The following is a 72,089-nucleotide window of genomic DNA, read 5'->3' on the forward strand; positions in this document are numbered from 1 at the left end:
TCCTTCAAAGGGTGTAATGACTCGCTCTTAAAAACTTGCTTTATTTATTGAACATCACTCTTTTGTCTCTTGCTTTGAGCCTAAAAAGGTAGAAGAAGCTCTTCAAGATCCAGATTGGATAAATGCCATGCATGAAGAGTTGAACAACTTCACCCGCAATGAAGTTTGGACTCTTGAAGAGTGACCACAAGGTGCAAGAGTCATTGGAACAAAGTGGGTGTTCCGCAACAAGCAAGATGATCAAGGCATTGTAGTGAGGAACAAGGCAAAACTAGTTGCAAAGGGGTTCTCTCAAGTTGAAGGGTTAGATTTTGGAGAGACCTTTGCACCAGTTGCAAGACTTGAAGCCATTCATATCCTCCTTGCATATGCATCGCATCATGTAATCAAATTATATCAAATGGATGTTAAAAGTGTATTTTTAAATGGCTTCATAAATGAACTAGTCTATGTTGATCAACCTCTCAGGTTTGAAGACCCTAGATATCCTAATCATGTTTATAGGTTGTCCAAGGTGCTATATGAGCTCAAGCAAGCCCTAAGAGCTTACTATGAGCGCCTTTGGGATTTCCTCATTGAGAAGGGTTTCACCATTGGGAAGGTCGACACCACACTATTCACCAAGAAGCTTGATGGAGAGGTCTTCATTTGCCAAGTGTATGTTGATGATATCATATTTGGATCATCAAATAAAGATTATTACAAAGAGTTTGGTGAATTGATGTTGAAGGAGTTCGAGATGTCTATGATTGGAGAGCTTACATTCTTTCTTGATTTTCAAGTCAAGCAAATGAGAGAAGGAATTTTTATCTCTCAAGAAAAGTATACCAAGGATCTTCTCAAGAGGTTCAATATGGATGAATGTAAGCCAATCAAGACACCAATGCCATCTAATGAACATCTCGATCTAGATGAGGGAGGTAAAACGGTTGATCAAACTCTCTACCGCTCTATAATTGGTAGCTTGTTATATTTGACTGCATCTAGGCCCGACATCATGTTTAGTGTGTGTATGTGTGCTAGATTTCAAGCTAATTCTAAGGAGGCTCACATGGTTGCCGTTAAAAGAATCCTTAGGTACCTTAAGCACACACCAAGCATTGGTCTTTGGTATCCCAAAGGAGCTAGATTTTAATTAGTTGGCTATTCTGATTCAGATTATGCCGGTTGCAAGATTGATAGGAAAAGCACATCCGGAGTGTGCCATTTGCTTGGTAGAGCACTAGTGTCTTGGACCTACAAGAAGCAAAATAGTGTGGCTTTGTCAACCGCCAAAGCGGAATACATTGCCGTGGGTGCTTGTTGTGCACAAATTCTTTACATGAAGCAAGCTTTGCTAGACTATGGTGTAGTTCTAGAAAAGGTACCTCTTTTGTGTGACAATGAGAGCACGGTAAAGCTTGCTAATAATCTGGTTTAACACTCTCACACCAAGCACATAGATATCCATCATCACTTTTTTAGAGATCATGTTGCTAAAAATGATATATCACTAGAAGGTGTAAGAATCGATGATCAATTGGCGGATATCTTCACTAAACCGCTAGATGAGGCTATATTTTGTCGGTTGAGGAATGAGCTCAATGTGCTTGATTTTAGTAACTTCACTAGAAAATGAGCTTGTGTTGTCCCTTGTATTGCATTGTAATATACAATATGTTTAATTTTTGGTAATGCACTTAGGGCTTGTCTAACATGGTTAAGATAACCACCGAAAAGCGTGTGAAGAAGCTTAACCTTGGATCAAACTTGACAAGCAACTAGAATTACTTTCAAGTATTGCATTGCATATGCACGTGTGTTGGTTTGTCGTTTCTTTTCGGTTATCTTTTGAGCACCCACTATGTTTGTTCACATATAGGGAGACCATTTGAAGATTCTATTGATCATAAAACCCTATTGTGTGACCACATGTTGCTCCTCACCCCTTTTATTGCATATTTTCTTAAAAAGAATTATAGCCTAAGACAAAATACTTTGAAAATTTTAAGGGTTTAAGAGATGTCACTCACATCAGTCCCAATTGATGTTTATTTGGGTCTTATTGAAGTTGGGACTTGATTGGGAACATGCAGCATGAAGAAACTTTGAAGATCTACATAAAAAGAGTGACCAGATGCAGCACCGGACTCTGCTTCCAGCATCCGGTCAGTTCACAGGTGGTGAACAGATGCAGCGCAGGAGTGACCGAACGCTGAAATAGTGCTCATCCTACGCTCGGTGTGATGGTGACCCTACGTCCGGTCAAATGAAGAAGACGAACTCAAGATCGACTGGACTCTGGCTGCGTCCGGTCAGGGGTAATCGAACGTGTCCGATCGTGATTTGAGGGGTTTAGGACCTCTCTATTGTCGACCAAACTCTGGATGGCAGCGTCCGGTCGTTGCCACCAGAGCATCCGGTCAGTGGAATCTGAGCGAATCTAATACTCCTTTCCTTTTCTGACACCAGGGGCCACCATATATATATATCGCCGTGCGTGCTCATGCTTGCCCTAACCGATGCACCAACTTTGCCGTTGCACAGCCATCGCGCCATCGCTCGGCCTAGCCATCGCGCTCCCGTGCATGCGCTCATGCTGACCTCACCCGCGCCACCGCTTCCACCTCCGTAGCTAGCCACCGCGCACGCGCAGTTGCGCCGTCGGCATCCACATTGCCAGGCCATCGCCATGCCGCTCCCATGCTTTCCTCGCTGTGCCCACACCACATCAGCGCCACCACACCTGCGCTGACCTCGCCCGTGCCACCGCACTGCTCTGCTCCATGTGCCCACATGCACCCACACCACCGTTTGCCCTAGCTCACGCCTGCGCCACCATTCACAGCGCCTCCATGTTTTCTCGGCCACCTGCCTCACCAACCCTAACCCTAGGCATCCGTTTGTCAATCCTGGTGGTGCCTCGTGTTTCTTTCCTCTACTGATTGGTCGCTAGATCGTCAGATTTCGTCAGGTAGCAAGCCATCGCTTTCAATTTCATATCTATTGCTTGCTTCTTAGGGTTTCATACCTCTAGATGAATATTTGATTATTTATATATCCTATCTATTCTATCGTGCAGCGAATCGGTGCTCTTGTGGTTGTCTTTGTAGTTGTCAGTGAACTTAGGGCCAAGCCCATGAGTACGGATCAAGGCCAAGCCTCGTGAGTGTCAGTTGGCAGTTGGTTCTTGTCCGCGACAGTAATTCTCTTCAGCTCTAGTAATGGCATGAGTCAAGAATGCCAGAGGTGTCTAGGTGATGAGGATCCAAGGTCTCCGCCTCGCCTGACTGCTCAGGAAAAGGGGAAGGCAAAGAAGACTACAACCAAGAAGCGTAAGTTTGTAGATGCTGAGATAGAGAGAGCAGCAGTAGTGGCAGCCACCGTAGAGCAAGTGGAGAGAGGTGGAGCTATGTATTGCTGATCAACTATCACCAGCTCAGAGGGCCACCGTCGAGAGGGTTGAGAGTCATCATGGTAGTCTAGCTAGGACTATCATGCTTGGAGGACGACGTCTCGCTTTAGAGGAGAGTCAGCCTCAGGGGGGAGACTATTGAGTAGCAGACATAGCCAGCAGGGCAGTCAGAGGATACTTAGCAGGCAGAGCAGGTTGAGGAGACAGAGCAGGCAGCATAGCCATAGCTACGTTGCTCTAGTCGCACACATACTCAGGTGCCACCAAGGCCTGAGACATAGAGGAGGGGCTCTCGTCCACCTCCTAGACCACAGGGTCCACCTCCAGTGGTTCACCTTGACCTGAGGGCAGCCACAGCCAAACAGGTGCAATAGCTTCGATTTGTGCAGTTTGAGGACTGGTTTCTGCCGAGGCAGGATGAGCGTGCCTCAGAGGGCTTCTATATAGTGTTATAGGAGGACTTCAATCATGCTTATCTGAATAGTGGAGTTGCCTTTAGTTCCCAGAGAGTCTGCTCCATAAAGTCACTTGTTGCAGCTGCAGGCGAGCAGATCCGTGCACACCTCTCATATCTGCCAGGCTTGATAGATCTTCTTGGATGGACTAGTCACTACGTTCCATCATGGGTCCGTGAGTTCTATTCTTCTCTTTGGATTGACCCGAGGCACAGATTCATTGACTTTGCATTCAGAGGCCATGACTATAGGCTCTAGAGCTCGAGGGTCAGAGAGATTCTGAGGATTCTAGAGTCACTTATTCGCATTCATGAGGTTTGCTATGGATAGACAGAGCCTCCGAGACACCCTCACGGCGAACTTGTGCCACCCACAGATATTTCAGACCTTGCTTCACAGAGCCGTTCAGTGAGAGGTCGAGCAGGACACCATAGGATCTTACACCTATAGCTCAACTCCTTGATGCTATTATGAGGAGGACTCTGCTTCTGAGGATGGGATACCATGAGGGCTTGACTCGCATTCAGTTATGGCTACTGTATCACCTTGTGTCTTAGACTACGTTTGACATTTGGGATGTGATACTGTCAAAGATGGAGGACACACTTGCAGAGGGCTTCTGAGGTCACCGTCAGTTGCCTTATGCTCACTAGATCACCTTCTTGATTTGTAAGGTAGTTACACAGAAGTCCCCTGAGACTATGGAAGAGTATACTGGTGCTACTACTGAGTTTTCACCATATAACATGACCCAGATGCTCCGTCATAGTAGTGCGAGGACACCTTGCTAGCCAAGCCATTGTCCAAAGGTGCTAGAGACAGTAGCTAAGCAGGATGAGATCATCCAAGGCATTGCAGCGATAGAGGATGAGCAGCTTGATGCACAATAGGCGGATGTGATCGAGAGCGACCCAAGTGACAGCTCTAATGATGACTATCAGCCTATTCCTCAGATGGCTCCTCGGCCACACGATAGAGAGGCCAGTGGCTCTAGCTCGCACCACCACAACCACCGCAGACAGACCTAGCTCTTGTAGCAGTACTTGAGTAGATGAGGCAAGACCAGGCATGCTAGGCCCAGGAGATCGCAGCTGCACTTGCACAAGTTTAGGCTCGACAGGATGAGTTCTAGAGGCAGTAGCAGGCCATGCAACAGCAGCAGCTCATGATTCAACAGCAGTTATTTGGCTTCATACAGCATGTCTTCATAGCTATTGGGGTTGGTCCTCAGCAGTCTACACCTTAGATAGGCCAGCTTGTTACCACCACTGTAGAGACTCCAACTATACAGCCTAGTGGGACTCAGAGTCAGAGACAGCCAGCTACTCAGTTTACTTCACCTACAGAGTAGGTGTCCTGGTGATTTGCTTCACCAGTGACAGCCCCGACTCCTCACTTTACTCCTATCGTTACGGGCTTCACTCCACCTCAGAGCTCTTTAGTGCTAGTGACTGACACCCCAGTATCCAGGAGTCTTGGTGCTACCTTTAGTGAGATCATAGGGCAACCGACACCTCTAGAGCTATGAGTTCCTATCCCTACCATAGTGGGTCCAGTTATTGGGACTACCGAGACGCTCCCGTCGTCTGTTGCATCTTCTAATCCACCTTAGACAGTCACAGCGACAGCGAGAGCGGCAGATGTGGCTCCACTTTCTACAGTGATCCTTCTAGAGTCATAGGCCGCACCAGCTACTGAGCAGACCTAGACTGCTTCACCTTCACTGCCAGCGATAGAGGGTCAGATAGCTTAGAGTTTAGGGTCAGAGGATGATGCTACATAGTTCCAGATCTCTCACCGCACCTCAGCGCCCGACTCGTCTGCTCCTACCCCGCCGTTCGACCCTTAGGTTTTGGTGCTGGATGCCAAAGGGGGAGAGGGACAGAGTATGTTAGATCTAGGGGAGTGTTAGATCTAGGGGGAGCATTATGATTCATTACTTTTGGTTCGTTACTTTTGGTTCTTTATGTGTGATACATTATGCATTCATGTTTACCTTCATGCATTACATTACATACTTGTGATGGTGTGACTTATGTGACATGTGTGCTCTCTACATTGATATACATTTATATGTCACGTCACTTGATTAGGCTCATTTGTTTTGCTTTCATGTTTTACTCTGATTCAAATGAGCTTTACTTCATGTACTTATGCTTAATTCATATCTATTGAGTACACCATGTTGGCTTGGGTCATATAAGCATGTCTAACCCATTTGCTCTTATTGTCAAAAGCTTATATGAACCAAGCATGTTAAAAACCTCTTCTACATACTTGAGGTAGCGTTGTCATCAATCACCAAAAATGAGGAGATTGAAAGTATCTAGGCCCCTAATTGGGTTTTAGTGATTAATGACAACAGAGATTACTATAACTAACGTGTGTTTTGTAGAGGCAATTTAAGTTAAGTCATGGTAATGGCAATTGATTGGGCAATCATGGTGGTCATGCCCCTAACGATGGAAATCGTTTTGGTTTTCAAAGGATGGACGACAAGGTTAAGGACAGACTAGTTCTAAGTGTCGTTTGGCGTTGGAAAGACACTTAGAGTAGTTTAGGACTTTGTTTTTCCTTTGGCCATACTATTAAGAGGGGTATGGACAAGTAGCTTGACCTAGGTGAGTCTAGTGGGTTAGATGTGGTGCACACTTGTCAAAACTAGAACTAGGTAGCTCCAGAATAGCTCTTAGATCAATTGGAGCCAACTTCATTCATGTAGGATTTAGAGTAGGAAGTGAATAGAGGGTCAAATATTGACCAGAAGCTGGTCTGATTGTGACCGGATGCTGGAGGGTGAGTCAGGTCAGTTCATTTGATCAACTGAAGTCGTCTAGTACTGACCGGACGCTGAGTGAAAGTGATCGGACGTTGGGTGCCTGCGTCCGATCAACTCCAGAGAGCTTTTTTTGTGACCAAATGCGTCCGGTCAGTACTGATCGGACGCAGGTCAGAGTTTGGTTAGAACTTAATGGCTCTTTCTGACACAGAGGCGGGGATAACTGACCGGAGCGTTCGGTCACCCCGCATAGTGCTGACTCAGCCTCCTAACGATTTGTTTTGAATGAGGGGGTATAAATACTCACTCCATTCGTCTAAGGAGGCACCTTGAGAGTGCTAAGGAGAGTAAGAGCCTAGTGAGGTGATTGAGATTTGAGAATCCAAGATTAAAGTCCTCATTAGTGCAAGGAGAGTAGCAAGTGTCCATGCACCCTTCTCATTAGGCTTGTCGTGGTCAAGTGAGAGTTTGTGCTTGTTACTCTTGGTGATCGCCATCACCTAGATGGCTCGGTGGTGATTGAGAGTTTGGTGATCATTCGACGGAGCTTATAGATGACCCAACTCAAGTTGTGAGCGGTTGTGGGCGATTCACCGCGACGGAGTGTCGAAGAATCAGCCCGTAGATAGCACTTGATCCTTGCATGGATCAAGGGGGAGCTACACCCTTACACGGGTGCTCCAACGAGGACTAGTGGGGAGTGGCGACTCTCTGATACCTCAGCAAAATATCACCACGTTCCTTTCTCTCTTTACTTTGAGCATTTACTTTTGAGCAATTCATTTTAAGTCTTTACATTCCTAGAATTGCCATGCTAGAGTAGGATTAGAACTTATGGTGCAAAACTTTTATACGGTAGAATAATAGAATCAGTTTCTAGGCACAAGGGGTAAAGTGGGATAAGTGTAGAATTTAATTATTGCAAAGAATTTAGAATTAGCCCAATTCACCCCCCCCCCTCTTAGGCATCTTGATCCTTTCAGTGCGCGCCAACGAGGGGCCTACGACGGCGCTGTAGTCTTCCTCCGGTGGCTCTTTGCGCTCTGCCGCTCGGCTGCGCTGAGATAGAAGGGGAGGGAGAAGAGAGCTAGGGTTCTGGGGGTGCGTCGCCATTACCGGTTTTGATCCGCCGAGACACGCGCGTGGCCGTCTGATCTGCATCAACGGCGTAGAGGCGACGGGCTGGAGGCTGGCCTAGGCGAACGTGAGCGGGCGAGCCGCTTTCCCGGCCCAAGCCCAGGTTGCGGCCTTGGAGGGAGCCGCGCGCGTGCATAAGGCAGGCTGGGCCGGTTTTGCTGTCGGGCCGAAGAACAGTAATGAATTGAGCCATTTTTTCTTTTTTTTTTCTTTTTCCAGTAAATTGTTATTTTCTAGAGAATTTAATTTTGAAGAGTAGTTATATGGATTTTAAGTTAATTTATGAGTTTTATGCATTAATTCTATTTTCTGCCCAGCGATGATGTAGAATTGATGCAGAAGCATATTATATGTTTTATTTTTTAATCGATGAGATCACTCGTCTGCATGCCAATGGGCTGCAATGCTAGGGTATGTGAATAAAAAAGGCTTGAGTCAAGCCAGTTTAGGACATTTTTTTGTTAATTTACTAATTTTCTGATTAAATTGGAACCAACGGGAAGATTTAATTGGAAAATAAAGTATAAGTGAATGTTTTAGTCGTCATGACTAAGTTTTCGTATAGATGTATCCCACATGGGGAGAAGTTTTGGCATAGTACTTATGCTAGTCAATCCTGCATGGTGGGAGAAGTTTTGTATTGATTCACATGTTTTGTATCCCGCATAGCGAGAAAAGTTTGGATAGCTCTTATGATGTCCTAGTATTGACCGTGGCACAATAGAAATACATCATCATGGTCAAAACTAACCAAAGGATAAGAAAAGATGCAAGCGTGACTTGCAAAAGTACTGCTAATGAAAGACCTCATTGAGTTATTGAAGTGAAATAAGGAAAGTGTACTCCTAAATGGATCAAGAAATAACTTTGTTTACATGACATAATCATGTGAATGAAGTAAGTTATAAGTGTCTCTTCGTTCACAGGTTTTCTGAATAGTTCTCAAAATTATGGTAGTAAAGTTCATGCCATATTTTGAGGGGAAGAATATTAAGATCAATTAAGAAAAATACTCTTCATTAAGAGTGAGACAAAGATCAATTAAGAAAGATACTCTTCATTAAGAGTGAGATAAAGATTAATTAAGATGAAACCATTGGAGGAGTACAATGGTCACAACAATGATACCCCTAAGCAGTGAAATAGCTAAATTTCTAGACTTTTTAAAGTTCTGATAGGAAGATAGCGTAGTCAGCCTCAAAGATGTTGAGGTGGTGCTTAAAGCGCCATATGAGGTTTTAACAAATTAAACACAAAATAAGATATTTAAAGATACACTATGTTTAGAAAAAATGAGAAGATCTGGGGAAGCATGGTATGTAGAGACCTAAGACTTGAAGAGAAGATGGACTGCGTGCTCACTCCAGTGACTCAGGAGCAACAAGTTTCTCAATACCTGTTGATGTTGTATGACTAATACAACACATGTTGTTAGCTCTTCGAAGAAGATGAATAATGTAAACAAGGATCTTGTTATACAGGAGCCTATAGAATCAATTGCCTCTTGACAATAAAGAGCAACAACAGCCCCATATGAAAGTGCCACTAGCTGAGGCCTCAGAAGGTCTCAAAGAATTAGTAAATCAGTTTTCTGATGACTATGAAGTCTATATTAGTAAAGAAATTCAAATGAAGGATGATCCCACCTTATTTGAAGAAGCCATGAGAAGCGTTTACTCATTTAAATGGCAAGAAGCTATGAAAGTTAAAATGAATTCGATGAATACCAACGATGTTTGGAACTTAGAAGTAATTCCTAATGGAGCCAAAACAGTAGGCTGTTAATGGGTCTACAAGACAAAATGTAACTCCAAAGGGAATGTTGGAAGATATAAAGCATGACTTGTAGCAAAAGGCTTTACGCAAAGAGGATGAATAGATTATGATGAGAGTTTACTCTCCCGACTCATGCAAGGATTCTTTAGAATCAAAATGGTGTTATTGGCACATTACGATTTAGAGTTATATCAAATGGATGTAAAGACGGCATTCCTCAACGGGGATTTGTATGAAAACGTTAACATGGCACAACCCAAAAGTTTTGTCATGGAAGAAAAAGAATATATAGGATGCCACCCGTAGAAATCCATTTATGGATTAAAAGTAAGTCTATAGACAGTAGTATTTGAAGTTGATGAAACAATGATAAAGTTTGGGTTTTTAAGAAAATGAGAAGGACAATAGCGTTTATGCGAAGTTCAAGAATAGAAAATTTATTTTCCACATCCTATGAATAGATGACATTCTACTCACTAGTAGTGATGTTAATCTGTCATTGGAGAAGAAAATTTGGCCTCAAGTTTCAATATGAATGATCTTGGTGAAGCGTCATTGTTCTAGAAATCGAAATTCACCGAGATAAAAGAAAAATGGGGTATTAGGACTATCGCAAAGGTATACTTAGAAAAGATTCTAAAGAACTAAAGTATGCATGCGAGTAAACCTACGCCTGCTCCTACAGTCAAGGGTAATAGTTTTGGGAACTTTAATTGTTTCAGGAACCGATATGAGATCGATCAAATGACCATGGTTCCATATGCTTCATCTGTTGAAAGCTTGATGAGTGTACAAGTATAAGTAAGAACTTACCCTGACGTAGTTTACGTATCCGGGATATTTTGACAGAAGTCCAGTCCAGATATAGATCAATGGAATGGAGTTGAGAATGTCTTGTAATTTTGCAAAGTATCATAGGCCTCATACTGAGTAAGAAAGAACAAGTACTCTCAAATAGTTGAGGATAGAAATGTTAAATCTTGGCGAGATGTATAGTGAAATTCATAGTAGTTGCTAACACTCGCAGTTGGAGTATTATTGTGGAAAAGCTCCAAAAACAGTTGTGGTGTCATTAATGATGCATACCATAGTATAACTTGACATGAGGCTTAAGTAACATACAAAAGAGGTTAAGAAAATTTGTACCCAGATTTAACAATGGTAGACAACAGCAATAACCATTTAAAGTAGTTAGCTCCTAAGACAAACATGTCAAGTGTTTTGCTAAACATACTGACATTAAGTTATATGTTGTAAAGGAGAAAATTCACAATCATTTTGAAAACATTGAGTATATGAGTACCAAGCAAGTACTTGTGGATCCGCTTACCAAAGGCTTACCACCCAGTGCGTTTAGAGAACATATAGTCGACATGAGTTTATGGGAAAGCCTATAATTTCTGGATACTAAGGGCCTAGTTGAGTATCTGTTTCAAAACAGAGAGGTGCATTGTAGCTGTTAAATTTAATGGCAACTGACCGTGATGATGAGGCACGCTCTATGCACTGATCTGTGATGGAATGGAAAAAAAAGGAAGTTAAGTTTAAGTCATAAGGTGAGATCAAGGAGGAGAATGTTAGGTTGATCTCCACCAATTGGTCCAACGGACAATTGGGCCCTTGATCTGCGCCCTGATCGGGGGCGCTCAGCCTTTCTATTGGCTGATGGGCTCCCGTCGCGCAGCACCATAAAAAGACGATAGGGGTTGGGGCACAAGACACGAGATTCACCGCAGCCGCTAGCCACACCGTGTTGTCCTAACCCCAGTCCGATCTAGAAGGGGAAGCTGTAAGCGACGGGAAGCGCCATCGCCTTAGCCGTCGCCACTAGCACCGCGCCTGCACTGCTGCTACTTACGACGACCTAGCGGGCGTGTCTCTGCTTCCCCTACTACCACGACTCTAGTGGCCATGTCGCGGTGGCGCCGTGGCCGTGACTGCGTATGGTGAGTTACATCACCAAGTCTCCCATTAAGCTAAGTATTACCAACTGATCTATGTTTAGAAATGCTTTAAGTTTCTATCACACAGATCACACTTTTCAGGGCAATTTGTTTACAGAGTTTAATCTATGACTACGTTGCATGGAATCTAATGCAGTTTTCCGATTGGACGAATCACAATTCTCCCTCACCAGAAAACAGCTCTCTTCAGATACAATGCTGCTTCTTCGGAACCTGACACTGCTTCTTCAGAGTGCACAGCTGACAATGCCGCCCTATTGAGATGATCCTTGTCCTCAAGGATTGAACTGTGGGAAAATTTTACGAATAAAAGAAACATCTTCCCAAGTAGACTAGACTCTTCTGTAGAGAAATTTAACCAATGGATCAGCCATTGAACCACGGGTTCATTGTAATGAGCCCGAAGAATGAGATGGAGATTAGGAACAGCAAAAGTTCAGAGTTTGGAACTGCATGGTTGCCCAGATGTATTTTGAATTGACTTGCTTGGAAAGCCGGGTGAATAGTGGCTGATACCAGTAGGAGCATTTTTTATGCTACCTTGCTCCCGAAGAATGAGATGGCGATCAAGAATAGCAACAAGCAAAATCTGATCTTGCCCAGCATCGAGCAGAGGAAGTTTAGAGTTTGTAACTGCATGGTTACCCAGATATCTTTTGAGTTGACTTACTTGGAGAACCGGGTGAATAGTGGCTGATTCCAGTAGGAGCAGTTTGTATGCTACCTTGCCCCCACTTCAGCTAAAGCTTGGTCCCAGCACAATTAGTCATCATGTAATTGATGGTAAACTCAGGATCAAACAAGACAATCAGTAGTCCTTTGCCAACTCCTGGCCCGTGCACAATTGCATCCTCATCCTCAGACCAACTCCTTCTCCCAACTAAATGCCTTATTTCATATTTCTCTTTTTCATGATCATACACTTCAGGAAAAATTTTCACAGCACGACTGAGAACCTCTTCTCCAGAAAGATGGCGCATGCTATATCGACCAAGGTTTCCCCAACTATGAATTTTGTCATCCATTTGTTGAGAAATACGTTCACGGGTGCAATCCCGCAACATTATCTTCACAGAGACCTGCAAATCACCAAATCTGGATGTCTCACTGAGCATTAAAGAAGTGCAATGCAGAACTCTTTCGAGGTCGTTGTTCTTCTCATTAACATTTGCTCTGTTATACTTTGATAACACCTAAAAAATGTCCAGAAAGCCAAGGAAGCCAATTGATATGGATGTACTGAAAAATTATCACAAAATTATGAATTTAGTAGAATGTAAGATAATTTGATTACAGTGCTAGATGAAACAAAAAATGTTCTTACATTGATTTACTATATTTGCACTTATATGGTAGACAAATTTGTTTGAAGAACGTAGGGATGGGCGTGTCATCGAATCTGAACCACTCCGAATATGGGTCTCCACTAGGGTTGAACGCGACGAAATACATGTCAGTTTCACGGAAGAGGAGCAAGATCTTTCCTTTTTTGGTCTGCACTAATTGCACAATGTGAAACGTATACATTTCCTCTGGAATGTTCGAGGAGGAAAGCAGCATAGGCGGTGTCACTGGTGCACCAAGTATTTTGGTAGAACATACACTTGAAATTCTCTTAAACCTTTGCATGATCAATCTGTGAAAGGACCTGTCTTCAGCATCTACGCCAATGGTAAATACAGGAACGTCCTGCACATGAATTTGAGCTATCCAGATAAATAACAGGTACTTAAACACGACCTTTTAATGCGATCAAAACTACCATAAGTTCTATAAGTGGTTTCATGTACGTAGACAGTATAAATGTTGGCAATTGGCATATGCCCCACTGCCCTCAATGGTAATCGAATGGACAGTTGTGTGCTGCAAATGCATTAGCAATTGGATGTTTCTGTGGCCTTTGGCTTTGCTAAGGAAGAACCCACAGAGAACTGAACATTGTTCATGAAACAGATAAGAAAGGCTATAGGGACTGACTCTGACATGACAATAAGCACAAATTCATACATGGGGCTGAAATGCAGTTATAGAAGTGTTTCCTTTAGCATAACATAGCGAGTGTTTCTTTGTTAAAAGACACCACGCCCTGAGCAAAAAGCCTACACGAAAGATAAGTTCATAGCACATGAAGAAAATTTTGGATCGATAATAACCAGATGTATGAGACTACCTTGAGCAGGATCTTTTTCGCGAACATGCGCCGTAGCGCAAGTTTTTCATTAAGAGGAAAGGAATTTGTTACAACATACGTATGGTCTAGCCATACACAGTGATGCAAGGTGCAGACCGAGCATTGCTAGAACCAGTAGCCAGCTTATGTTAGGGATTATACAATCATTAGTTTTGCGACTTATGAAGCAGAGCAAGGCACTACACCGATACTGCAGCCAGCAGAATTGCCAACGACCTGTAACCTGCCTGCAGCCAGGCACCTGCTTCCTCGAGGAGATCCTCCATTAGCTGTTGCGGCCGCCTGGACAAACCATGAAACACTCTCTGATTGCGCTCGCCCCAGATGATCCAAGCAGTGAACACAACTACTGAATCAAAGCCTTTCCTGATCTCCACACCCTGCTCCAGTCGACGCTGCAGCCACCAGGCGACGAGCGAAGCATCCACCGAGCACCGAAGTGGCGGCGTTGTTAATCTCAGCTGACCTAGCAGCCTCGTCCACAGCTCCCTCGAATAGACGCATCCAACACCATGGGCAGGATCAACCCCTAATCGAAAATAAAGAGGGCCTTTTTTCTTCCCCTAGGGGTTTGATAATAAACCCCATATCGAGAAAAAAGAGCTTTTTTTCTCAATGTTTGATCAGCCCTCAATTCAACAAATCGTGCGTAGTGCATGAGGAGGCAATAAGCACAGCACACAAGGACGCAAAAAAGGCGAGAACTTTACCTTGATGCTGATCTGCAACTTCTCCCGCACCAGCTTCTCCGCCTGCTCCAGAGCAAGCTTCCGAGCCTCCACCACCTTCTCCGCATCCTGGAAAGCTTTCTTCTCCACGATGTCCGACATTCAAAGGGGCTGCTGGATGGCGGCGGGGAGGAAAAGGTGTGACCTTGGCCAGCTTTTAATCTGTAGAAGCCCCCTCCTAGTTCCCCCCCTCCGCTTGTTCTTTCTTGTTCTAATGGAGCGTTCTGACCAGGAAGAGCACGCAGGAGGACGGATCTGAGCACTGAAAAGTACGTGGAGAGAAAGAGACACTGGCGCTGGAGTTGCTCATGGGCCATGGGCCATTTTGTCAAGCGAGCCAGTGTCTCTTATAATTTAAATAAATAATAGTAATAATATGTAATCCACGCTTTGCACTCTACGCTCACTCACCATGCAAAACTATTTTCATGATAGTTTGTCTTTTTTACAATAAAATACATACATTATGAATGTGCATCGGTCTATTTTTTCTTTCATGATAGTTTGTCTTTTTTACAAACATGCCCTCGTGTTTGGATGCACCCGGACTACTTTTAGGTAATTTATAGTTAGCTAGTAATTAGCTCTTGTATCCAAATATGGCTTACATACAGTAGCAATTTAGGATTATAGCGGTGGACTTTCAGTTTTGCCTGAAAATGAAAAACAGTGGATCTCTGATGTAATAACTGACTCATTAAGTTTCCGCTACCTTGCCGGGGATTGCAAGCGGCCCAGATCTGCTACGATGACGGTGGTGAAGGGTGGCGACCTACCATGACACTCTGTTCGTGGCGCCAACCCACCAGCCTCTCCCAGCACGCACCCCACGCGCGCTCCACCGAGCTCGGATGGAGCCGAGCGGGGTGCCGACGGAACCAGACGACGACGCTGACGGCGCCGAAGTAAGCCGGCGAGGGCGACGGCACCATCAACAACGCCACTACCTCTGCTGCTGCACACTTCTTCCCCAGGCCAGATTCGCTAGTGTTGGAGCTGTGCACGAGCGCGGGGCCTCCCCCTTGGGTCGAGCCAATGCTGGAGGAGTTCGTTGCCTCGCTCGTCATGAGCCAGCCAGTAGGAGCACCAGCGTCGGGGGTGCCTGCCTTCTACGGCATCCACCTCTCACGAAGTTGAAGCATGGTTGGTGGATAGACGAAGGTTGTCCAGTGGACGACGGACTCGTCTCCATTGTCGCCTGTGTAGGGGCAGCCACACATCATGCCACCTCGAGGGGACAACACGACGCCATGGATGTCGAGGTGGGCCCAGAAAGCCCTAGCGCCATCCCCCAGGAGCGGATGCGGCCACTCCTCCCCGGCCAGCCGAAGGCGGGAGCTCTGTCGCCAGGGGCTAAAGCGATTCACCGACAAGATCCTGCGTAAGGTGCCATTGCCACTGCTCCCTCAGCCGACTATGGAGGCACAACCAAAGTTGGCAACCCGTAGCAGGAGGTCGCTGCCTAGGCTATTTCACACGTCCCGGTTTCTAAGCGGGGAGAGGTGCTGGTGATGAAGTGGATGGGGTTGCTCGACAGACAGACAACCACAGCAGCCAAGAACGCCTATGACAGTATCTTCGTCGACCAGCTCAATCCCTATGCTGAGGCAATGCGACAGCTCTTCCCTAACTCACAAGGAGAGCGGCGCGAGGCGCCATGCAAGCAAGCGCGTCTGGCCGCTGATGTTGGCTAGGTAGCATGATTAGCAAGTAATGGTCCATGATCTCCTTCTGCTAGGGAGGGCAGAGCCGATTGTATAACACTATCCCCTAGTGTAGTGTGTTATGTCTGTGGTGCGTCGTTATAACTTTCATTATTTCTCGATCTTAATACAAAAATGTCAACATTTTGCATGTGTATTCACGAAAAAAAAAGTTATTATGGTAAGTTGTTTAAGGGAAGTAGACATACTTCTAATTCTAATAATAGCCACGTTAGCACCGCGCCATAAGACGCGAAGGACACCGGTGATTATCAAAGTTCAGTACATTCGAAGATCGAAACAAACTAATCATCAGGAAAAGAAATTACGACGGCATACACCAGCTAGGCAGCTAACACTGAACATCAAGGACTCAAGAAACAAGCATATCGTAGAGCAGAGAGCACAGGCCCACTGGCAAGTCAAGCAATGGGAGGCTACAGCTGAATGGTGACACCTCTTGCAGCCATGCTGGTCAGTCACTGCTCCACCGTGTCCTCCCTTGGGGCGCCGGAGGCACCGCCGATCCTCGTCGTCTCCGGGCGCGTCACGTCGAACTTCTCGTGGTCGCCCCAGAGCGCGTAGGCCTCCTCGCCGTGCGCCGCGTCGTCGCCGATCATGAGCTGGTCGGAGCGGAATGAAGAGGCCGATGCACAGGAGGATGGCGCTGGTGACCACCAGGTTCCAGACGGTGACGAAGAGCGCGCCACCGAGCTGCTTGCCCATCTGCGCGATGCCGCCGCCGTAGAAGACGCCGCTCGCGCTCGGGACGGGGGAGTCGAGGGCGCAGAGCTCCGGGGTGGCGAGGAGGCCCGTGAGGACGCCCCCGAGCACGCCCTCGATGGCATGGGTGTGGAACACGGCCAGGGTGTTGTCGACCTTCATGAGCAGGGAGGATTTCTTGTGCAGGATCATCATCGTGAACCACGGGACGCCGACCACGTGTGCACCAGCCCTGCGCCATGCAAACCAACATGGCACCATCATGTATTCATGAACATGTGTTGCTCGGTGAACCCATGACGTTACGTTGTTTCGAGATGAAATCGAGAGGCTCGTTACCTGCGCCAGGCGTGATGCAGACAAGCCCAGTCATCATGCCCTGCACTGCGCCGATCACCGAGGGCTTGCCGAAGAAGATGACGTCGAGGCAGGTCCAGGTCAGGAGGCTCGTCGCGGCGCTAACGTTGGTGTTGAGCACGGCGACAGACACGGTTATGTTGGGGGCGTACGGCGCACCACCGTTGAAGCCGGCCCAGCCGAGCCAGAGCAGCCCGCCGCCGGCGATCATGAGAAGGATATTGTTCGGCGAGAACCTCTCCCTGTCGCTCTTCAGTCTCGGGCCTACCTGTCAGTATGACGTTGTTATTGTGGTACAGATATGCTACTAGTACGTGTCTACCGTCTACGTGAGGTTTACCCAGTATGCGGCGGTGAAGCCTGCAATGCCGGAGGAGAGGTGGATGACGTATCCGCCGGAGTAGTCGATGACGCCCCACTGGTAGAGGAAGCCGCCGCCCCAGAGGCTGAACGCACCGACGGTGTAGGAGAAGAGCAGCCACAGCGGCGTGAATGCCATCCACGCTCTGATGTTCATGCGTCCGAGGAGCGATCCAGCGAGCAGCACCAGCGTGATGGCCGCGAACTCGAACTCGAACAGCACCAGCGACGCCTGCGCGTAGTATGGCTCGGTGCGCGGCGTCTCCAGCACGCCGCCGCGGCCGTAGGGCGCCGTGGCCGGGAAGATGGCGCGGCGCACAAGAAAGTCCTGCGTCAGCGCTGGCCCCGCCTTAGCCCAGAACGGGAGCATGCGCTTGCCGAACGCCATGCGGAAGCCGACGAGCACCCAGATGATGAGCGTGGACGCGTACGCGTACAGCGCCATGAAGGCGGAGTTGACGGCCCACTTCTTGACGATGCTGCCGTAGAGCACGACCTGCCCCGGCATGGACTGGAGGTCGATGAACGTGGCCGCCACCAGCTGCCACGCGTTGTCGTCCTTGTTCAGCCACGCCGGCACCGCCGGGAGGTCGGGCATGTACGTCCCGGACTCCGGTGGCGACGCCATTCCGGTGGACGCGACGTGCGTTTGGCTTAGTGTTGAGGGAGGAGTACGTGAACAACGGCGCGCGAAGTGGCTGATAACTGGAGATGGGCGTTTTAATAGCCATCGGTTCCAAGCTGAGATGGGAAATTTTGGGCTAATCTAGTGCAGGTTGAGTTTGATAAAGTTTGGGGCAACTCGGAGGCGAGCTCGCGAGACGTGATGCGCGCTCGAATCGACGCGTGGTGGGGACGAAATGTGGGGAACCGCAACCGGTTCCTGGTCAAACTCGGCAACTCTAACGCGGACCGTTTTCTTCCCCAAAAGGCTTCGTTCGCTTGAGCTAAGACGTTGCTGCTGCAGCTAGCAGCTGCTGCTACAGTGATGTACTGAAAGACATTGCAACCGTAGCTGTAGCAAAAGCTTTAGGCCTTAACCAGGTACCAGTCGGGGAGATGCAATTGGAGTCGCGACTCTGAAGTCTGAAGATTAGTACAGGTTGGAGACGCAGTGTTGGAATATTCAGTATATATATTCCACGTTCATTCGTTCAAAGATCATCAGTATGGAGGCCTCATCTTTTTATCGTAAAAAAGCATCGGAGGCTGTGTACTTGTGTTAGGGTGAGCATGAAGAAACAGCCAGGGATTAGTCTCATCCGGCACAGGATGCCACCATTCTGTTTTTTGTAACCACAACTTGGATTAGGATTATGTAACTACATACTCAATAGGTAATGATTTGATCCGCGATCAAAAAAGAAGTATGTGAATGTAAAATCCCAACAAGCCAACATGGAGATCTTAATTGATTAGCCAGTTTACTGAAATGCTGGGAGCCATGTCTACCTCCGGTACAGCATCCCCGGATTAACAACCTACCAAGTTGAGATCTAATTTAATCCACATGTGTTGGAGTAGAATGTAATGAAACTTAATTTAATTCCACTCTAATCTACTTCAACACATATGGATTAAGATGAATACATGCGCATCCAAACAGCCCTAAGGGAACTGATCCCACCCATTAATATCTTGCCGCATGTATTTTTTAAACATTTCTTGAATCTTAAGATGATTTCAGACAACACTCTTGTACTACCAACTAGTACAAATGAATTGTCACTTTTTTTATTTGCTATTTGTCTTTGTGTCATAACATATCAAAATTTTGTCCTTATCTCACTATAAAAATAATTGTAGATTGTTAAATTATTTTTGTGCCAACACATATCAGATTTATCAGGTTTATGGTTTTGTCTAACTGCTTTTTCATTCTAGGAACAAAAAATTATAGATTGTGTCTACAGATATTGCAATGAACTAAACAGTAATTTTTTAGTCAATAATCGTCGTCTGGATGAAAAAATTTCAGGCACCTGAAATTTATCAAAAGCCGGCTTTGTTTCCTCGTGGGGCCTCCTTTTCTCCTTTCCTTTGTGGGCCTGGTCGCGCGGCCCGCGCCCGCACCACAAACCGCCGCCGCCCGTTCGCTCGCCGAGCCCCTCTGCGCCGTCGCACCGCCCTCACCGTGCCCCGGGCGCGCCCTGCTCCGGCCACCGGCCGCCGGCAGCCACCCGTGCCTCTTCACGCGGTCGTGCGCTCATGAGCGGTCGTCGTCCTCCTCGGCTCCGGTATCTCTGCGACGCCACCTTGCTGCTGCAGCTCCCCTCTAGGGTTTGTGCTCCCCATGCAGCTTCTTTATCTCGTTCAAATTCAAATAATTCCTGAACCCTGTCTCGGCACTCTGTTCTTCCTGCAGTGACTCGTGTGCTTTTTGTTGCTCATCCCTGTGCCGTTCTTCCTGCAGTGACTCGTGTGCGTGCTTGCTGTTGCTCATCCCTGTGCCGTGCTCTTCCTCTTGGTAAGATAGCTATGCCCCTCGTTTCAATTCTTAAACAAATTGCTTGCTGTCTAGGATATTCGAAATCGAGCACCCAAACCCTAGCTTAAGCTATTTGTATTCAGATATGATCTAATCCAATTACTTAAGGGCTTGTTTGGATGCCCATGTATTTACCTCAACCCACATGTGTTGAAGTGGAGATTAAACTAAGTTCACTCCAATGCACTCCAACACATGTGGATTGAGGTAGATACATGATCCAAACAAGGCCTAAGTGTAGTATACATGTCCTGTTCACAGAAACTTCGATTCTGTTTTCTTTTTTACAAAAATTATTGGGTGTACAAGTGTATACCCATGTCCTTTACTGTATCTGCCCTTGTATTATGGATATTAACTTGGTTTTTTGCAAACATTATCGGGCATACATCCATGTCCTGTACTGGGTCGACTCTTGCTGTGATGGCCAGGTTTTGAAATCAGGTTAGATCTGCACACGCGATGGAGACTGAGGCGGTCTCGAACGATTGCCTGTTGGGTCCTGTCACTCTCCAAAAGAGAAGCAGCATGAAATTGAAGAATAGGATGACGATGAAGATGAAAAGTCTCTCTTCCTTTCTCGACGAGGAGAAGGAGAAGTATGGCGAGGAAGATAACGAAATCATTATATTTCGTCAACACTGGGAAAGACATTATGCCGATAGTTACGGTTCGTTTGAGAGCACTAGTAAGTCAATCAAACTCAGTCTAATTACATCTCAAATATTTAATAATATTGCCTATATTGATTTATTTAGTTGAGGGGTTTTCTAGTTTGATGTAAAGCTGACTTTATATTTCTATTATACAAATGGCATGTGCTATTTTCTATGTATATGTCGGGTCTAGCATGGTTAAACTTCTTTTTATCACATTGTGCTTGTGTTTCTGGGGTTCTCTACAAAATTTTCTTTTTGGCTAGAATATATTGTTGTATGCAGAATTAAACATCTGCCTTAAATATAAGCGATATGTGATGCACCTTTTCTATCAACGGACCCTTTAACTTATGGAATTCTTGTTGTAGCTGTTGTGCCCCCCATGCTCTACACATTTGGATCCATCCCAAAATATGCTATCCCAGACAATGGAATGCAGATTTTCTATGTTAAAGTCGCCCAGATCAAAGAGGAGGAGGGTCTTGACTGGCCACTACATGTGTATGGCTTGATTGCCACCAGGGATTCTATCGATCCTAGACGCAATCTTATTTTCTACCGCACTAGGGATAACTGCCAAACTATAACTGAAGGGGTATGTGCCATCTAAGTTCCCTTTTCTGCTTCTCAGCTTTTTTGATTCTATTATATATATTTTGTTTTGTTCACCTCTGTATGTATTTTGCTTGTTAATAATTGTCGCACTTTTTTCTTTACATTTGAATTTGCAAGAAACAATTCAACCGATCGAGAATGCACACAAGCGCCCACCCATGATCCGATCCGACTACAATTTTTTTCCACCAGACTGCACGGACGTTGTGCCCACCATAGGCCGTGTTTTTTTCCCAAGCCCTCGCCACTAGTTGGTTTTAATTTTAGGATGGGTGGACGACGTGGAGTGGGCCATGGCCGCTAAACAGGAGCGACCATGCAGTTTAGTTTTTCTTAGTGAATGTAAATATTGTTAGAGGTAGATAAGGCAACAAAAAGTAGTCAACTAGATTGTAAAGATGTCCAGCGCATATACGAATTACAAAACAGATGCGTATTAATACACAGCATTCTAGTTAGTTGATGATATCCTAACAAGTATAGTGTACATTTCTTTATTCAGGGGAAAATATAATTGTTTCTGCCATGGGCCATGACATCAAGATTTACAGTTACCTTTTTAAAAAATGACCTATAGTTTGAGTACTCATTTGTGAAAACAAAACAACTAGTCCAAAGGCATAAAAAGTAAATGAAGTGGTCTGATCACACAAAAAATAACATGTATGGGCACAAAAAATGATAGCTTGATCACAAATGTGTGAGAAAAAGTTCTAAATAAATTTGTCCATTCACAAATAATATCATGCCCGAGTACAACAACAACAACAACAACAACAAAGCATTTAAGTCTCAAACAAGTTGGGGTAGGTTAGAGTTGAAACCTAGTAGAAGCAATCAAGGTTCAGGCACGTGAATAACTGTTTTTCAAGTACTCCTATCTAAGGCTAATGGCTAAGTCTTTGGGTATATTCCATCCTTTCAAGTCTCCTTTTATTGTCTCTACCCAAGTCAACTTCGGTCTTCCTTTGCCTCTCTTCACGTTACTATCCTGGCTTAGGATTCCACTACGCACCGGTGCCTCTGGAGGTCTCAGTTGGACATGTTCAAACCATCTCAACCGGTGTTGGACAAGCTTTTCTTCAATTGGTGCTACCCCTAATCTATCACGTATATCATCGTTCCAAACTCGATCCCTTCTTGTATGACCGCAAATCCAACGCAACATACGCATTTCCACGACACTTATCTGTTGAACATGTCGTCTTTTCGTAGGCCAACATTCTGCACCATACAACATAGCAGGTCTAATCGCCATCCTATAAAACTTGCCTTTTAGCTTCTGTGGTACCCTTTTGTCACATAGGACACCAGATGCTTGCCGCCATTTCATCCACCCTGCTTTGATTCTATGGCTAACATCTTCATCAATATCCCCGTCTCTATGTAGCATTGATCCTAAATATCGAAAGGTATCCTTCCTAAGCACTACTTGACCTTCCAAACTAATATCTTCCTCCTCCCGAGTAGTAGTGCCAAAGTCACATCTCATATACTCAGTTTTAGTTCTACTGAGTCTAAAACCTTTGGACTCCAAAGTCTCCCGCCATAACTCCAGTTTCTGATTCACTCCTGTCCGGCTTTCATTAACTAGCACTACATCGTCCGCGAAAAGCATACATCAAGGGATGTCCCCTTGTATGTCCCTTGTGACCTCATCCATCACTAAGGCAAACAGATAAGGGCTCAAAGCTGACCCTTGATGTAGTTCTATCCTAATCGGGAAGTCATCCGTGTCTCGCCCGTGCTGCAGTGGTGGTGCGGGAGCGGAGCGTGGTGCTGCAAGCGGCAGCGGCAGCACGTGGCCCAGTTGGCCCCCTGGCACCCAGGGTGTGGACCAGGCTGTGACAACCTAATTACAGTGGGGCTTAGGAACGGAACTGCTGCCACCCAGGGTTCCATAAAGTATCTCACATCATATGCTCTTATTAGTTTATTCTTTGTATGGTCTACCAATTTTTTTGTTTGTTTTTTCTTGGAATAAACAAAACATCACTAGTTAGAACTTTTTGTAAGAACTGGCAGGAGTGCTAATAAATTATTAGAGACGAGAGAGTTATCAATTGGTTAATAATTGATGGTGCTTGCAGGTTCCCTTTTTGCAGTTAACTGGCCCATCTCGTGCAGTTGTGTTAATTGATCCAGTCAGGTTTGAAGTCCAACTGAAATCAAAGGGCAGGACCGAGTCTGAAGATAAAGTGATCTGCTTCGATATCTTTAATACACAGCATGCTTCTGGCTATGTGGGATATTGTCCTCCTAGGATATTTACAAGTCATTTACGCTTCAACCAAAAATAAAGTTGAGTTTGCATTTGCAGTACTTGCTCGATCAGTTGAGGCTACCATCCGTATTGAAATTGTTGATGGTGCTTGGCCAGAACATCTCGGGGGACATGTAACAGCTCGCACGGCTAGTATCCATCATGAGGGTATTGTACTTGCAGATTCTGGAGGTGGAAAACTGCCTGTCAGTGGTTCTGGTGTGATTGAGCTTTCAAGACGGGTTATTTGTGTTGAATTAAGTGGAGAACTGGAAGTTGATGTTGCGGCCTTTCGAGTTGTTCATAATATTTACTCAGATGCTGCAAAAGGTTCCGTTGTTTTCACACCTAAAAGGGCCGCAATCAGTTATGACACATGTGATCTAGGCTTCTGTAAGCTGGGAGTCACCGTTGCTTGGTCTCTTCTTGCATAAGTTGATGATATGCCATGGGGTCGCACTGCACGGGGCTGTAGCCTGTAGCCTGTAGAACGCCACTGTTTCATCCTCAAGTGCCTGTTCATCTGGACCTAATCTATTTAGCTTTTTTTGGTGGTTATAGGGACAAATAAAATTTCAGATGTATTGTTATATATATTATGTAGTTTGTAACGCTGCGTCGTGCTTGTCCTGCTGTGTCATTATGTAACATAACTTTAATCTGTTATCAGTGAGTGCTTAATTCCTTTTCACCATGGTTTGCTTGGGCATTCGTTCGGTCTAGTTCCATGCTGCATTTTTATCAGTGACTCGCACGGCTAGTTTTCATCTAGGGAGTTTTCATCGGCAGTGACGGCAATCTGTCCACGAGTAAAGACTGCCAATCAATGTTCGGTTGTGTTATAGCCGGTGCACAGGGACGTTTCGCGTGGTGCGATGCAAACTAGGCCTGTACATGGTGATGTATAAATACTTAGCATATTCCAGTTACCATCAGATGTCCACCATTAATTTTGAAATTGTGCAAAGGTGAAAGGTGAAAAAGGTACATCTAGAGAACCTGTCCAATCTTGTCAAACTTTCTTATTATGAAAAGGTTAATTGATTTTACAGATTATGCATTTGCAAGCATCGTCAGGGATTGTTCAGAGTTATTTTTGGTACTCCTATAAGCACAAATTGCCGGTTGATTATGTCACATGGTAAGTAGGTTGTATGGACGTGCACACCATTTGACATTCCAGAATTAATGTCGGTCTCTATGTACAAACGGTTTAACTATAGTCAAGAAAAAACACTCTCATCTTATGCAATCAGTTGCATGATATAGCTTTGTGTTCAATACCTGAACATCTCAGGTGCGCCGAGTGCAGTCCCTTGTGGAGACCTTGGAGAAAGCAAGAAATGCAAACCGCTTCAGCGATCATAACAAAGCTGTTCAGTGACAACGTAGTGGGAGACGTTTGAGAACGGCATGTTGGCGTGGGCAGCTTGAACGTAGAAGGGACTAAACATCATTAGTGCACCTGAACAATGTCCGAAGAGCCCCTAATCCATGCATCCATCTCTGCTCACTCACCTGCTGGCTGCTCCCGTGCGCTGGCGTGTTCCCACGCTGGTGCGTCACTCGTTGGCCGCGCTGCTAGCCAGGTTAAAAATCATCAAATTTCATTTATTCAAAACAGTTCTACAATCTCTATTATTACAAATCATCAAAGCTACCTCCTAGCATACAAACGATCGGCTATCTAATCCCTAGACTGATTTATATTTTGATCTTTATCGGCATGAGTAGTACTAGCTCCATTAGTTTAACTAGACGATGGTTCTTCCTGTGGATTGTAGTTTTTATTTTCATCACACCTCTCAAAGTCCCTATCCTTTTTATCATTCTCTCTTATGAAATTATGAAGGGCCATGTGTAAGCAAAATGGACCCTAGACCTATTTACTTTGGATTTTGGTGTTGGATGACCAATACAACCAAATTGGACTAATGAATTTGTAAGTAATTATTTTATAGTTCAATAGGGTGCAAGACGTGACTTGGACGAATGCGACATAATGATCCCCCATCAACACCACAAGCAAGACCCTAAAAGCACAAGAAAAGACCCAAGATATCAAGCATAGTCCAAGCACGAAGATGGGAACCAAGCCGGACATAAGATCGCGAAGAAACGAGCTCGGCAGAGATGACCGGACGCGGCCCTTATAGCGATTGGACGCGTACGATCGATAGTCCGAGACTGTGGCAAACGTCAGCAGGCGACCGGACGCTGAAGAAGACACGTGATCGGACACACCAATGACACTGATCATCATCACGGCAATGGTTTCAACGTGATCGGACGCAGCTGCACTGGACGACCGGACGCAGGAACTGCAACGTCCGATCGAGTCCAGAGAGGTTCCAGAGCGGCTGCAGCACGATCGGACGCGTCCCATCAACAGTGACCGTACTCAGCTCAGAGTCCGATCAACGCGTGTGCTCCAACGGTCGGGACGACCGGACACATCCGATCATGACAAAAGCAGCGTCCGGTCAGTAGCAGAAAGCTGAGTTTCGCCCCTAAAGGCTACTTTCTCAGTGGGGCTTATAAAGAGACCCCCAACCGACCATTTGAGAAGAGGAGAGTTGAGGAAACATATCAAGAATGTTGATACACCATTTTAGTGATCTCCACTTGTATAGTGCTTAGTGATTCATTAGGTGATTAGCGTAGGTGCTTTGCGAAGTGCTAGGTTGATTAGATCACTGCTTATGCGCTTCCTCTAGGTTTAGGCCTAGTGTTTAGTGAGGTTTGCACACCTTTTATCACTCGATGCTTGCGCGCACCATTGCTGTACATCGAAGGGGCTTGTAGTCTTGTGAGATCACACCAACCGCGTTTGTGGTGTGGCCGCCACCGTGTACCGAAGGAAACAAGGCCCGCGGCGGTTGGGCCGGAAGCTTGATAGTGAAGACGGCGGGGAGCGGTCCGGGAGAGGCTTGCCGAAAGGCACACCGGAGACCCATTTGCACGTGGGGAAGGCCCGAGGCTATCCACGGAGTTACTCGACTGGTAGCTTGGCCCTTGCGAGGGATTCCTTACGAGGGGCTCCAACGAGAACTAGGGGAAAGCTTGCGCGCTTCTCGATACCTCGGTAAAAATACCAAAGTCGTCGACGAGAGTTTGCATATCTCTACCTTACTCTTTATCTTCCTTATTTACATTGTTTGCATAACTCCCTTTGCGATAGAGATAGCAACACACTAGTCAAAAATGTAGTTGCACATTTAGATATTTTATCTTTTGCATATGTTTTGCTAAGAATAGAAAAAGAGGTCATAGTTTTGAGTTAGAGTTTTAAGTTGCCTAATTCATGCCCCCTCTTAGGCGTCACGGTCCCTTACACCATGCACGCGAGAATTATTTTGCTTTGCTTTGGCATCGGATAACTCGATAAGTCCAATAAAATCTCCACTTCATCTTCAACAATCCAAATAATTGCTCGATGACATTTCGAAGTGAAGAATGTGCATAATTATAGAGCTCTTTTTTACCTCTTGGGGCGGGTCCTTGTCGATACTCCTAGACATGATACTTTGTACCCTTGTAGGGGACAAGATAACCCGGTCGGTTTGGGTAACCCTAGTCAACAATATAGAACTTCCCTACATGGTTGCAATTTGTTGTAAGCCAAATGCAAAGTAAGAGCATTTAGATTAAACAAGAGGTAATAGGACAAATCAATACCTTTAGGTGGATGTGGAAACCTGTCGCCATACTTATCAATTGCATCTTTGAATACCCGCATGTCATGAACCAATCCAGGCTATCCCGCAACAGCAAATGTGAATCTCATATCGAAATCACAAAGGGCCAACACATTCTGACTAGTGTACCCATGTCTTCCCATATGAGGTACTACCTGATTTGTTGGCACCACTACCTTCACATGTGTTCCATCTAGTGCTCCAATGCACTGATCAAAGAAAGGAGCACACCTAGGAGACTGCAGCCTCTTATGCACAGCTCTAAATTCAGGGTCTTTTGGCCTAATTATATCAGCTGCTAGTTTACACACACAAGCCAACACCTTATCAAACTTCATACTAACTGTGCATATTGTCAGCTTGCCTAACTGATTGTTGCGATGCACACATCCATAAGAACATCCCTAAAGCTTCGATTGATGTCATCTTAATGTGGACTTCAATCCATATGAACTCTGAAGCACACTATAAAGCTTATCGAAGCACTCTTTCCTCATCCTAAACATTCTGTAGCAATATGTCATATGGTCTAAGGTTCTTGTGACCCATTGGTAACCCGATTCTACTGATACTCTACATTCAGATCTGTTCATGTGAAGCTCGTGGTGATACATACCTAGAGTGTAAGCAGCGACAACCATTTGTCGCCTCCTCTTTTGGGCTCTTATATAGTACTCTACCAATGCATCCTCTAGGTCAGAATCAGTTGACGATGAATCATCACTTAATGATGAAGATGAATCATCGTTGTCCTATGAATCATCCTCAAAACCATGTGCGGCATTACCATCATAAACCTGAACACATCAACGAAGACCGAATCAATCACTGCCAAATCAATCATGAAGCAATCACAAAGCAATCAAACATCATCACAAGCCAAATCATTGAACTGAAATACGTAGGTTCAACACAAATGCATAGGTTCAACGCAAATGCATAGGTTCAATTAAATGCATAGGTTGATCACACATACAGAAATGCACTTATCTAGCGCTTCTCTACACCATTCTAAACCCATTTCTACAGCCACACATATCTGTCCTCCAATGTATCAATTTCACAGAAGACCTGTCGATAATATTCTTCCTTAAACAAAGTTGTAGCAACGAAGAATTCATCTGATTCATTATCTGCTCCACACTCCTTGACCATTGCCAAACATCTCCTAACATCTGCTTCTTTCTGCTCCTTTTTCTTCAACTTCCTGGCTTCCTTGAGCTCTTCTTTGCTGCTCCTAAACTAGGCTAGATTATCATTTGTAGCCTTCCTGTCCTCATCAAACTTTTCTATTATACTAGTGAACATAGTCTTCAGCAGTGGTTCCTTTTTCTTCTTTGATGGACTCTCACCAGAAGTAGATGTGCTTGTGTTGGGTTGTTTTCAAAACCATCGGTATCAGTCCCTGCCGTAGCCCTTGCCTCCCATGGCTGCTCATACCCTTGTTCCTGACTTGCTTGTGCTGAAAACTACATTGGGATGCAAGATGTAGAGCCATCTACCACTACAAATGGTAATGTTTTGATCAGACCAATTGGCCTTGTCAATTTTCTTCTAAAAAAGATGAAAAGAGGACATGACATATCAAAATAGCTTTCATCAATGATATAAAAACATGCAGTATACATTTATCATGTAACAAATAACATAAGCACAAAATGGTAATGTTTTCATCACATATCCATGCTACAGACAGCCAACCAACTAAATTATAAACTCATGATGCTATTCTACACACTAATATTGTGATGCAGAAACTTAAGCTCAATAGCTCCAGAAACATAAGCACAAAAACATACAACATGTAGTTTTCATGTATCAGATAACTTAAGCACAAAATGGTAATAGGTTAATCACAAATCCATGCTAAATAATCATATGGAGATCACCAAAACACAATCAAAAATAGGATTTTTACAAAAAATAGGGTATAGGGTTTGGATCTTACCAACGCAAGGGCAATCTCATCGGATTCTTCGTTGTCATCGTCATCCTCTCTGTCCAAATTCATGGTGTCGGAGTTGCTGGCGGCAGATGTGGATGCATGGGACAACGTCTGCCTCATCCAGACCCCATGGCCACCACCGCCCATTCCGAAAAGTGGCAAACCTTGAGGAGCGGATGCTGCTGGCTATTTACCGGATGCCGCTCCGGTAAACAGAGCTCCATGACGGCTACCTCCTGGGTGCACATCATGTCTACCTCCACGGCCAGTTCTGGGACATGATCCGGTATGTACCGGCCGTGGAGGCTGGAACTAGCCATGAGCGGATCTGCCGCTAGGGCAAAGGGGAGGGAGCCCAACACTGGCCCGAAATGCTTCCGATGGCAGCTGCTCCTGGTTGGTGAAGATGTCTAGGTTAGGGAACTCGGCCTGGGAGTTCAGATCTAGGCTCTCCAGCCGCATCCGTGGAGCAGAGAGGCTGGGGGAGGTGTAGGGAGAAGAAGGAGCTTGGGAGTACATGCCGAACTTGTCGGTGCCGGGGATCTGAGGGTAGGGCTCAGATTCGGCGACGGGGAAGGAAGAAGACCCGGCGAAGTAATCCTTGTAGTTGTTGCCGTAGCTGTCTGTAGCGGATGTGGTGTGGGAAGGAAGGAGAGCTGTGGCAGCGACGTGTGGGCGAGATGCGGCGACGTGCGGGCGAGATGCGGCGGTGGAGTGTGGACCGAGTGAGGACGGTGAGGGCTCGGGGGAGGAGGGGAGCGGTGGCGTCGGGGTCCGCACGACCGGAGGGGCGGTGGGGACGAGAGAAAGGGCGAGGGAGCGAGTGGCGGCGGGGACGAGAGAGAGGGCGAGGGAGCGAGTGTCGCTGAGGGTTTCAGGATGGGTGGATGAGGGCGTTGGGAGCAATGATTGAAGGGCAAGGGGTGTCAATTTGGGCCCTTTAGTCCCAATTAGCAGGCCTCTAAGGGACTACTCTAATTTAGTCCCTAGTGTTTGGTTCAAAGAGACTAATTAGGACTAAAATTTAGTCTTTAGTCCCATCTCCCATAAAAAAGAACAGGCCCCTAATCTATTTTGCTTTTTTTGGGTGGTCATAGGGACAAATAAATTTTTAGGTGTAGTTTGTATGTGGTTGGTCCGTAGAGCACGACCAGCCCTGGCATGGACTGGAGCCCGACGAACGTGGCCGCCACCAGCTGCCACACATTGCCGCCCTTGTTCAGCCACGCCAGCACTGTCGGGAGGTCGAGCATGTACGGCCCGGGCCCCGGTGGACGTGACGTGCATTTGGCTAGTGTTCGAGCAAGCTTTCAAGGAGTACGTGAACAACAGTGCACGAAATGGCTGATAAAAGGAGATGGGCGTTTAATAGCCATCGGTTCCAAGCTGAGATGGCGAATATGGCGAATTTTGGGCAAATGTGCGGGTTGAGTTTGATAATGTTGGGGCCGTCTCGGAGGCTAGCTCATGAGACGTGATGCGCACTTGAATCGGCGTATGGTGGGGACGAAATGTGTGGAACCGCAACCGGTTCAGGGTCAAACTTGGCTGCTGCTACAATGATGTACTGAGAGACATTGCAGCCGTAGCTATACCAAAAGCTTTAGGCTAAGGTACTAGTCGGGGAGATGCAATTGGAGTCTCGACTCTGAAGTGAAGATTGGTACCGTTGGAGAGGAAGTTGGAATATTCACACACACACACGCACATATACATATACATATACATATACATATACATATACATATACATATACATATACATATACATATACATATAACCACTGTTCTGCAGCTGGCTATAAAATAATTTATTCTGTGGCCACTTTGAGTTACGATAATTACTATGCACGTTCAAAGATCATATTCTTTAAAATAAAGAAAGATCATCAGAACGGAGGCCTCATTTTTTTTATCGTAAAAAAGCATTAGAGGCTATATACTTGTATTAGGCTGAACATGAAGAAACAGCTAGGGATTGGGTCTCATCCGACACTGGATGTCACCATTCTGTTTTGTTGTTGTTGTTGTTGTTGTTGTGTAACCACACCACAACTTGGATTATGTGAACTATATGGTACACAAATGCAGGTTGTGCCGAAGTCCAAGGAATTAATTATCAATAGGGTAATGATTTGATCTGCGATCCAACAGAAATATGCGAATGTGAAATTCCAACAAGCCAACATGGAGTTCTTAATTGATTAGCCAGTTTACGAAAATGTTGGTATGTGTGTCTACCTTCGGTACAGCATTCCCCGATTAACAACCTACCAAGTTGAGATAAACGCCTGAGTCATCAGCATAAGGGAACTGATTGCACCCATTAATATCTCGCAGCATGCAGTAGAAAGAACCTTGTCACTGGAGAGTTGAGAAAAACAAGTAACTATCTCACACCAAACCAGACAGCAGTAAATAATCCATGATCGTTTACGACGAAACAAATAGGCTGTAGATTTCTCGATGAGGGGAACCGATGATGGTTGACCAGAACGAGTGGCTAGAGAAGCAAGGATAACCTTGCCCTTTCTTCAAGATACTTGGGTTTGCTTGCTTTAACATTATAAGGTGAAATAAATGCCTTTTTCAAACAAACAAAGTAATCACTACAATTACCTCCTGACATTTATTTGGAGCAATGTGATGGGCTATAAGATGAAAAGAAAAGGACCTCAAAACTATGTGGGCAAGCTTGCCTGATTAACAAGAGAACTAATAAATGCCCAATATGACAAAGGATCATGCTCACTCAGGGTTCAAACACAGGTCAGTATTACAGATAGCAACACGGCAACATGACCCTCAAAAGGAAACTTTGGTTGCTAATTTATTTGGTAACATAGTTATACAAATGAATATAAGCAATCTAACTAATTAAAAAGAATGTAAGCAGTCAGTTTAAAAGTTTGACAGCATTTATGCCCAAAAGAAGACTTTGTGACTGGATATATTAAAACATTTACTCCCTCTAGAAGGGAATATAAGTCGTTTATGAACATTGACACTGTCTTCAATATGACACCTCACTAGTTATTTCTATTAAGTTATACTTTTCTAAATAAAAAGAGTTTGTATTAAAAATCATGTAAATCAATTTACGACTTAATCCCTGTACATACCTTCCTTAATTGAGAGGCAGAGCTCCTGCCAGGTTTTAAAAAAAAAGACTTAATCTACATAATTATTTATATACAATGGTCAAATTTGAAAAGCTTGACCACCACATATCCTAAACCATAGTTATTAGGACCAGACCGGACATCGAACCGCTCAAGCCCTCGGTTCACGGTTTGATTGGTCCAACCGGTTGAACTGCCGGTTTAATCCGGTTCAAATAGAATGAGGAAACTACTAGAACACAAATGATATTGTGGCGTAGTGGTGGACATTGAGCCGATGAAAACCGGCCATCCTGGAGCTATGCGTGGGTTTGCATCGTGAAATGGGGGAGAGAGGAGAGAAAGGAATTGAACACTGGTCTCCAGGGTTGGAGAGCGAGTTCTCCACCACTACGCCAGAATATCATTTGTGTTCTAGTAGCGTTCCTAATTCTATTTGAATCGGATTAAACCGGCGATTCAACCAGTTGGACCAATCAAACCGTGAACCGATGGCTTGAGCGGTTCGATGTCTGGTCTGGTCCTAATAACTATGCCTAAAACTGACTTCTATTTGCAATATAAAGGAGCATAACACTGGATAATAAACAAAAGTGAACTCTAGGTACAGATTCTCACAATTATAGTATTATTTTAGTAACGTTTTACATAATTACAACATGATGGAGAAACATCTCATATGTCCTTTGAGGCTATACATCAAAAGATGAGGCTACCAACTAGGAATGATGTTAAAGGAACAGTCAAATTGTCATCCAGTTCTGTGCTGATGGGGTGAGATTCAACGAGTGTTGCAGCTACAGAGACCATGAGGAAGCCTAAAGCCATGTACCATGTTTCCTCAATAAAACCAAAAGTGTGGAAGTAATGCATATACCTGAATAAATGAGACTGAATGATTAAAAAAAAGTTGATGCAACAGTGAATTCAGTAAAGGTTAGACATTACCCAACTGATGCCAGAAAACCAGCCACCGCCATTGCTATGCTTCCAGCATATGATTTGTTGGGATTGTATGGAAGCTTTTCTTTACCTAGGCGTCTCCCAACAACATCAGCTATACCTGGGAATGCATAAATCAACATCAGTATAGCAGGGCCAATCAATTAACTCTCATGTTTGTAGTATGAAACTATTTAGAATATGCAGAAAGAGAATGATTTTTTCCTTTGATAAAGGAAAGAGGAGAAAATTAATGACATACTCATGAGGACATCACTTCTACAGATACAACCACACCACCTATAGCTATAATATCATCCATTCCAGCACCTGAAGCTAGGCCAGCAATTCACAAATTTTATACAAGAAGAGATCGAAATGTGCTCCTAATCAGGAACCTTAGTGTTGAAGAAAAAGATATTTGAACTGATATTTTGTGCTGTATTTATGGTTGTCCACATGCAGTCACCACTTGCAGCTAGCTAGGGTATAGTAGGCTAAACTATTTGTTTGTTACTTGTTAGCTCTCCAGATTCATGGAACAACCTCCATATTAACAGTAGTAATAGAATTAGCTGTTGCCAGTACATTGTAGTAGCATGCACGGTAGCAGCAACCATTTTGGCTATAAAAGGAGGGGTACCTCCATATGTAAGAGTTAGGTTTTGTTTTAGTTCATTTCAGTTCCTTTGAAAACTACTGCTTATGTTGTCTCTTGTGTCGGTTAGACCAACAAACCAACCTCTACTCAAAGCCCCATCTTAATATTTCACTACATACTTGCAATTTCAGATTGCTTGCACCTTGTTCTTGCTGGTTTTCTTCCATTTCTTGCAGGAACAGACCCTAGTGGTCAGGTCAGCTTGGTTTTGGCTAGACTGATAACATCTCAAGGGTTGGTTTAGCGATTGCTAGGCTATTGGAACCTCTTGGTTAGTAGCCTGGAACATGTGAGTCACCCTCACAATTGGAAGGTATCTCATCTCACCGAAAGGTTGGGCCTCTAAAATTCCACATCAACTGGTATCGGAGCAATGGTTAATCGGTGAGACTGAGTTTTTAGTAGTTGTAGTGTTCTTTTACCTATAATCCAAAAAAACAGAGAGAGTTTGCACACCCTATCTAAACCAGTTTGAGCCTAGTTTGCAATCTCTTTTTAGTTTATGCTTTGTTGAATCTCTGGGTTACATTGTCATATGTTAAGTTGCTGGTTATAGTTCTTGCTTAAAGCTTCTAGTTGAGATCTATCTTGAAAAAGAAAGAAGAGAAAGTAAATTTGTCTTTGGCAACCTTAGTGTGAAAGCTAAAAAGGAATAGCAGCTGAGAGATAGCTGTCCAGCTGCAAGTGCTTGGCTGCACTAAATATAGCACTAGAGTTAAAAAAAAGGAAGGAAAGAAAGAAAGAAAGAAAGGAGTCATATTCTGTCTGGATTGTTCTAGTGCTAGACCATTTGAATAACAGCAAGTGTGCACTTGTTTTGCTGTTCTACTTTTGGTTTTCTTGCCAAAACTAAGTTAGTTATAGCCTGTGATTGAGTTGCACTTCTAAAAAAATTAGAAGTGGTAGCCTTGTTGTAGGCTTGCAGCTCTTTTCCATCCCTTGTTTTCTAAGATTGTTAACCAGCTTTTAGTCTTCTATAGGGCCAGCAATGTTGACTAGGACTTTGAGTAGATTTTCAATTTAGCACGTACTGATTTGATTTTATCTAATCCTTGCTACATAAATAAACCTAACCTAGCTACACTCTCTATTGGCCATTCAGGTAACATAAGAATGGCAGAACCGCTCGAAATAACACACTTTTAGAGGTGCTCGTCTTCCACTAGACACTAAGCACCCTGAAAGTTAGCTACATCGGACAGTTCTGTCGACCCCACCCCAAGGGAGAACTCGAAACAATCCACGTTTTACCGCTAGGATCCAATAATGAGTATGAGCTTACAACACTTAGTCCATTTCATACAACAAGAGTTCTTGGAAATTATTTATTACAATACCAGAGTTCAGAGTGCGATAAATAAACAACGGAATGAAAATAAACATCTAGCGAAAATAATACAATGATCCATCTGTGCCCACTAAAAGAATCCTCCACACAAGAGCTACTCCTCAAGTTGCACCTGCAACATGAGTAAAATAAACCCTGAGTACACAATGTACTCGCAAGACTTACCCGACTAGTGGGAATAGTTTTTCGACTCTCAAGGATATGATAGGAAATATGGGTTTGCTATTTTCTTTTTGTTTGCGGAAAGCATTACTAATAGTTCATCCTTACAGTCAAGTTTTATTAGCAGTCATGATTACTTCATTAGCTAACCATTCTAGGTAAGCACATGTTCTACTTTCAAGTAAGGGTTAAGCAATCAGAACCATTTCGCCATCTTTCATCTTCTAGTTCTTACTATAGTACTAGATCATAGCCAAGTCGTATCGTCTCATAGAAATAGTGATTCGTGAACCAATGTATCCCAGCTGGGTACCCCAAAACACACGCCCCGTTTGTACCCCAGGAACAAACAAGACCAACCCATTCCACTCCTATCACGAGGTCCAGGTCCCAAGCGGCTCACGGGCACCTTCTTCCTGATGATAGTCCTCTTGGCCAAACGAGAGTTGGCTGAAGGCTGAGAAGACTAGGGAGGCTGATTCTAAGGGCACTATTGGGCATAGTGACCTTCCTTGCCACACTTGTTAGTGACCTTCCTTACCACACTTGAAACAAGCACCCCGCTTGTTCCCCTGTCCCTGATGAGGCAGAACCTGCTGTCCCTGAGGTTGCTGCACCTGCTGAGTATGTGCATGGTACTGAGTGGGAGGTGCCTAGTGAGTCTGGTGAGACGACTGTCCACCCGGAGAGTGATAGGACACCCTCCTCACAACCTATACCTTCTGATACTGTGGGTGACTAGAAGACCTGGTGATCACTCTCTTGCGCTTCCACTCAGCCTGAGAGTCATGCTAAAGTCCCTCTATAGCAATGGCGGCATTCATCAAAACACCAAAGGTCTGATAGCCCCCTGTATACAGCTTCTCTTGCAAGATGCAAGAGAGACCATGATTGAAACGGTCCATCTTCCTCTCATCAGTATCCACATGAGTCCCAACATACTGTGCAAGATGGTTGAACTTGTTCACATACTCCATCACAATCATGTTTCCTTGCTTTAGCTCTACAAACTCGGATAGCTTCCTGTTCAACAAACCAGCAGGAATATAGTACTGACAAAAAGCAGTGGTTAACTCTCGCCATGTCACACGATGGTCCACAAGATGCATGGCGTTGAAAGTGTCCCACCAAGCACTAGCAGATCCCAGAAGCTGTTGTGCGGCAAAGCGCACCTTCTGCTCATTAGTCACATTGAGCAGCTAAAACTTATGCTCTAGAATACGAAGTCAATGCTCCGCGTCCAGAGGCTCAGCAGTCAGTGTGAACATGGGCGAGTGTATCCCCAAAAAGTCCTGATAAGAACAAGGCACCACCCCCGTTCCCGCCATTACCACCGGTGCCTCCACGAGCGAAGCCACCAATAGCTTGTGCCAGCATCTCTAGGGCACGGGCCGACTCGCGACGAGCAACCATCATCTTGGCATGGGTCATCGGAGACGGTGGTAGTGGCGAAGGAGGACCAAGGAGTGGGGCCTCGTGGCTCTCCCCGTTGGCATTGCCGTTATCATCGCCACGACCGTTTTCGCCTTGGTCTTCACCAAGACCATGGCCTGTCCTAGCACTGGTGCTCCCACGACCAGACCTCAGGTTCATCTGTAAACAGATAGGAACCCACCGTTAGGGACAAGGCCTCTATATTTAGAAGCAAAAGGCTAGAGAGATGATAAGGCCCAATAAATGGTTACAAGCGAGAACTTTTCCTTAAGAGTTAAATCATTTATCTTTATTTATTATCCTATCAATTTACTATCCAAAAATTATACGTGTGGGGAAGTTTAGTTTAAGCAAGATCCTCTTTTCATGATGCATGAATTGAACTATTCGTTCGCTCAAGCCAGAATATAGCGGCATTCATATATAATTTTTGGCACAGCGCACACTCACTTCCCGTACGCTAAACGAATCTTACGTAGCATAAGTTAGTGTACCTGCAGAAGATTGAATAGAAAAAATCATTGCCACTATCCTAGATAGACCATATTACTAGAGCTTATACTTAATTACGTAATTTATCGCATCCTACTTTTCGCAAAGCTTTTGTTGGTCAAATTTTAGGTTTTGAAAAGAGTTTTTAAACTCGTAGACTCATTATTGGCTCTGATACCACCTATGGCAAAACCGCTCGAAATAACATACTTTCAGAGGCGCTCGTCTTCCACTAGACACTAAGCACCCCCAAAAGTTAGCTACATCGGACAGTTCTGTCGAGCCCACCCCAAGGGAGAACTTGAAACAATCCATGTTTTACCGCCAGGATCTGATAATGAGTACGAGCTTACAACACTTAGTCCATTTCATACAACAAGAGTTCTTGAAAATTATTTATTACAATACCAGAGTTCAGAGTACGATAATTAAACAGCGCAATGAAAATAAACATCTAGCAGAAACGATACAAGGATCCGTCTGTGCCCACCAGAAGAATCCTCCACATGAGAGCTACTCCTCAAGCTGCACCTGTAACATGGGTAAAATAAACCCTGAGTACATAATGTACTCGTAAGACTTACCTGACTAGTGGAAATAGTTTTTTCGACTCTTAAGGATATGATAGGCAATATGGGTTTGCTATTTTCTTTTTGTTTGTGGAAAGCATTACTAATAGTTGATCCTTACAGTCAAGTTTTATTAGCAGTCACGATTACTTCATTAGCTAACCATTCTGTTCTACTTTCAAGCAAGGTTTAAGCAATCAGAACTATTTCACCATCTTTCATCTTCTAGTTCTTACTACGATGCTAGACCATAGCCAAGTCGTACCATCTCACGAAAACGGCGATTCGCGAACTAATGTATCCCAGCTGGGTATCCCAAAACACACGCCCCGTTTGTACCCCAGGCACAAACAAGACCAACCCATTCCACTCCTGTCATGGGGTCTAGGTCCCCGTCCAAACTTGGACTCCAAGCGCCCACACTTGAGACCCGGTCTCAATATGGTGCTTAGACCTCCACCTTTCCTTGCCTCCAATCAGTCGGTCCGGAAAGAGCCGAAACCCACGACAAGAGCGTAACGAGCCTTGCCGCTCCCATAAGCAAGTATGTGCTCAGGATAATAAGTCTGTGACCTGACTACCATCCACAGCAACGGACGGTCCTTAATCGACACGAATAGGGAAAATAGTGTAACCAAGCTATGCCCCGTTAGCCGCGGGACACAACCTATTACACCCACCAATACACATACAATATCCCTACCTTGTCTCCATTCTTCCTTTCATCATTTTATTATGAGTAATAATAATCCCCTATTGTGAGCAACGACGGGTTACTCACGCTACCGATGACTTAAGCATAGCATCTACTCGAACCTGCACTAGTAAGACTCTTAGGACAGGTATATCTATGCATGTGGTTTCAATAAAATTCTTGTAACGTAAATGCACAACACATAAATATATGGTGAATTATAAAATAGAGGTTATGCACCGGGACTTGCCTTGGGTAGGCGCGGTGTCAGCTAAGTCAGTCAGTGGCGGCTCCGGGACCTCCTCCTGCACGAGAATCTCCTCCTTGTACTCCTCGACGATTTCCTCGAACTCGTGATCACCGGTGGTCACGATCTCCGCCAACTCGTTCTCTATATGCATGCGATGATGATGCAACACTTAGCATTTAGGCAACAACAACTCTTAAACTAAGAATATGCATATTAAGCTACTAAGCTAGCTCTAATGACTAAGGTACTAAGCTAACTATCATCTTTACCAAGCAAAGTGTTGTGTTCAACTAACAAACACCTAGCTTTACAAATGAAGGATATATCTTTATTTCTATTGATGATTTAATGTATATTAAAACAAAGAGCATTTAACTACCCTAATGCTTAGTCTATTCTAAAGCTACAAAAATTACAGTGGGCACATAATAATACAATGAAGCTATCATAAAAATTTTAGGACTAAAGCTATCACCAATTTACCATGAAAAATCCTATAATGATTCATTTTAATAATACGAAGCACTTTCAAATGATTTAATAGCTCCTGGTATCAACATGTATATATATATGAACTAAATAAACTAACAGATAGATCACAATTTTAGAAACTTAACAAAATTTGTTTCACAATTTTTGGACACCTACATGATTTTATACTAATTACCAAAGATTAGTTTAGAAATTAAATTAGAAAACCTTTCACGTATTACTAGAAAAAGAAAAACCAATCTCCCACGTGGCCCACGCGACGCGGCGCGCGCGCCTGCAGTGGCCCGCTTCTGCGGCCCACACGAGACCGACCCACGACGAAGAAGCCCCCGCGCGCTGGCGCTTTTGTAGAAACACCCCGCGTTATCCTCTATTAACACGACAACTATGCGCACTATTTCTACAGACATCGTTTATGCAAGAAGGCCCTCGTATTAACCCGTCTTCGCATCGGGGAGGTCCCTGACGCCTCTGCGCTCTCCGACGCGACATTGACCGGCACTGGGCCGCTACGCCGGCCAACTAGGGACTCCCTCGACCCATCTAGAGGACCGATGCTCACCTACGAGCCAACGCGCAACAATGGGCAGCGATTCAGAGACCAGAGACGAAGTAGGGTGACTTCTCCATGTCGGCGGGCAACCTGCGGTGGCGACAACAACGTTCCGGTGAGCCACGGCGCTAAGGGAGCAGTAGAGGTAGTGGGTGAGCATCAGCGACTCACCAAGGACTTGGTCGAGGCGATGGTTCGGCCGAAGACGCCCCGAGCAAGGCTGGCCACGTACGCGCGGCAAGCTCGGCGATAAGCCACGGCGGACACGACTGCGTCAACAGCGTTGGGATAGCGGTAGGGGTATGACTCAAGTGCGCATGGCGAGGAGGGGTTCGAGGCGAGTCTAGCGGTGCAGCCAATTTGGCCCAAGGTGGTCAGATGGAAGCTGCCTTCGGTGATGGGCGAACTCGGCCTTATCGGCACGGTAGCGAGGAAAAGCACCAAAATTGAAGCTCGACCGAGCGCCATTCAAGGCGGGGTGGGGACGGGTAGCTAGGTAGCTTGATGACGGAGCCAGCAACACGACAAATCGACTCGAGGTGATCTCCCTGACGAATTTAATGGCGCGGCTCGACGACGGCAGCAAAGGGAGAAAGAGAGAGACGGGGCGCGACAGGTGGGCTCGGCTCGGCCTCGCCTTGGCGGGATGCGATCGGCGTGATCATGGAGGCCCACGCACAGGCGCTGAGGACAAGCGCGCGCGTCCACGACCGGCATGGCCCGCGCAATCGTAGTGCCATAAATGGCAAGGCGACGACGAGCTCTACCACGTGCGCGCGGCTGCGGCGAGCACCAAACCAGGCCAGCAACAGGATAGGGGGTGTAGAGGAAGGCACGGATGTGACGGTGAGGCAACAACACCTGCAATGGCTGTGTCGTGGCACAGGGTGGGTCGACGGTGCGACAGGATAGTCCACGTGCTCGCGGTGGTAGAGCGAGCGGCAGCAGCGCAACATGGCGTCGTGGTGGCATCGGTAGCGGCAACGCGAGGCAGGGTAGCTGTGCGTGGACACGACGACGAGGTGACGGCGCCGGCAATGGCTTCGTCACGACGCGGGGCGAGGCAGGCGGCAGCAGCAGCTCCGCGCAGCGGGCCAGCGACAGCCGAGCCATAGCCATGCCAGAGGCAGCCATGGCTGGCCATGCGCGACTAGCGCGGCGACGCCGAGCGCCCGAGCTAGGTTACCGCATCCACCCAGCGAGTTAGGCCAAGAACATGTCGTGCATGCATTTTAAAGCACCTATAACAACTAAACGGTTGCTTCTGAACCTAAACCATCTTCACCATGCTCAAGAAAGCATATGAGGCTACCAACCCGAGCTAAAACACGACACCACCTCCTAACTCGATTTCACAAAATAAATCGCCAAACATTGCACTATCTTGCTGCTTATATATACTTAAATTCTTCTAAGTCCTTGAGCTGAATTTGATTTCAAGTTCCATTTGTAGGCTATTAGAAATGTTGGCTAGTAATGTTATTTTTTCATAACAAATATTCCATTGTCATCTACAAAGTTCATATTCCAAATTCTATTTAAGTGCCACATATATGTTCTATAGTATTTTTGTTCGATAAAAATTGGTTTTAAACCCTACTTGATATACATGAGTTGTGTAATAGCTTCTCATTTAACATTTTTTTATTGATCATTTTAGGTTGTAATACTTTATCTATTCATTCCATCACATGCATTATCACGTAAACATGACGCTCATGATATGGTTTAGTAATTTGTTTAGAGCGTAACACCGAGGGTGTTACAATAAGCTTGCATTGGCTGAACTCAACCCTAAGGATCGTTGGAGGCTGACCCAGCTTCCAGTTGTACCACCTGCTGATTTTAGTAAGAACCTGTAAGTACTTGGTAAGAGTTTGAGTGTGAGTGCCTTTGAATTTCTACTTTTCATATCCTAGTCGTTGGTAGGCACATATAATCTTGTGGTATTGTTTGTTGTTTGCTGCTAACAATGGTAGGTGAACAAGGTGAGGAAGCCAAACCCCTCACACCAAAGACACAAGCAACCAGGGATTACTTGGCACGCTTGCTAAATAAACATACTGAAAACATCATAAAAGTGGTAAACGAGACCAGAGAGGCTTTGAATAGCACCAACACAATCATCACAGTCCTCCACTCTCGCATAGTGCAACTTGAACAAGCACAATTATCTTCTGCCACAACATCTCGTGCTACTGCTGCTATTGATGACTATGCTACAGATACTGAACTAGATAATGTGGTTAATACAAATAGCGACCATGCGCATCGACGCCACCACCGCCGCCGAGAGGTACGAGACCATGATGATCCTCTACTGAAAATAAAATTTTCAATACCGCCTTTTGCTGGTAAATATGATCCTGATGCATATCTCACTTGGGAAATGGCCATAGAACAGAAATTTGAGTGTTATAATATCCCTAATAATAAAAGAATTAGAGCTGCCACTAGTGAGTTTACTGATTTTGCATCTATTTGGTGGCAAGAATGCTGCCGTACAAATAGGGATGTTCCTATTACCTAGGAGGGTATGAAGAGAGTTATGAGAGCCCGTTTTGTACCTTCATATTATTCTCGTGATTTATTAAATAAATTGCAATGCTTGAAACAAGGTAAAAACATTGTAGAAGAATATTATTAGGAATTGCAGATTGGTATGCTACGTTATGGGTTAGAAGAAACACCGGAAGCTAAGATGGCTAGATTTTTTGGGGAGGGGGGCTTAACAAGGAAATTTAGACCATACTTGATTATAAAGAATATAATTCTATCACTCGTTTATTTCACCTTGCTTATAAAGCTGAAAGAGAAGTGTAGGACCGACAAAGGACAAGGGGCCCTTCTGGGGTTATTTCTCCAGGTTGGCCAAATCGAAGGCAAGCAAAGACGTCCGCAACTTCCTCCAGCCGCACACCTGCACCAAGCTTCTCCAACAACCGTGTGCAGCCTACTTCCTCTACTACACCTACACGTGCACCTAAGGCAAACAAGAGCCTAGCACTAGCCCCTGCCCCAAGTTCCTCTTTAGTTAATTCATCAGGAAGATCACGAGATACACAATGCTATCACTGTAAGGGCTATGGACACATGATGCGGGACTATCCTAGCAAGCAAGCTCTTCTAATCAATAACAATGGTGAGTACACGTCAGCTAGTGATATTGAGGAAGAATATACTATGCTTGCAACTGACCTTGTAGGTAATCATTATGATAATGAGGAAGAGGAAGAGCAGTATGGTACTAAATCAGCAGATAAGTATTTGAGTCTCATTTTACAGCGTGTGCTTAGCGTGCAAATGGAACAAGCTAAACAGAGTCAACGCCACAATCTATTCTAAACTAAATTTGTCATCAACAACCAATCATGTCGGGTGATCATTGATGGCGGAAGCTGTAACAACTTAGCAAGCATGGACATGGTTGAGAAGCTTGGCTTAACCACAAAACAACATCCTAGGCCCTACTTTATTCAATGGTTCAACAGTTGTGGTAAACTGAAGGTAACTCGTATTGTGGGGATACAATTTTCACTTGGTTCATATCATGATTATGTTGATTGTGATGTGGTTCCAATGCAAGCAAGCTCTTTGTTATTAGGAAGACCATGGCAACATGATAGAGATACCTTGCATCATGGTAGAACCAATCAGTACACGCTCATGTTTAAAGGGAAGAAAATTACTTTGCTGCATATGTCTCCTGAAGCTATTCTAAAAGATGAAATAGAAAGAGCTAATAGAGAGAACAAGGAAACTAGCAAAAATGAAAATCAAGTTATAGCTAAGGAACTTGCTTCAAATAATAAGAAAGAACCTAATGCTAAGAAAGATGGAATTATGTTGAAAAGTCCTGTTTTACTAGCTACAAAATCTAAAATTATTAAGATGACAGCAAGTAATTCTGCTTGCTTAGCTATAATGTTCGAAGAAGCATTATTTTCAAATGAGGATATACCTCTAACTATGCCTCCTGCTGTTGCTGATCTTTTGCAGGAGTATGGAGAAGTGTTTTCAAAGAAAATACCACCTGAGCTGCCACCAATCTGAGGAATTGAACATCAAATTGATCTAATACTAGGTGCTTCCCTACCCAATCGTGCACCATATAGGACCACTCCTGAGGAGACGAAGGAGATTGCACGTCAAGTGCAGGACTTGCTTGACAAAGGGTATATACATGAAAGCCTTAGTCCTTGTGCTGTTCCGGTTATTTTGGTTCTAAAAAAAGATGGATCATGGCGTATGTGTGTTGATTGTAGGGCTATTAATAATATCACCATTAGATATCGTTACCCTATTTCTAGGTTCCATGATATGCTTAATGAATTAAGTGGTTCTAAAATGTTCTCCAAAGTTGACTTGCGTAGTGGTTATCACCAAATCAGAATGAAACTAGGAGATGAATGAAAACAACTTTTAAAACTAAATTTGGCTTATATGAGTGGTTAGTCATGCATTTTGGTTTAACTAATGCACCTAGTACATTTATGCGATTGATGAACGAAGTTCTACGTGCTTTCATTGGAAAATTTGTGGTAGTATACTTTGATGATATCTTGATTTATAGTAAGTCACTTTCTGAACATCTTGAGCATTTACATGCTATTTGTAATGCTTCAAGATATGCACGTTTGTTTGGTAACATCAAAAAGTGTACATTTTGCACAGATCGAATATCGTTTCTTGGCTATGTTATGACCCTGCAGGGAATTGAAGTTGATGCAGCCAAGATTGATGCCATCAAGAGATTGATGCCATCAAGAGTTGGCCAACTCCAAACACAGTCACACAAGTACGGAGCTTTCTTGGACTTGCCGGATTTTATAGACGTTTTATCCAAAATTCAGTACCATCGCCGCACCATTGAATGAGTTGACAAAGAAAGGAGCTCCCTTCCATTGGGGGGCAGCACAAGAGAATGCATTCAATCTCCTCAAAGAGAAACTCACCAATGCTCCACTACTCCAACTTCCTGATTTTGGTAAACCTTTTGAATTCGAATGTGATGCTAGTGGGATAGGCATTGGAGGTGTATTAATTAAGATGGTAAGCCTGTTGCCTATTTCAGTGAGAAATTAAGTGGACCTAATCTGAATTATTCTACTTATGATAAAGAATTATATGCCTTGGTTCGCACCCTAGAGACCTGGCAACATTATTTGTGGCCGAAGGAATTTGTGATTCATTCCGATCACGAGTCTCTCAAACATATTAGAAGCCAAAACAAACTAAATCGTAGACATGCAAAATGGATGGAATTTATTGAATCTTTTCCTTACATCATAAAACACAAAAAAAGGAAAGAAAAATATCATTGCTGATGCATTGTCTAGATGTTATACCATGTTATCTCAACTTGATTATAAAATATTGGATTAAGTCCATTTTTTGTGCCTCAACTATTGTGTTGGTCTAATTTTAACCATCAACTACAAAACCGTCAACTATTGTGTATCGGTACCCCAACTGTCAAAACCGTTCACTTTTAGCACCAAGGCGGGGGCAAGGTTGTTTTGACCGACATTGAGCGGTTTTGACCACGCCTCCCTCTCCACGCTGCACAGCCTAACAAACCGATGTTGGGGCCTCTGTTCTTCCCTACCAGTTGCTCGAAACCGGGAAGTGCCTGAATAAAGGTTGTAGTTCTAAGTGCAAGCTTGGGCCTAGTAACTTGAACGGGCCAGTGCCACAGTGAAATCTAAGAAACACGCACGCCAAAAATCATGCAGCACTCTATTTCGGTCGGTGATCGCGGTCACCGCGTCCGATCATTGAGGGCCAAGCGCCTGCTCACCCTGCACCGTGCTACCTCGCCGCACTGTCATAGCAGTTCACCTGGCCGGCCCGCTGTAGTGCCCGTGCCGTGGCTGAGCCACTCTAGCCTCGCCCTACCGTCGCCGCTTCTCTGGTCGCTGCCCTGGCCGGTCCTGCTGACCTGCTGCACCAGCGCTGCCCCTTGTCTAAGTTCTAACTGTGTTTGATTGACACCTTTGCTTTGCTGCATCATCATCTAACAAACAGCTACTGCTGGAGGGCGATCCGGGAGCCCTGAAGCACGGCGCGGTGTTGGAGCAGTACAAGGCGAAGGCGGAGCACTACCTGTGCTCGTGCCTAGGCCGGACGGTGGCAACGGCAGTGACAACGTGGAGCGGAGCCCTAGCGAGATGTTGTACATGCGGCAGTGGAACAACCTCCAGTACGGCTCCAGCGCCGCCTTCCTCCTCACCGTCTACTCCCACTACCTCTCCGACGCTGACACCTCCTCCGCCGGTGGCCGCGGCCAGGGCCTCCTCCGCTTCCCCGCGGGCGCCCACGCCGTGCCGTCCGACCTGCTGGCGCTGGCACACTCGTAGGCGGACTACATCCTAGGCCGCAACCCACTGTGGTTTCGTGCAATGCTTAGGCTGCTGCTGCGAATAAGCTTTGAATGAAAATAGCATAAGAGAGACAATAGCTAGCAATCAATGAACTGCTTGCAAAATTTCGATCCAGCTCGACAATTCCAATCGAACAGGCGAACCTATCGATCCACGACGATCTTCGTTGATTCAGCATAGGGCTGGCTGTTGTCGGTGGGCGAGCTAGGCGGAGGCGACGGTCGACGAGCCACGTGCATGGTGGAGTCACCACGGCCAGCATCGCTGTTATGGCAAGTGGAGCCGGCCTAGGGGCCCACGCGCTACTGTAGCGACACGGTACTGTAGCGATGTGGTACTGTAGCGCGTGAACCGATTAGATTAGATTGTTTGGTTTGTTAGAAAAGAGATATTTGGTTTGTTAGAGATAAATTAGATTAATTTGGTTAGGATATTTCCTTAGGGGTCAAGTCAGTCATCTCTATAAAAGAGAGAACCCTATATCAGTTATAGTCAAGCAAGAAGCAACAATTAAGTTGCTGGCTTCCCCTGGGAGCCAGCCGTCCCTGCCCTCTCTTCCTCGCGTGAACAGTACCCCTGCGGGTACTGTAGCTCCGGCCTCTGCCTCTCCCTCAGCTCTCTCCCTCTCAATCCGAGCAGCCACATAACATCTGGTATCAGAGATGCCAGGACTCGAGCCTACTTCCGTTTCCACCGCCGCGTTAACCACCATCGCCGCCGTGCCCATCTCCACGCCGCCTGGCGCACCTGCGCGATCTGCGCCGGACATGTTCCCCGCCACGACAATCCCGGTGGCTGCGATCCACAATCTCATGATCGCTGCCTACGACCTCCAGCGCCAGCTGGCCGATCTGGCTACTCGGCTCAGCCAGGTGGAGAACCGGACGCGGCTAGGTGGAGAACCGGACGCGGCCAGGTGGAGAACCGGACGCCACCACCGGCGCTTTGCCAAGCACAGCCCCCGTCGGTCTTCCTGACTACAGCGACAGTCCTCCGATGCCCTTGTTCCACGGCGGCAGCCTGATGCCGACGCTCTCCACTGCGTCGCCCTCGCTGGACAGCACGGGCGCGGCGCCCTTGGCCGCCGCACAGGCCCTGTTGGAGTTTGCCACATCACCAATGAAGGCCCGGCTGCCATAACTCCGGCAGTCTCATCACCAGCTTCGCCAACAACTCCGCCAGCACTAGTGTCACCAATGCAGGCGATCATCCATGCACCGACATTGGCGGACATGGTGCCTGTGTCGCTGCCTCTACGAGCCGCAGCATCGGTCCCTCGAGCAGGGCCATGGCTGTTTGCATGCGCTTATTCTCCGCCGGCTCAGCAACAGGCCTTCAAAGCTCCATTGGTCGCTTGGCGTACGCCTCCAGCACAACCCCGCTCTGCCGCACCCATAGCGGGGGTGGCTGCTCGTGGAGGGCACCATCGACTCCGCGTGCACGCGCTCCATGGATTCGATCCGGGCGGATTCGATTCCACGCAGATCAGATGGAGCAGCCAAGTTTGGCACCTCGAGGAGGAAGCAGGTCTGCCATGGCAATCTTCTCTGGACCGCAAGGTCTTCCGCTCCAGTAATCGCCACAGCTCGAGGATGAGCTATCTTCGAGGGGTGGAGTAGTGTTATGGCAAGTGGAGCCGGCCTAGGGGCCCATGCGCTACTATAGCGACACGGTACTGTAGCGCGTGAACAGATTAGATTAGATTGTTTGGTTTGTTAGGAAAGAGATATTTGGTTTGTTAGAGATAAATTAGATTGATTTGGTTAGGATATTTCCTTAGGGGTCAAGTCAGTCATCTCTATAAAAGAGAGAACCCTGTATCAGTTATAGTCAAGCAAGAAGCAACAATTAAGTTGCTGGCTTCCCCTGGGAGCCAGCCGTCCCTGCCCTCCCTTCCTCGCGTGAACAGTACCCCCGCGAAAACTGTAGCTCCGGCCTCTGCCTCTCCCTCAGCTCTCTCCCTCTCAATCCGAGCAGCCACATAACAGTCGCTTTCCGGGGTAATGCTACCTCTGACTACTCCCATGTCCTATCCTATCCCCCCTCATGACCGGTAGGGGAAGCGCGAGCGCAGCAGGTCAGCAGGACCAGCCAGGGCAGCGACCGGAGAAGCGGCGACGGCAGGGCGAGGCTAGAGCGGCTCAGCCACGGCATGGACGCGATAGCGGGTCGGCCAGGCGAACTGCTATGACAGCGCGGCGAGGCAGCACGGTGCAGGGCGAGCAGGCGCTCGGCCCTCGACGACCGGACGTGGTGACCGCGGACACTGGCCGAAACAAAGTGATGCACAATTTTTGGCGTGCGTGTTTCTTAGATTTCACTGTGGCACTCTGGCCCATTCAAGTTATTAGCCCCAAGCTTGCACTTAGAACTACAACATTTAGTCAGGCACTTCTCGGTTTCGAGCAACTGGCAGGGAAGAACATAGGCCCCAATATCGGTTTGTCAGGCTGTGCAGCGTGGAGAGGGAGACGTGGTCAAAACCGCTCAACATCGGTCAAAATAGCATTGCCCCCACCCAGATGATAAAAGTGAACGGTTTTGACAGTTAGGGTACCGGTACTAGACGGTTTTATAGTTGATGGTTAAAATTAGACCAACACAATAGTTGAGGGGCCAAAAGTGGACTTAGTCCTAAAATATTTGGTTTGGAAACTATCAAAGAGCTATATGAGCATGATGCTGATTTTAAAGAAATAATGTTGCATTGCAAGGAAGGAAAGGGCTAGAATAAATACATTGTGAGTGATGGACTTTTATTTCGTGCGAACAAGCTATGCATTCTAGCTAGCTCTCTCTGTCTTTTGCTGTTACAGGAGGCCCAAGGAGGTAGACTAATGGGACATTTTGGTGTGAATAAGACAGAAGATGTGCTAAGCGGCCATTTCTATTGGCCAAAGATGAGACGTGATGTCGAGCGCTACGTGGCACGCTGCACCACTTGTCAAAAAGTTAAGTCACATCTTAACCCACATGGTTTATACATGCCTCTACCTATTCCTAGTGCTCTTTGGGAGGATATCTCGATGGATTTTATTCTAGGACTGCCTAGGACAAAGGAGAGGGATAACATTTTTGTTGTCATGGATAGGTTCTCTAAAATGGCACACTTTATACCTTGTCATAAAAGTGATGATGCTACACATATTGCTGATTTATTCTTTAGGAATATAATTAGCTTACATGGAGTCCCTGATACAATAGTCTCTGGTCATGATACAAAATTTGAGTCATTTCTAGAGGACACTTTGGGCTAAATTGGGGATAAAATTACTATTTTCTACTACATGTCATCCCTAAACAGATGGTCAAACTAAAGTTGTCAATCGTACTCTATCAACCATGCTTAGAGCTATTCTAAAGAAGAATTTGAAAATATGGGAGCAATGTTTGCCTCATGTAGAATTTGCTTATAATCGTTCAGTACATTCAAGTTGTTTATGGTTTTATGCCTCGTGCACCAATTGATTTATTGCCTCTACCGTCTTCAGAGAAGGTAAACTTTGATGCTAAAGAACGTGCTGATTTGATCTTGAAAATGCATGAAATTACTAAAGCAAACATAGAAAACATGAATGAAAAGTATAAAATTACAGGTAGTCAAGGTAGAAAGGAAATCACATTTGAACCTGAAGATCTAGTTTGGCTACATTTGCGAAAGGATAGGTTCCCAAACTTAAGAAAATCAAAGTTAATGCCTAGAACTGATGGTCCTTTTCGTATACTAGAGAGGATAAATGATAATGCTTATAAACTAGATCTGCCTACAGATTTTAGAGCTAGTCCCACCTTTAATGTTTCAGATTTAAAGCCAGGCATGGGAAATGAAGATGAACTTGAGTCGAGGACGACTCCATTCTAAGAAGGGGAGGATGATGAGGACATCACTTCTACAGATACAACCACCTGAAGCTATAATACCATCCATTCCACCACCTGAAGCTATAGTACCATCCATTCCTACAGCTATAGTACCATCCATTCCACCACCTGAAGCTAGGCCAGCAATTCACAAATTTTACACAAGAGATCGAAATGTGCTCCTAGTAAGGAACCTTGGTGTTGAAGATAAAGATATTTGAGCTGATATTTTGTGCTGTATTTGTGGTTGTCCACAGGCAGTCATCACTTGCAGCCAGCTAGAGTATAGTAGGCTAAACTATTTGTTTGTTACTTGTTAGCTGTCCATATTCATGGAACAACCTCCATATTAACAGTAGTAATAGAGTTAGCTGTTGCCAGTACATTGTAGTAGCATGCGTTGTAGCAGCAGTCATTTTGGCTATAAAAGGAGGGGTACCTCCATACGTAAGAGTTGGGTTTTGTTTTAGTTCAGTTCCTTTGGAAACTACTGCTTGTGTTGTCTCTTATGTCGGTTAGACCAACAGACCAACCTCTACTCAAAGCTCCATCTTAATATTTCACTACATACATGCAATTTCAGATTGCTTGCACCTTGTTCTTGCTGGTTTTCTTCCATTTCTTGCAGGAACAGACCCTAGTGGTTAGGTCAGCTTGGTTTTGGCTAGGCTGATAACATCTCAAGGGTTGGTTCAGCGGTTGCTAGGCTATTGGAACCTCTTGGTCAGTAGCCTGGAACGTGTGAGTCACCCTCACAATTGGAAGGCATCTCATCTCACCGAAAAGTTGGGCCTCTAAAATTCCACATCACATACAGTTTCCAGTAACTATGTCAAGGAACTAAAACATTATGCTGGGTTTATTCTAGGATCAAAAAGTGAAATGCAGATAAATGAACATACCATCCCCAGCACATAAGTTGCATATAAGTGCTATAGCAACAGGTGAGGTTCTCCCACGTGGCAAAAGTTACAGTAGTAGCATAATACAGTGGGCCCTTGAGAAGTTCCCTGTGTTCAAAAGAAAATTCAGTTACCAGAGTGCCATGACCTGAAGCATCAAAGTAAGAACAGGAAATATGAGCATAAGCAGTATCAAATGATCAAATATTGGTATATGCAAGTGAACCTGTAATCTCTAGAGCGGCTCATTGATTTAACCATATTCATAAGTCCCAGCCCCAGTAGAAGCATCCTTATAATGTTAACCCCTGGTGCTAGCGCAGCAAGGAAAGGAGCATACCATCCAGAGCTGCAATAAATGTCAATATCTGACACCAAAATGATGATATACAATGACTGGGGCGTTTCAGAATCTTATTACCTAAAAAGAGGCCAAAAAAGCAAGAACACCAGCCCAACGCTTATATGAACAAGTTTCCTGCTGAGTTTCTGCACAAAAAATAAAGTGCATTTTAAAATACAGGCACCCCTTTGACTTCAGCCTGGAATTGCTCATAAATTGAGTTACTCCGACAAATGTATTGTTCACAATTTTTTTGCTAGAATGCACTTTTTACTTTTTCTAAATGTATTGAATAACAGATGCTGAACTCTCACACATTTAGAATTCATTTCTCAGTATTGTTCAAACTGAAAACACATAGACCTAAACTCATCATTTGGCACTAAGCAATCTAAGATATTTATGTGGGATTTGGCTACTAGTTCATCAATCATCACTAATTCCACCTAAAATATCCTATCTCACAGTAATAATGCAAACAACACTTCTGAAAGGCACAGCTAATACTTAGCATTTGGCACCGTGTAGCTCCTCTCCTGTGTCACTTCATCACTAGTACTCACTTCATCCAAAGCCATCGAAACACAGGAGTATAATGCAAATCTGCGATAATACCCCATTGCAGTGATTGCTAAATTTCGGAAGGAGCAAGGATCACTTTTGACTCACTTCATCCAAAGTCATCGAAACACTTTTGACAAGCACAGTTCACAGGATAGTACCGACTCTCAACTCATTCTGCCACAATTCATACATCAACCAATGCAACAGTGGCTTCTTACTCCTAGAATTAGTTAGAAGATTCTGACGCTAAAACCGATAGCACTTCGTTGGACTGCTAGTGAGTAGTGATGATGTGATACTCTCAGCTACCGCAAGTGGGTTCAACAACAACGAGCGACCACATCATTGCGTAGTTTCAACATGCAAATTGTACTACAGACGAGCATACTTCACATGATAGAAACTATTCCCAACTCGTTTCTGTTACAATTCGTTTATCAGTGTAATGCAGCAGTGGCTTCCTTAGTGCTAATACACTAGGAAATTCTGACGCTACTACTAGTAGTCTCGTAGTCGCGCTAAATCGGCGAAGATAAGCGCAAAAGGAAGGGGCGACACGTCACACAATACACGAAGGGCGTAACCGCTAACCTGCTCGAAGACGCCGCGCTTCGCGAGCTCCTCGAAGAATTTGAGGAGCGCGAGGGCGACACTAGCTGTGACGGCTGCGGACCCTAGGTCGTGGGCCAGGCCCCCGCCGGCCTCCAGCGAGATTGCAGCGGCCATGGTAGGCCTCCGGGCCCGCTCCGCTGCGAAACGGCTGCTCCTGCGGCGGAGGAAGCAGAGCGAGCGAGGCGCGCAGGACGCGGCCGCGGCGCTGGCGGGGGCAGTGGGTGAGGGAGAGAGGCGTCTGGATTGGAGTAGGGGGCCGTGGTATGTGGAGCAGGACAGCGGCGAGGTGTGGGCGCCGAGAGGCCCGAGACTGAGCATCCCGCCCTCGTGCTCGTGGTCTCGTTCTGACGAGTGGCGATGGCGACGACCCTGGTCCGTGGAGTTGCAGTCTTGCAGATGCGGACGGCGCTCAACTCCAGAGAACCAAAAGATGGGCGATCTCCGAATCTTGTCTTTGATGGAAAAAATGGAGAGAAGGCCTGATATGTACAGTACTCAACTCCCACTCCAACTCTAACATATACTTTTAGATTTAGGTAGCGTAGTTGGGAGATAAGATGGGGTGGGATGGTCCTGTCTCTGGTTTGTGGGACTGAGACGAGTTCATTTTCTGTTTTGTTGAGAAAGAACGCGACCAACCCGTTTTCTGTTTGGTTCGGGGACTTTAAAAGTGGGATGAGCCATTGACACATAGGGCCCACATCCATCAGATTTTTTTTCTTTTCCCTTTTCTTTTTTTTCTTTTTTCTTCTTCCTTATCCTTTCTTCTTCGTACACACAACATGTGGGACCCATCCGTCAACGTCTTATTATTTTTTCCTTCCTCCTTTCCCTTCCTTTTTCCTACACACGCACGCATCGTCTTCCTCGGAGTCCTAGGCTCGCAGCGCGGCGTCGCCGAGGCGGAGCTGGCCCTCACCCGCACGGCGGCGGCGGGGCCGCTGCTCGCTCGCGCCCTCACCCGCACGCCAGCAGCCGAAGGTCACCCGCGGCGGCAGCGGGTCGGATCTCGGCTACGCGCTCGCCGGCCGAAGCCCCCCCCCCCACACACACACACTCCTCTTCTCCTCCGCATCCGGCATGGCTCCTCTCTCCTCTCCGCGACCCCGTCCGCATTCAGCACCTCCACGAGCCGCTCGTCCCACCGGGGACGGACCCCGTCTGTGAAATTTTGGGGGACGGGGTCGCCCCGCATCTCACGCGAATATTCACGTCGGGGACGTCCTCGCTCCACTCCGCCTCCCAACCAAACATCGCTGATCTCAGGTCCATCCCATCCCGTCCCACATCGTCCTTCCAACCAAACACATTCGATATAGAAAACGGGTTGGATTTATATTTATACGCAACGTAATTTTACATCCTTCCCGAGGAGAGAAGAAACCTTGGAATGGAGTAAAAGTATAGAAATTTTGAAGGAATCTAAATCTTATAGTAAAAATTCCTAGAAGATCCTTTGGAACAGAGGAATGTTTCCTAACATTTTTTTAAAAAAAATCCTATGGATTGAATCATTGCGATGGAATTTTGGAGGAAACTAAACATGAGCTCCAAACTCACTGTTTTGTTTCCTGTGCTTTTTTCTACATTGCTTCTAAAGACAAATGAAACACTGTAGGATTTGAAGTGGTAGGACATTTCATTCCCATATTTTTTCCTATTCCTATGTTTTGTAAATCCTTTGGTTCAAAGGGGCTTTAAAGGTTGGGAACCTAAAGGATGGGCAAGCTAAAATGTCAAGCTTGAAATGCCGCGGTGGCAAACTAGGTTTTGTGTTCGAACACATGGTGGAGATGTCCCCATGTGTGCATTGAATGATGAGTGATTGTTAGGAGATGATCAAGTTTTTGGTTTAGTGTGGAGACTAACCATTGCGTGAGTTGGTGTTGTGCAACATGTCTCTTGTCTCGTGGTGTGCAGGTGTGGAGCACTAAGATCGATGGCAATGGGGAAGGTGTGCGAGTTTATGTTGATGGACTGTGAGCGGTGAAGAACGGGTGTGGAGGTTTGGATCAAGGGGCCGAGGGGCGGAGAACCGACCGTGGGTGGTTATGTCTCAAACCTGGGACACAGGACGGCTTCTCTTGGAAAAATTTTGATTCGACTTCTATTCACCCCTCTCTGGTCGCCTGCTCGGTCCTTCATTGTGGCGTACATGTGACCGTAGACGTGCACATTCAACAAGTCCGTGCATCCATTTACATGTTTTGCAACTTGTTGGACAAAAATGGCACAACCATACAAGTTGTTGTATGGTGGGTGCAATTTAGTCTAATTAATACTTTGTTCTATAAATTGAGCCAAATTTAGGATAGTTTGACTAGAACAAACCTAAAATTACCTCATTTTCAGGATGTATGGGGTTGTTGCATATCGAATCAGTATTGGCCAATGCACCAAGCAACAAGAGGCTGCCATTGTTTGAGTGTTCTCACTTTCACTTATAGAATATACACAGTACACATAAGAAATTTACCAGCACCACACAGGTGGAGACCAACAAAAACGTGTGTACAAACAGCACGTTCCGGGGTCGAACTCGTACGGCGTAAAACTTGTATTGTTTGACGAATATACTGTAATCTCACGCATTTCTTAACTGTAACTTTTGTACCATACCGTACGTACGGAGAGTCGGAGAGACCCCTTGACCAGCCATCCGAACTTGCTCTATATATACACATCGCAACTTCAAAGAGTCCACACTGCATTGCATCGAACATGTCTGCCAATTCGCCTTGTGCACCTGCAACGTTGAGCAATTGATCACTGTGATGATCAACAATGAAGACAACAAGGTGGTGAAGAAAGTAGAGTTGGAGAAGAGGAAGAGGAAGCAGGAGAGGAAGAAACCAGGATGGCTGACAAGACGAGTAAGAACCAAGGGCAATTGCTTCCTCTCCATCTTCCTATGCACATGCACCTGAAGATTTGAGAAAAAAATTGCTGTAATTCATATTCTCCATCAATCTGAGACAACGAAGGTATAGAGACACTGATTTATTTCCCGACTTCATGTGATACTCCAGCTGTAGTTTGTCTTCGTTCAATAAATGACATGTGATTTGCACGCTGTCAGGAACCTAATTATCTCAACCGAGCTAGCACCTAGCACACTAGCATTTCTGTAGACAGTGCTAACCCCAGGTGTTTGTCTTCTATCGGAAGTACTATGGCGCAAGTCTGTATCCTCTTTAAGCAAATAATGAGCTATTGCAACCTGTGATAGTTCTGAGTTCACACGACTTCAACAGAAAACTTTGTTATTACATAGCTATGGTATAACTATGCACATAAGTGGGGAAAGTAAAGTTTAAATTATAAGACAATGTGTGTTTGACAATTAAGTTGTGAAACTCTCAAGTTCTGTCTATTTAGTAACAAACAGGCAAGCTAATCTGTCATGGCATCATCAGCATCAGCATCATCTAAGACCAGATCTTTTTCCAGATTTTCCACAATCTGAGAATCCGGTATCCTGCTGCCAATGAGCTCCTGTAGCTCAAGCTCACTAGGAAACCTCTGCTCAGACAGTTTGGAGAAAACCTGAAAAGTGGAGAAAATTGCTGCATAAGTAAGACAGATCCAGGTCGGCTGCATAAGAAATTCAGTTACGGAAAAGGAGAATCCAGGAATGGTTCAAACACTGTCTGAAAAAAGTAAGACTACAGTTCCACTTCAAAGACTATGATTGCTCATCATATTTAGCATTTTCATGAATGGTCCATATGGACTGCATATATACAAAAATAAGCTTTCCTGAAGCTTGCAGTTCTATATGAATGGAAAGACCAAGATCCCAGGCTATTTTTACAAACATCAACCACTTGTCATTTTGGAACGGCCTACTCTGCACAGGCGTCTACTATTATCGGTTCAACAATTTCCCTACTTGGTTTGCTGCATTTATAGTATCACTTTCAGTCTCATTGTTTGGCTATGGCTACAGTACTATCCAACATAAGTACAACTAATAAACACTTCAGTAATGACATACGAAAATTTGGACAGACTAGTACTTTGACTCCACCAAGAGAAAGAAAAGCACAGATGCCATACAAACAAACATAACAAACCCTGCCCTCTCATCTGTTCTAGAATAACTTGCTCTTTTTCCAAAGCTTTGCGACCAACAATTGATAATTGTACCACCATATGAAGACATTGTATGCATAAACATGACCTAACCTCCACATTTCAGTTCAGAGATCCAGGAAAAGAAACTAGTTTACCTCAGGTTCCAAAACGTTACTAGCTTCTATCAAGAGGAAATAAGAATAGCTCACTCTGAAGTAAAGCAGATAACTCAGGAAGCTTCAGTGCCCAGCAAAGTGCAAACAGTTGGCAAGAAATGATTCCGAGAAAATATAATGTTGCAAATAAAAGTAAAATGCTGCAGAATGATATTGCAGCAAAATTAGGTATTCATAGGAACCTACCAGTTGCCCGTTGCAATAAACTTCAAAGGCACCAGAACTCTGTAGAAATGAATGGGCAAAATTGCCAAACAGCCAGATTGATGCCATGGTCCCAAATCTATTAGCACGAAGTGAGTAGTACCAAGGAGGCGGAACCATTCCAAATCTAGGGAAGATCTGATCACCAGCCATTAATGTTGCCATCGCTCCAAACTGAAGAAGGGGTACAGCTTTACTGAGTGCACGTTTGGGGAACGGTGGAGGATAATTTTCCAAGACAACATGAATCCCAGGAAATGAGGTTTCCAGCATCCGCTTCATGGTCATTGCAATCCCCCTACAAAATTTGACATAAAATCAGCAATCTCTCATACGATATATACATAGGAGAAACTACGCAAAGAGTAGAATCTTTGGTCATTCTTTCAATAACAAAGCATGGAAGTTTTCCTTATCTTGGAAGGAAAAGCATGATGATTGTAGAAAATTACAGCAGCATAACCACAAAAAGCATACCACTACACAAGATTTTTATTAAAGCATGTGAATAAAGAGGTTTTGCAGTTGAACTTGCACCAACATCTGTAGAGCTGTTTATAATACCAAAAGAAGGTTCAATGTTCTTTTTACGGGATGGCATGAGAATGTACGTTCATCACACATATTGTAAACTTTTATCACATTTTATCGTAGCTACAGACAGAAGACAATTAGACCACGGGAATGAACAAATGGCATATAAATGCATGTCCCCTAGCAGAACCAGTATGCACCATCAAGGCCAAAAACGCCAACCAAAGTACATGAGGAAAAATCATTCTTTTTTTTTTTCTGGAACAAGTAGTTGTGCATTGCTTTTACAGCCCATATAACCCATCAGCACTGTTGGATGCAAATAAGACCATGAAGGAGAGTTAGAACTAAGAAATATTCCATTGATCCATTCCCCAGAAAGCAGTCCATGCTGTGTGGACTCTGATGTTCACACCAGACTGAAGAGCACAAACAAAAGAGTTAGCAACTAGTGTTTGAAAGATAAGTTAGTTGAGGTGAATGCATTGAAATCTGTATCCTGGCTAGCTGGTATCCACTGGCAAAGTGGCAAGCTTGTCTTTCGCAGCCAAACTGTATTGTTAGATTATCTTAAAAGGAAAAATTGCAAAGGTAAGTTGGGATTAGAACCTCTCTTTGATGACCTACTTAAGAATTTCGGCTAGTCCCGTAGGCATGGTTATATTACCCCCACCCTTCTTCTTCCTCACTCTCTCCCAACACCCGCCCAAGCTCATTACAACAACGATAAAGCATTTAAGATCTTAGATCATCATATAACTCCAGCAAAGACAAGCTTAATAAGTTAATTGTCATGTGGTGCCATGGGTAACTGTACAATACAATCTCTGATAGTTTATCTTTGGGGGAGTTGTACAATACAGAGGAGAAGTGGTAGATTTCAGTATGGTCAACAGCGTTAACCATGCTTGTGTACCTACACGACCTTCCAGCTTAGTAAATCAGCCAAAATTTCATGGATTTGACCACCCATTCAGTAACTACTACAAAGAATCGTTGTCGCCATCGGTTCCTCCAACTCCATGCCAATTAAGAAAGCCAACACTAAGTACACAGAATCACCTGTACGAGCAGGAGGCGCAAAACTTCAAGTCGACGGTGGTGCCGGAGCCAGGTCCATCCACCTGCGGCTCCTGCAAAAGGAGAGAAAGCCGAAGCAAAGCACAAGAATCGCCATCAGCTCAAACAGTTAGATCGGGCACCAAACCACTCAATCAGGAGCCGTACTAATACAAACCACGTGTGCGGAAGCGTCGGCGGCGGAGGGGTCGCCGGGCTGAAAAGCGTGGGGAGCCTTGTCGGGCTCGGGGCCCGCCGGCGGGAGAGGCGCGAAGAGGGTGACGACGTCGGAGCAGAAGAGGAGGATGGGGAGGCCCAGGAGCACGAGCTGGACGCGGTCCATCGCGGCTGCGCTGCTCCTCCTCGCTCCTCTTCGGGGGGAGGAGAGAGGTGCCGAGAGCCCGAGAGGGAAGGGGGGTCGACGACGACCACAGGAAGCTAGGAATTTTTGACGAGTCGGGCCGGGCTAAGCGGTGTGAGTGTGACACGGGAAGGCCTGCTGGCGGCTTTCCGCGATCCCTTCGGAGACTACCCAGTAGGCCAGTACCTCGGCTTTGCTGGCTGGCCCAGCCCAAAATGGCAATGAGGCAGAGATCGATCGCCAATGCCAGTGATTTCACTTCCGAATTCTTCCGACATAGTACTGTCGCTGTCACGATACATGGATAGGAGCTGAAAGTGGCGTTACAGCGAATTCCTAGCACCGAGGGATCACGTCGAACAGGGACACTACGGACGAACTCGTCCGACAAGTGTAGTACGTACTTCGAGTCACAAGGGCTGGTAACATTGCTACTCTCTCATGGTCATTTGGTCATGGGCATTGGGCCACACGTACGTCGTGTCGTCGTACACGGTCGCCTCGCGCAGGCAGCAACGGCCGTTTCGTACCACTAGGCGATCGATGCAAGTCAGCAACAGAGCAACCCAATGATTCGAGCCCGCCGCGCCTGGAGCCCCCACCCAGTCCAGTCCAACGGCGAGTGCGCGACGCCGCAGCATTGCCACAAGCTCGCCCTGGAATTCAACTGCGCGGCATTCATTGCCTCTGCGTGCGAAGAATCGCCTGTAGCTGTAGGCCTGTACCGTGTGTGACGCACCCTGCCGGGTACGGACGGCAGGAATAGTGCTTCGCTGTACAGTTTCGCGCACATGGCCGGCTCCTGTTCCGGTGGACGAGCGAGCGCCGCTGGCCGCTGCGGCGCCACACCACCCACCGGCTCGGGCCCCCCTGCTTTTAACCTTTCCGTTTCACGACGTCAGAACGGTACCGTGCGAGCCTTTGATGCGCCTCCTCCGGTCGTCCGTCGCCGTCCTTCTTGGCTTCTTGCCGTTTTCTCCATGGTTTTGACTGTTTGATTGAGTTGCAACGGCACCTGCTTGTGTGTGTGAAGTGTGAGCCTGAAGTGTGGCACGGCAGACGAGCAGAGGATACGATTTCGCTGCCACGCTGCATTGAAGAGGGCCAATGATTACGTATTGGATTCCTGGTAGAGAAGGGAAGTAGGACAAGTACTAGCAGTGTACTGTAGAGCGAACAGGATTGCATACTTGCATGCATGAAGCATGATGGCATCCAAGGAGAAAAGGTGTACACGAAGTGGAGCCCCAGCCTGCTGCTTTTTAAGCAAAGGTTGGTGCACACCAGATAGGACTTTCCTCTCGCCGAGATCCAATTCCCCTAGCTAACGAGCCCATGACTAGTTCATTACTGGTTATTGGCTGTCACCTGCCGAGTCGCCAAGCAAGAACGGATCGCTTCCTCTCCTGCCTGGCTGCTCGGGGGCTCGGGGCCTGAGTGCCTGACCTACCCCTGTACTGCTGTACACACATGCGACGGCAGCAGCAGGCGTCTTGACTTCTCCCCGATGGAGACGTGACTGCTGCTGCCTCCGCCGCCGCCGCCGCCAAGGCTGGGTCCTGGTGACGCCTGTGGCCATGGGCGGTCAGGCCACTACGTAGCGTACCCAGAACAGCTGCCGTGCCGCGCCGCGCCGCGCGGACCCGCACAATCTGCCTACGGATGCAGCCGATCCTGATTTTGATTTTAACCGGGACCGACGGCGATGTTTCCCTGCCGCTGTCGAGGATTTCGCTGTGCCCCTCTGCCCAAGATCGGCCTGCCACAGTGTTTCTTCTTGCAGTGCTTTCTTTACCGGGAAGTTTCACGCGTCGCGTCGCCTTCCATCCCGGGTTGACGAGATATACGGCGTGCTTTCATCGGGCAATAGGGCCTCGTTTAGATTGCGAAAAAATTTCAAACCGATGAATAGTAGCATTTTCGTCTTATTTGACAAATATTGTCCAATCGTGGACCAACTAGGCTCAAAAGATTCATCTCGTGATTTCGATCTAAACTGTGCAATTAGTTTTTTTTTTACCTACATTTAATACTCCATGCAAGCGGCTAAAAATTGATGTGATGGAGAGAGAGTAAAAAAACCTAGAATTTGGATGGCATCTAAACAAGGCCTAACTGTCTCTGTCGCCCTCGCCCCTACTCCCCTGGCGTCGGGAGCATGGCATTGGCAATTTGGCATGGCTACTTCTCTGTCGGAGCTTGCAGCTGCGCTTACCTGGATCCCCGGGTAGGCTCTGGCTCTGATTGTCATGGGGAGTCCATGGGTATTGAAATTTGGCGCAAGGCCGTATAATAATACATAATCTATCCGCTACCAATGGTGGTTGGAGAAAGTCCGTGGATTTGTTGGGATTTTGCCATTTTCAACAAAGGAGTTTGAATATATATATAGCATAGCATATCCACCGATTGAGCCAAGCGGTAGATAAACTAGGGGACGCCAAAATTCAGGTTCAGGTGTGGTGTGCAAGTCACACACGGCATTTCATGATTTTTTTTTGGGTATCATATCTGAAAATACTATGGTGTGAGTTGAAAATTTATCCCATATGCATTTGAATAAGACCGTTAATTAGGAAGACAGCACATAGGGCAGCTTCTGCAAGACAACATCTGCAGACATCCATGGGATATTTAAACAAGCACCACGCTTTATTTATTTATTTTTAAGAGGAGATCATGCGTGAGTTTTCCAACTTTTTTCAAGTAACGATTACCAGCCATCCAGTAGAAAAGCCAATAGCCTAAATTTACTACTTCTGCCCCTGCCCACACCACGTGCCAGCGCTAGTGCCACGCTATGCCTCTCGTAGTGTACATTTGCTTCTTCAATTGGACAATGGATGGGAATAAAAGAGAGGGTAATGGAGAAAAAGGCAGAGAGAAACAAAGTTCATTTTACATGAGAAGAAGTACATTTATATACCTAGCTAGATTGAATAAACCTAAAACCAAATTTCACTCTAACTGACCAAATAAACATTTCCAGAATACAATTTAACAAAAACGACTGACTATAGTTAACTTTTTTTAAAACAAAATCCTTCGTAAATGTGTTTTATAAGAACCATTGTACTTATCGTGAGATGCTAAGTTTTTTTAAAATATTTCCAAACTTAACTTACAAAAGTTGAGTTCGAAATAAACACAACAACAATATGAATCGATGTATAATTAGAAAAAGGGATTTGCTATTTTTCAGATGCCTGAAAAATAGCATCTATTCAGGCAACAGTGGTGAGCTTTTAGATGAAGATCCAACGGTGCCAGGTTATGATATAAATTCACACAAAGACAATTAACAATATACAATTCACATACAACTAACAATGAATAATTATTTCTATAACAAAATTTTGATCTAAATCGATATATATAAAACAATAAACAAGTAACACACTCAATAGACACGAATTTTGAAGCATGATTGATGACCACACACGTCGTCTGAATCACTGAATGGAAGCCTGATTTCAGGAGACTGTTCCTTAGCAAAAGTGTTAGAAAAAACGTTACTCTCGTGGGCACGCCATTTTCCTCTTTCCTATCGCCACGCCGTCCGAGCCTGGGCCCAGAGTGAGCGTAGTCAGGCACCACCCACCCTGCTATGGGCTCAGCCGCTCACGGCGTCGCAAAAACCCCCAGATCACACCCAGAAACACACCCCAAACTGCGCAGCCCCACAGGGCAGTGACCCATCACGCACACGCGGAGACGCCACGTGAGAATGTTCCCCTCCGCCCTTCCCCACCTCAGCCTAAAATCTACCGCCCGCGGACCGCCGGCTCCGCGTCCCCAGCACCTAATCCATACCGTTAGCCCGCACAGCAGTTTTTAGTGCTTGAGATAGGCTGTGTAGGCTCTGTACTCTCCTCTACTTCCCCTTCTCCTCCGCCTTCTCTCTCTCTCCGCAGGCCGTATCCTTCCTCCCTCGGTTCCTCTCATCTCCCCCACCACCCCAGCGCCCCAAATGCCGCTCCAACCCTAGCCTCCCGCCCCGCCTTCTGATCTCGGGCGGCCATGGGTAACTGCTGCCGCTCGCCGGCCGCCGTCGCGCGGGAGGACGTCAGCTCCTCGCACTTCCCCGCATCCAACGCGAAGAAGAAGCCGCACCAAGCGCGGAACGGCGCCGGCGGGCAGAAGCGGCTCTCGGTGCTGGGCGACGAGGGGTGCGAGGTCATCGGGATCGACGACAAGTACGTCCTGGACGACAGGGAGCTCGGCCGCGGGGAGTTCGGGGTGACGTACCTGTGCATGGATCGGGACACCAAGGAGCTGCTCGCCTGCAAGTCCATCTCCAAGCGCAAGCTGCGGACGGCCGTCGACGTCGAGGACGTGCGCCGGGAGGTGGCCATCATGCGCCACCTGCCCAAGAGCCCCAGCATCGTGTCCCTGCGGGAGGCGTGCGAGGACGAGGGCGCCGTGCACCTCGTCATGGAGCTCTGCGAGGGCGGCGAGCTCTTCGACCGCATCGTCGCGCGGGGCCACTACACCGAGCGCGCCGCCGCCAATGTCACCCGCACCATCGTCGAGGTCGTCCAGCTCTGCCACCGCCACGGCGTGATCCACCGCGACCTCAAGCCGGAGAATTTCCTCTTCGCCAATAAGAAGGAGAACTCACCGCTCAAGGCCATCGACTTCGGCCTCTCCATCTTCTTCAAGCCTGGTGAGTCACCCCTACTGTGATCCTTTCCCAATTTGGGAGAATTTTATGCGCACTTCGTGATTTCTGGTTTTAGTGGGGGGTGGTCCGGACGAAACTGGGCAGTAGAGCTCAGAGTAGCAAAATGTACATTTTTTTTTCTGCGATCCATAAAAAATGTGGTTATTATTACCAGCTCTGCAATCCGGAAACAACTTGGCGGTTCTTTCATCGGTAATTGGCTATTACTAGCTGCAAGGCAGTATTTGGTAGTGGTCCGGTGGATACTGTTAACATCCTTTTTTTCAGGATAATATCTAGCAGTACTGACGATAATTTTCAGGACATTGGTTCAACCGGGCTCTTTCTTTGGTTTGATGAAGAGTGAACATATCGTGGTGGGCTCAGTGGTTGCCTGGTTGGCACATGAAAGTGTTAGGATGTTTGTAGTGTGGTACACTATTATTGGGATTATGACGAACAATTAGTGGTTCATTAGTTGTGAAATAATGTATCATTCATTGTTATCGATACATTATTTCTTTGATACTAGTATGTGAATATGTGACAGTGAGCTCGGTATCCGCTACTGTGTAGAAGTTATATAGCACTGAATTGTTAGTATTTCGGAGTGGATGTGATGTACATTCTTACGCTTGCAGAATTACAATTCATGAAACGTTTACTAGTATTTACTCTCGACAGAGTTCCGAAATACAGTATACAGTATTTACTTGATTTGCATCAACTTATCAAGTGAGCTTAGGTGCTTAGCGGTCAGGATTTGTGATATTGATAAGTAAGATAAAGTGGTTCTCTACTGTGATTCTGCTGTGGATGTTTTCTTTTGTGACAGCGAACTCTTTATAGAGGATTCCTGTCAGGTGCTTCTTTTGTTGACCATTCTCTGTGTGTTTTGGTCTTGGACCCTCACTCCCCACACCCACCCACACAAACAGAGCTAATTAAGAATAGCCCATGTGCCATTTTATCATTTAGATTTGCAACTTAAATGTTGGTTCCTTTATGAAATAGTGCGTACACAAGGACAGTCCACTCTGACTTAACTTTTACTGACTTGAGTACTCAGCTCATGGAACAGAATTATCTGTCACCGTGCAGACTTTGTTTTAAGGAAAAAATGACCTTATGCTGCTGAAAAGTTGTCACTTATGTTATATACCATCGAAAGAAATTGGTACACTCAAATACCACCCAAAGCCCGCTGAGGCCGTTCTCTCTCAACACGATATTTGTACCCTCCCCCCACCCCACCCCAAATCTCTCCCACAGTTTTACTGCTTATAGTCCCCTCTCCCCTGCTGTGCCCTGTCCTGTGAGCCACCAGTTATGCTACTGGCCGTGGTGGCAAAAAGAATACATAGTTAAGGAGCATCTAGGTGTTTTCTGTTGCATGGGTCAAGAAAAGTTGTATTCTAATTTCTAAAGATTCCATTTGGCACGTTGTGCTTCTGGGATCTAATTAAGGCGTTCTGTCTGTTATTCTGTGTCGGTAGCTGTGGATATTGTGTGAATGGTTCACTTATTTGGTGATATAGATGGACTGCTTTGATCTTGCCAGAGATACAGTTTGCCTATAATAGCAAGAACAATTGACAATGGTATAAAATGGAAAGAATGATCTTTCAGTGGTAGTTAGTTATAAGGGGCTGTTTGGTGGGCCTCCGCTCTGCGTGCTCCCTGTGCTAGAGCCGGAGCCCTTTTGCCAAAGCCCGAAATCGTGGCTTCGCCTGCCGTACGAGAAAACGGCTCCTCCTCACTCATTCCACGCTGGAAGCGCTCCTACAACCTGCATTGTTTGGTGCGGCTCCACTGCCGGCGCCGGAGCCAGAGCAGTGCGGGAGCCGCACCAAACAGGCCCTAAGTGTACAAATGTATGTCAACGGTATATAAAGTGACGATCTTCTGGTTGCGTGATACCAAACTTTCCTTGTTTGAATAGCTATTATTGTCTGTCTGGCCACTTTTTTCTGTTACAGAATTAAGTTTTTCATAATTTATTAAGAACTAAATTGTTCATCAATTTGCTAAGGTTCTCTTACTTGGTATGGCTACAGTTGGTACTATGATAATTAATTCAATGCTGGTTTCTGTTTGGCCAAATAATGAGAGTTTACTTGGAGCAAAACCTTATTGCAGTCCTCTTTATAACATGTTCAATATTTTTTTTCTTGACAGGCGACTTCTTCGTTTAGAATCATTTTTTTCTAAACCACTAATTCTTCTCTTCTAATAGAATTCAAAATGGAAAGCCTTTAGTTCAAAATCTACTGTTCTACATTAACTCTACGCCGTGATTTTAGTTGGCTTTCTATATGCTATTCAACAGGACTACCCTTGGATCTTAAGACAGCGACACCATACAAAATTACAAATCTATATAATGGCAAAACAACGTTGTGGAGTAGGAAGAAAAAAGAGGAGTAATAAAGGGGCTGGCCCAGCCCATATGCCCTCCCCTTCCATGCTGTGTACCATCTGCATAGAGGTTATCCTGATGAGTCATCCAGCGGCGCCTCCCTTCCTCCTCTCTCGGTCACTTCCCTTGCCTCACTGCTCTGTGCCCTCATATCGACCACTGCCACTGCCCCCTTCCAGACCATGCCGCAGCTGACCAGAGAAGCTCCACGCCAGTCACTGGTGCCAGAGCTAGCGGGGACGGCAGTGGACTGCAGCCCTTGGCCTTGCTGGCCAAATCCCCTCCCACTCCGTCTCTTCCTATCCTCTCCCTCTGCAACTCTCTTTTAATGATGTTGTGGCAAGGAAACCGAGACGCCTAGAACCCAGCATTGGAACATCACCTAGGGGACGACTTGAAAATCATGGGACCATCGTGAAGTCATTTCCACCTTAGTTCTCTGTATTCTTTTCTCGAGGGAAATGTTCCCATTTCCCATAGGGCCCCTTTCCCATATAGGTAGCCAATTATATCTATGTACTATAGTAACTGTAACCAGCATTACTCATTCCATACAAAAGAAGCTGCCAGAAATTGTGCAAATGTTTTTTTCCCGTATCTGGAACTTTTCTAAGTCTTAGAACTATTGCGTGAGTACTTAGTGAAAGTTGAGGATCTCAACATTTCACCATTGATTATGATTTTAGGGCGTAATAACTATCGTAGATGCTAGAGAAGGTATTTGTTTTATCAAGTTTTCATGGAAGATTAGTGTCTAGTACAAAAAAATCCTTCTTAAGAAAGATGAAAAAAAAAAACTGCATTTATACCTCAGGACTGGCATTGTGACGTTGCTGATATGCAATACTTGCAGGACAGGCATGTGTACGGCACAAGTAAACTCTAGTTTTTATTTGCCCTTTTCTCATCCTTTTTTCTACTTTTTAGGTGAAAAGTTTTCAGAAATTGTGGGAAGCCCCTATTACATGGCTCCGGAAGTATTGAAGAGAAACTATGGGCCAGAAATAGACATATGGAGTGCGGGAGTTATCTTGTATATTTTATTATGTGGAGTTCCTCCATTTTGGGCTGGTAACTTCTTTATTGAAACTGTATTTTTTCATTAAATTTACTCTACTTCAGAAACCCTGACCTAGAAAAAATTGCAGAGACTGAACAAGGGGTGGCACAGGCTATTCTTCGTGGAAATATCGATTTTAAGCGGGAACCCTGGCCTAATGTTTCGGAAAATGCAAAAGATTTAGTTCGACGCATGTTGGAGCCTGATCCAAAGCTCAGGTTAACTGCAAAGCAGGTTATTGGTATGTCATCACTGATGCTAGAAAAAGGCAGGCCTTAATATGCCACCTGCCTATTTTCTTGAGTCCTGAAATTGTCAAGTTGATCAGTCTTTTAGTCCCACATAAAGCTTGTCACAACCTTTTTTTTCATTCATTCCAATAGTAAAAAACTGTGATGGTGCCCAGTTTGATTTGACATTCCTGCTGTATTTCCATTGCTGGGGTGGTCACTATGCTTAGTAAACACTACTGTTGTCTATTGTTCTGGAGCATCTGATTGGGATATTTGCAGCACTAAATTTTAGACAGTATGATTCTATTCGACTTTTCCCCTAAAAGAAAGAGTTATTTCAATTCAGTGAGGTGCCAAGCTATGTAAAAGATGAACAATGCGTAGAATCTGAAGTTAGCTTCAACCTCTATCTGTTTCTGAGTCAGTTTGTGACATAATTGGAGGCCAGCAATGTTGTGCACTCTCGTAAATAGATGTTCCATCGAGAAATGTTTGGATAATACTTTAGCATAGTTCTTTTTTTCCCCAAAAGTCAAACCACCTCCCAACCTCGTATAATAATTTTTTCACTGTCCTTTTTGATTGAGGAATGTTGACATTTTTTTCAAAAAAAAAATACAGAACATCCTTGGCTTCAAAATGCGAAGAAAGCTCCTAACGTCCCTCTTGGAGATATTGTAAAGTCAAGGCTCAAACAATTTTCTAGGATGAATAGATTCAAAAGAAGGGCTCTAAGGGTCTGTATCTTGCTCTATTGAACCTCTTCATCCTGGTCTGATATTTTATTCTCCCTTATCTCTGCCATAGCAATTCAGGATTGACTGATAAGATTAGCTGTATGTGTTTGACACTTTGACTAGGTCATTGCTGATCATTTGTCTGCTGAGGAAGTTGAGGACATAAAGGAGATGTTCAAGACTATGGATACTGACAATGATGGGATTGTATCTTATGAAGAACTAAAGACCGGAATAGCAAAACTCGGTTCCCATCTTGCGGAATCAGAAGTGCAGATGCTCATTGAAGCTGTAAGTATTCAAAGAATCCCCTTCCAATCCTCCTAGAAACAGATAAGATTGAGTTCTGTATTTATAATTTACTTAGAAGAGTCTTAGGTTGTTAACAGATCACCTGTTAATAGAAATGGTACAAGGAAGATGTGATGCATTGAAGGACAAACAATTGTAATTTTCATGGAAAGATACGTTGAACCAACTTCATAATCTTCACCCTGTATCTAGTGCATCCCTTTTTATGCCTCGATGGCATTTTCCACTTCATATCCACATCAACCAGATGTTCCAAGCACCTGGGGCATTTAATGTGGGCAGATTTTCCAGGGTGAGAAGGGCAGGCCTGGTGCAGTGGTGAGAGTTGTCTCACTGAGTTACTAGGCCAGGGGTTCGAAGCAGCCTCTCTGCAGATTTTGCGGGTGGAAGGCTTGTCCTCGGTTTTTCCCTTCCCTAGACCCCACTCATGTGGGAGCCTCCTGGCACTAGGTCTGCCCTTTAGATTTTCCAGGGTGACTATTATTCATCTTTGATATATGCCCCAGTTATATTGCATTAGTGTCAAACACCCATCTGACCTGAGCATATCCTAGTGATGTCTAATAGACCGATTCATTTAGTTAGACGTGTCCATTTTCCTTCTGTTTGCTTAGGTGCTAACCTATTGTTTCATTCCTGGACTCCTGGTGTAGTTTAGAATATATACATGCCTGTGGGCAATGGAATATTGTGTGCTGTGCGTTAGGCACTCCTTTTGAATGACATGAAAATTCCCCGCTGATCTCGGTTGTGCCTTCTAGATCAAGAGAGCTAAGGTGCCTGTTGGCCCACAGGATCACCGGCTCAGGTGAGTGAACCACTCACCAGTCTTGCCGAGCACCCGCTAGTGTTGCCGAGCACCCACTAGCCGTGTCGACCACGAACAAGCGTTGTCCGTTCCCACACACTATGGCTAGAGCTAGAAGAAGGGAGAACAGGGCATGCACACACAGTACAAGGCACCAGCGTTGGCCGAAGCCCTGTCTGAGAGATGGCAAATCTGAACTCTCTTTACTGAGTTGCCGTGGTAGTCTATTTATACAACTCTATCCATCTAGTCCCAGTACAACGCACATGCTGTAACAGTAACTAGATAACATACAGGGCTGACTCTGCGCCGGCCACTGCATGTGCCTATAGTGCTGCAGGTGAGCCGTGCGGCGCCTGCACCTGCAGCGGCTATAATATCACAGCAGGGGTATTAGGTAGTAATACTGGTGCCCAAATGTACAGGAGCTGAACCTCAACACTGACTGCTTACCGGCAGATTTGAGGCAAGTGGGATGATTTCATCAATGAAATACATGTCCTTGTCTCATACGGGCAACGGAAAAAAAAAAAACTGTGTGTAGTGTAGCAGCAATGTAAGGGCCTGTTTGGCAGAGTTTTGAGAACAGCTTCTGGGCTGAATCACGGAGCTCTGCCAAACAGTTTTTTTTTAAAAAAAAACGGAGAAGTCATTCTATGTTGATTCCATGAAGTGAGTCTCTGAAATGAACTAAGAGGCTGGGAGCTGAAAAAAGTAACTTCTCTTGATTCACTCCACAAACAAAATCACCTTTTACATAGAATTTATCCAAAAGAATAAAAAGTAACCACTTTTAGCTACATAATCACTTCTCATAGAGAATCACTCCTCAGTCCTCACAGAACCAGGAGCGCAGGAGGTTGTGACTGATTTGAATTGTACACTATGCTCATCTTCTATTGAGTTATGTGCTCTGCAGCTTGCACATCTTTGATCAGTCCTGATTGGCATACAGGTGGATACAAATGGTAGGGGGGCACTAGATTACGGAGAATTTTTGGCTGTCTCTCTTCATTTGCAAAGGATGGCAAATGACGAGCATCTTCGCCGGGCCTTCCTATTTTTTGACAAGGATGGCAATGGTTTCATTGAACCTGAGGAGCTACGAGAGGCTCTAGTGGATGATGGAGCAGCTGATAGCATGGAAGTGGTGAATGACATTTTGCAAGAAGTTGACACTGATAAGGTCATTATACTCTCATATCTAATCCAACCGTTATTTTGGTTCTCCAGTCATCTGAATGAATATCTTCTCCATTTACATCTGCAGGATGGCAAGATTAGCTATGACGAATTTGTAGCAATGATGAAGACCGGTACAGATTGGAGAAAGGCATCCCGGCACTATTCAAGAGGAAGATTCAACAGCCTTAGCATGAAGCTTATAAAGGATGGGTCGGTAAAATTGGGCGTTGAGTGAAACCACACTCTCGTTCATATGTGTGCATGTAGTTAGGCCCTTGGCCCGCTAAGCCGAAATACTTTTGGCCTTATTCCCCCTAGGTGGAAACCCTCTAATTGTCTTACCTGTGTAATTAGCTATCCCGGTTTCGCTGACAAGCACAGAGCCAAATGATGTTCCGAATGGTGTGCTCCTGCTTTCACCTGTTCTCTTGATCCTGTGGCACCTGATGCCAAGTGTTGTACAATACAAATGTTTTCGCAGTCATGAAATGCAGTTTGTTGACCTACCGTGCTGCCCGGTGGCAAAGTTCATTACGTGCTTCTTCTATTGGGAAACGCCGAATAATGTGTTCGGAAGTGGCGTCCTACTCCTGCCTGCAATGTGATGCCAAAATAGAAGATATGATGCAATGTTCACCTAGTACATTAGGTGGGTGCAATGCAACGCAAACAAAATCGGATGCTGTACTATCTGCCATGCAAATTGGCCTGACTCTGATGCTTTCGTGATCGAGAAGCCGGAGTGATATGATGGTGCCGGCGTTCAACCACGTGAGTGAATTCCTCGGAGCAATACAATGCTTCTTCATCAGCCAAGGACTTGGATGCATCTGCTTCTGCTGGAGTGCACAAATAAAGATTGATGGCATCATCAGGCGTGGAGCATAAGTAGATAGATGAGGTTAACGTGGTCAAATTCCGAGGACAAGATTAAGCCGGGAAGCATACGGCTCCATTTGACGAGCACGAAGCATCTGGGGCGGGGGGTGAAGTGAAACTCCCCCGAAATCCGTCCGTTCTTCACCACCACTGGCGGAATAAAAAAACCCGTGTGCGCTCGATCACCGCTTTCCGCCACGGCATAGCATCATCATGATGTGCCGATGCTCGCTAGTACATACAGTAGGTACCACCACCCCCAGCCAAAACGGACCTGAACTGCCGTGTCATGCCCGTGCACGCCGCTGCTGGTGCTGGGTATGTATGCCTGTCTACTCGAACCGCACCGTACCGACTATCGTGGAACATCTGCGCCAGCACGAGTATCTGGCTATCCGCCGCCGCTGCTGCTGCTACTACTACTGCCGTCGTCAAAAAAGCGGATGCGACTTAGGGCGTGTTTAGTTTCGAAAATTTTTGGCTTTTGGCTACTGTAGCACTTTCGTTTGTATTTGGCAAAAATTGTCCAATTATGAACTATTTAGGCTTAAAAGATTCGTCTCACGATTTCTCGACTAACTGTGTAATTAGTTTTTTTTTTCGTCTACATTTAGTACTCCATGCATGTGCCGCAAGATTCGATGTGACAGTTACTATGCAAAAATTTTTGGCTTTTAGGTGGAACTAAACGGGGCCTTACTACAAGGTGAAGGTGGGCGGTTCTACGAGCCAGCCGGCCGGTCGGCACGCGCGCGCCAGAGAAG

The 72,089-nt window shown here is 45.5% G+C and overlaps 2 protein-coding genes and 3 pseudogenes across 3 annotated transcripts; 2 read left to right on the forward strand and 3 right to left on the reverse strand.

Moving 5' to 3' along the window:
* Nucleotides 1-16,564: 16,564 nt before the first annotated feature.
* LOC136453488 (ammonium transporter 2 member 2-like) lies at nt 16,565-18,207 on the reverse strand (annotated as a pseudogene).
* Nucleotides 18,208-19,609: 1,402 nt separating this feature from the next.
* LOC136453489 (uncharacterized) lies at nt 19,610-24,299 on the forward strand (annotated as a pseudogene).
* Nucleotides 24,300-33,025: 8,726 nt separating this feature from the next.
* On the reverse strand, nt 33,026-53,092 carry LOC136450690 (probable phytol kinase 2, chloroplastic; annotated as a pseudogene).
* Nucleotides 53,093-55,804: 2,712 nt separating this feature from the next.
* Nucleotides 55,805-59,107, reverse strand: LOC136450691 (selT-like protein). The gene is made up of 4 exons (XM_066451257.1): nt 58,847-59,107; nt 58,672-58,742; nt 57,058-57,373; nt 55,805-56,164 (listed from the first exon to the last, which is right to left on the reverse strand). Exons 1-4 carry the CDS (start codon nt 59,009-59,011, stop codon nt 56,012-56,014), a joined length of 705 nt encoding a protein of 234 aa, XP_066307354.1. The 5' UTR covers nt 59,012-59,107; the 3' UTR covers nt 55,805-56,011.
* A 3,749-nt stretch (nt 59,108-62,856) lies between these two features.
* On the forward strand, nt 62,857-70,975 carry LOC136450689 (calcium-dependent protein kinase 3). 2 transcript variants are annotated; one of them, XM_066451255.1, is made up of 7 exons: nt 62,859-63,695; nt 67,039-67,182; nt 67,260-67,412; nt 68,026-68,141; nt 68,265-68,432; nt 70,217-70,447; nt 70,532-70,973. In XM_066451255.1, the coding sequence occupies exons 1-7, from the start codon at nt 63,050-63,052 to the stop codon at nt 70,679-70,681; spliced, it is 1,608 nt and encodes a 535-aa protein (XP_066307352.1). In that variant the 5' UTR covers nt 62,859-63,049; the 3' UTR covers nt 70,682-70,973. The 2 variants fall into 2 exon arrangements, with proteins under 2 accessions (XP_066307351.1, XP_066307352.1); XM_066451254.1 differs by having other exon boundaries at nt 62,857-63,695; nt 70,217-70,975.
* Nucleotides 70,976-72,089: the final 1,114 nt, after the last annotated feature.

This window comes from Miscanthus floridulus, chromosome 5 (genome assembly GCF_019320115.1).
Source record: "Miscanthus floridulus cultivar M001 chromosome 5, ASM1932011v1, whole genome shotgun sequence".
NCBI classification, from domain to species: Eukaryota; Viridiplantae; Streptophyta; class Magnoliopsida; order Poales; family Poaceae; genus Miscanthus; species Miscanthus floridulus.

What these genes read in the sequence shown, in the direction of transcription:
- LOC136450691 (XM_066451257.1), bottom strand. Translation starts at nt 59,011, where the DNA reads ATGGACCGCGTCCAGCTCGTGCTCCTGGGCCTCCCCATCCTCCTCTTC. An exon ending in CCGACGCTTCCGCACACGTG is followed by an intron (nt 58,743 to 58,846) that starts GTTTGTATTAGT and finishes CTCCTTTTGCAG; the next exon opens with GAGCCGCAGGTGGATGGACC. An exon ending in TTTATTGCAACGGGCAACTG is followed by an intron (nt 56,165 to 57,057) that starts GTAGGTTCCTAT and finishes TCCACTTTTCAG; the next exon opens with GTTTTCTCCAAACTGTCTGA.
- LOC136450689 (XM_066451254.1), top strand. Translation starts at nt 63,050, where the DNA reads ATGGGTAACTGCTGCCGCTCGCCGGCCGCCGTCGCGCGGGAGGACGTC. An exon ending in AGTTCCTCCATTTTGGGCTG is followed by an intron (nt 67,183 to 67,259) that starts GTAACTTCTTTA and finishes AAAAAATTGCAG; the next exon opens with AGACTGAACAAGGGGTGGCA. An exon ending in AACTGCAAAGCAGGTTATTG is followed by an intron (nt 67,413 to 68,025) that starts GTATGTCATCAC and finishes AAAAAAATACAG; the next exon opens with AACATCCTTGGCTTCAAAAT.